General features: G+C 35.4%; 1 long non-coding RNA gene across 2 annotated transcripts; it reads left to right on the top strand.

The window, feature by feature from the left end:
* Nucleotides 1-24,775: 24,775 nt before the first annotated feature.
* Nucleotides 24,776-34,126, top strand: LOC127076549 (uncharacterized). Of its 2 annotated transcripts, XR_007786837.1 has the most exons (5): nucleotides 24,776-25,027; nucleotides 25,310-25,397; nucleotides 31,341-31,401; nucleotides 31,568-31,701; nucleotides 32,225-34,126. It is a non-coding gene; the product is annotated as an uncharacterized LOC127076549 (long non-coding RNA). The 2 variants fall into 2 exon arrangements; XR_007786836.1 differs by lacking the exon at nucleotides 32,225-34,126 and having other exon boundaries at nucleotides 31,568-31,936.
* The last annotated feature ends 30,111 nt before the right edge of the window (nucleotides 34,127-64,237 follow it).

The following is a 64,237-nucleotide window of genomic DNA, read 5'->3' as shown; positions in this document are numbered from 1 at the left end:
GCCAAACGATTAAAGGATAAAAAGGATATAACTTATAAGTTCAGTAAAAAGAAAGTAGCTTATGTTGAAGTCGACAACATAAGGAAATCATCTGACTTAGAATATGAGTATGTAGAGGAGAATAAGGTTAATATGGTTGAACTGAAGCCATGGCCTCCTTATACATGCATGTTGTTAAAACCTTCGAATGGGAAGAATCATGTAGAACCCAAATATGAAAAAATTGTTGCTAGAACATACACTTTTGATGTTACTAAGTGTGATGAAATCTTTGATTTATTGGTTGTTGACAGAAAATTTATTGTTCCTAAAGGGGCTAAAGTCCCACCATTGGAAAAATGAAAGAAAAAGGGTTTTTGTAAATTCCTTAATATTTTGGGTCATACAAATTCTCAATGTCTACTTTTTAGGGACCTGGTGCAAAATTCTCTCGAGGATGGCAAACTCAAGTTTGTTGACAAGAAAAAACCACACCTAAAAGAGGAAGTTGAAACAAAAGTTTAGGCTCTCTTTATCAAGCTAGTGGACACCATTGTTGTCGACATCATCGATGAAGTTGGCGCCGAGGACATCAAGGCAAGCTATGAATATCAAGTAGCAAAGGTCTACACCAAAGATGAGGAAGAGTTGGTCGACTTTTTGAATCATTGTAAGTTGAAAGATTCAGAAGTGATGTTATGTCCCAGGTGCAACTCCGTGTTTGAAAAAAAAGCTGCTAAAGAGCTGGAGAGGATAAACCCTTACCAAGCAAAAACTTTGTCCGACAAGACAAACCCGAAGAAATTTTCTCCAACAAGCGAAAATGCTTAGAAAAGTCCCAAGGTAGAAGTTACGTACCCACTGTAGATGCATCTCACAAAGAATGGTTATGCCCTGCTCATGAATCAAAAACTAATGGGGACAAGTGGAAAGTAGTAAATGTTGGCTCTAGTTCCTCATACAGATATAACTCTCAAGTTTCAAAGAAATAATCTTATGTTTCATAGAACTACATGGGAAAAAAAACCACGACTAGGACTCAATGGAGGACGCACTAAAGAAACAAGAAAGTTGCACGAGAGGCTGGAAGCTCCAGTGGAAGTAATAATATTTAATTTGTCGATAAAGGCCGAACTAGCTGATGGCTAGGGGTGGCAAACGGGAATGCCCGCCCCGTTTAGGCCCGCCCCGCAAAAGCCCGCAAAAAAGCGGGGCGGGGCGGGGCGGTCATAGTTGAGGATGCGGGCCTAAAACTTAGACCCGCCCCGCAAAAAAGTGAGGGCGGGGCGGGGAAAGCCCGCGGGCACTGCACTCTTTAAGCCTAAAAATGCAAAAATTTATGTAAATACACGTGCCCGCAAAAGCCCGCGAAAAAAACGGGGCGGGGCAGGGCGGACACATTTGAGGGTGAGAGCCTAAATCCTTGGCCCGCCCCGCACAAAAGTGCGGGCAAAACGGGCATGCCCCGCGGGCCGAGCCCGTTTTGCCACCCCTACTGATAGCCTGTTAAGAAAATGTTGCTTCCCCCTCAATTACCAATAAAGGAGGAGAAAGCATCGAAGAATAAGACGGGTGAAGATGTAGACATGGAGACAGACAACTTCGATTCAGGGTCGGAATTGAAATTGGATATTATTTGCAATATGATATCTATTTTGCCTGTGGAATATAACACAATCATGAAAATGATTGAGGAAGAAGGTCTCAATGAAGAACTAGCTACCCACAAACCTCTGTGTTACCATGTGGTGAACGAAGGTTCACTGAATAAAGATCACACCATTTTTGAAAGGCCATACATGGCCATGCAGCAACACTTGAACCTTTGTATATAAGGGCCAAGGTAAATTGTGTAGGTATCAAGAAAGTGTTGATTGACTGTGGAGCATGTGTCAATGTTATGCCCGAGTTCCTCTTGGAGAGAATAGGAAAATTTACCACCAATTTTGCCTCTAACAACATGGTATTGTCCAACTATGAGGGGAAAACTAGAAAAGCCTTAGGGGTTATTCAAGTCGACGTAGTGGTGGGAACTACCACAAGGCTAACACTGTTTGTGGTGGTGCCGACAAAAGAAAACTACAATATGCTATTAGGTAGATAATGGTTCCACTTAGTAGGATGTGTACCCTCATATATGTATCAGAGAATTACCATTTGGAAGCCTGATGGAATTGTCGAACACATTGAAGTAGATCAATGTTTTTTCAAAGAAAATGTCAATCACATCGACAAACTTAATTTTCACAAGAAATTGGAGAGCATTTCACCATGTAAACCGAGTGGAGAAGGATATAATTTTGAATGGAGTTAAGTATGCTACACGGTGAACCTACACCCTTAGTACATGTTTACCTGGGAGTATGGAACCGTTGGAGGATACAACTGAGGATTGTAATCTGATGAAGACCATGATTGAGTCAAACGTGTTGGCTCAGATTTCGGCCTATGTGGTTGGAAAGAAGATATTAGCGGCCTTGGAGGTCGAGTCTCAATAAATATTAGTTATCAAACCCATTAAGTCTGAGAACTCTCGGGCGACTGAATCTGACTCTACCAGCCAAACAATAGCTTTAGAAAGACTGACATACATTAGTTCCAGAATCTCCCCACATTTGAAAACATAGATAATCAAAGTGTTGAAGGAGTTTAGAGATTGCTTTGCTTGGGACTATGACGAAATGCCTGGGCTTAGTCGAAATCTAGTTGAATTAAAGTTGCCGATAAGACCTGATAAGAAGCCATTAAATCATACCCCAATATGGTTCACAACAGAAACCATGTCAAAGATCAAAGCTGAAATCGAGAGATTGCTTCAAAACAAGTTCATCAGACCCGCCAGGTATGTCGAATTGCTAGCTAATATTGTTCCAGTTATAAGGAAAAATGGTACCCTTAGGGTCTGCATAGACTTTTGAGATCTTAATGCTTCCACTCCTAAATACAAATATCACAATCCAGTGGCTGAGATGTTGGTCGATTTAACGGCTGGATTTGAATACCTCAGTCTCCTTGATGGATATTATGGTTACAACTAGATTTTCATTCGATGCCCAGGGCCTTAGGCACATACGAATGGGTAATGATGCCTTTTATCCTAAAGAATGTCGGTGTTACTTACCAGAGAGCAATGAACTCGATGTTTCATGACTTCATTGAAACGTTCATGCAAGTGTACATCGATGGAATAAATATTAAATATTCATCAGAGAATGCCCACTTTTGACCATCTTCGACAATCGTTCAAAAGGATGAGGAAGCATAGGCTTAAGATGAACCCGTTAAAATGTGGTTTTTGTGTTCATGCAGAGGATTTTCCTGGCTTTGTCGTCTATAGGAATGGCATAAAGATAAACTCAAACAAGAAAAAAGCCATACAAAACATTGAGTCTCTGACCAATAAAAAATAACTGCAATCCTTGTTGGGAAATGTCAACTTTCTAAGAAGGTTCATTTTGAATTTGAGTGGTAAGATGAAAGTATTCTCACCACTAATGCGGTTAAAAAAAGAAGAAGGTTTCAAGTGGGAGCCAGAACATCAACAAGATTTTGATGAGATTAAGAGGTAGTTGTTGAAGCCTCCGACGTTGTTACCTCCCACGAGGAACAAAGTTATAAAGTTGTACATTGATGCATCTGAGTCGACAATTAGGACTATGTTAGCCCAAGAGGATGATGGCATCTAAAGGGTCATATATTATTTAAGTCGAGTCATGAATGATGTTGAGACTAGATACACTATGGTATAAACATTGTGTTTATCATTATATTTTTGTTGTACCAAACTCAAGCATTATATAAAATCTTCAGATGTGTTTGTTTATTCCCACTTCGATATAATTAAACACATGTTGCCGAAACCAATTTTACATAGTATAGTTGGAAAATGGACATTATCCCCAACTAAATACTCTTTAAAATATGCGCCCTTAAAGGCCATGAATGGCCAAATTATTGCTAATTTCATCGTAGATCATGCAGTAACATAAATAGCACATAACTATGTTGAGTTCTCGGCATGGAAACTATATTTTGATGGTTCTACTCATTCCAATGGAACGGGCGTAGGGATCTTCATCATGTCCCTGAAAGGAGTTCCTACTAAGTATAAGTTCAAGATCAACGACCATTATTCTAATAATAAGGTTGAATACGAAGCCTTAATCACATATCTTACAATCTTATTAGATTTGGGGGCAACCAAAGTCGAGATCAAGGGCGACTATGAAATGGTAATCAAACAAATAACAAGAGAATACAAATGCATTAAAGATAATCTGTTAATATACTTCATCAAGGAAAATTCAATACTTAAACGATTTGACACTGTGGATACTGAACATGTACCATAAATAAAAAATCAAGAGGCCAACAATTTGGCCTAAGTTTCCTCAGGCTACAAAGTAGTAAAGAGAACGTTAAAGGATTTGACTGAAGTAAAAGACAAATTGGTATCAACTAGCGTCATCCAATCAGAGTTGTCAATGCCAAAACTGGTGGGGGAAGTGGAATTAACAGAATTTTTGAAACTTTTGCCATCGGCAACCTAGAAAATGACGATTGGCAAAAGGAAATTATTGAGTTCCTTAAAAACCCAATAGGAATAACGGATTAAAAAAAAAATACAAGTCGCTAAGTTATGTCATTATCGGGAACGAGTTGTTCAAAAAGACTCTACAATAGGTGTTGCTCAAGTGCATTAGTGAGAGCAGAGCTCACTTGGCAATTTCTGACACCTACAATGAATCATGTCGTGCTCACCAAGCAGGCCACAAAATGAAGTGGTTGTTATGGAGACAGGGGGTATATTGGCCTACCATGTTGAAGGACTGCATTGAGTTTGCTTGAGGATGTCAGGAATGTCAGAAACACGGAGGAATACAACATGTGCCCGCTAGTGAATTGCATTCGATCATCAAGCCATAGCCATTCAGGGGATGGGCGTTAGACCTAATAGGTGAGATCAAACACGTGTCTTCTAAAAGCCATAGATATTGTCCTAGTGGGCATTTATTACTTTCTAAAATGGGTCAAGGTAATACCTCTAACTAATGTTGACCAAGACACGATGATTGACTTTATACATAGTTGTATCATGTGTAGATATGGGACACCTGAAACCATAACAACTGACCAAGGTTCAATATTCGTGGGCTTCAGAGTAATGTAATTCTCTACAGAGATAGGAATCAAATTATTGACATTGACCCTCTATCATGCACAAGCTAATGGCCAAGTAGAAGTTACGTACAAAGTTATCATAAGTTTTATAAAAAAAGCACATAGGACAAAAGCCAAGAAGTTGGCATACAACTTTGAATCAAGCGCTTTGGGCTTGCAGAACTTCTCCTAAAAAGGCCACTAAGTCCACTCCTTTTCGATTGACGTTTTGGCTACGACACAATTTTACCTTCAGAGATATGCTTACAGTTTGTAAGGATTCAAAGACAAAGTGAAATCCCATCTAACCATTTTTGGAGTATGATGATGGATGAGTTGGTCGACCTAGAAAAAGAAAGGTTATTTGCCTTGGGTGGCTTGATGAGGCAAAAGAAAAAAATAGTTGAAACCTACAATAAAAAGGTTAAGTCGAAGTTCTTTTCTGTTAGAGATTATATTTGGAAAGTCATACTTCCCGTTGATAAAACGGATAGGTCTTTGGGAAAATGGTTACCCAATTGGGAAGGACCTTTCAAAGTTAGTCAAGTGTTTTCTAATAATGCGTATAAGATTTAGGAATTAGGCACTTGTAATCGAACGCTACGAATAAATGGGAAATATTTAACATAGTATATGCCTATTCTTCAGGAAATCGGTATAGCAAAAGGAAAATAGTACTGAAAATATCACTGATTTGGCCTGAGCGACAATATTACAAAAATGTCGAAAATGACAAATAATACGAGGAAAAAACATGGGAATATTATTACAAAAAAGGATGAAACCTAGAGCCCTAACTCTCTCTTCATGTCATCAAAATGAGTCTGCACTTGGTCGAGCCTTTGATCAATCCGAAGGTCCTGAGCTTTCAGATGCTCTGGCTCCATCCCCAACTTTCGTGTAGTCAAGGCCCGTTCTATGCCCATGGTGATTTCTGCATCCATCGACTGATCAAGAAAATTCAAGTCACAAACATTTATAGTTTCCTTCTTCTTTTCCGCACTCTTAACAAGAGACTGCTGATAGTTAATTCGTTGAGCCCAATCCTGAATATCCTTATCAAGGGTGGAAAAAGTATCTTGGTTATGGATTTTCTCCTCTAAACGAGCCAACCTTTTCTCAAACTAAGACATTATGACTCGTTGTTAGGACAAGGCATCATAATTTTCCTCGACAAGACTGGCATATGACCTTTTAAGTTTAGTGACTGAAAGTGCTTGATCTAGAAGGATCTCCAAGTCTAGATCAAAGGTTGAAACCACAACTGGAATCTCCGTCCAAACAAGTTTAGACACTAATTCTCTGAGTTTGATAGGGATGGAAAGATCACGGTCAACAACTTCAAAGAGGTCTAATCCCACCATTTTTTTTATTTCAACTGCCCAAATAGGTCGTCTGGGTTGGGATTCAAAGAAACATCAGAAGAAGCAAGACAAGCTTTATCAGATGGGTCAACAAGACGTTTAAAAAGCGTTACCGAATCCTACAGTCATTTCCTCTTTATACCAGACGAACCAAGAGATGATTTTGAAACTGGAGAAGTTGTATTGCCAACCTAGTTTTCCAGGGTCCCGGGTTGTGGATTTGGATGAAGCATTGAAATGGAACATTTCGGCTCACCTCTAAGAGTTGGGGACACTAGTGTGTCAGGAGGAATCTATACGACAAAAGAGAGATAGGGATTGAGAGCCATAAAATATAAAGAAAACAAACATAATGTCAAAATACCTCTCTGGCGTTCGGATTTTGACTAGAAGAGGCATGACCAAGGTCAGGAATAGAGTTGTTCCCGCTCATTTTTATCCTTTGCAAGGGAGTACCTTCAGCTTCCACCTTGTTGTCTGCATCAAAGGTAAGGACATGATCTACCCTCATCGTCACTGCACTACTTCCCTTCCAATGCCCATGATTACCAGGCAGCACAGACTCCAGGGCCGTCAAACATTGTCTCACGTCAGATATGGCAGAATGTATTTCCCTTAGAATCATGTACTTAGAAGGAAATGGTCGAGGCGACCAGAAACTTCATCCTCATAAAAAATCTTAGTCTCCCCCTGGTTAAACTACCCTAAAATAAACAATACGGAGGTTAGAAAATTTCCAATGTAAAAGGAGGATGCCGACAAAATATACCTATAATTATATACTTGTCTCTCGTCGAAAAGCAAAAGAATATATTGCGCCATAAGGATGGAATCCACAATCGACTGCTAGTAAGATTGCCACTAGTCTTCAAACTCTTCCGTACAGTAAAAAAAGAGTAAAAACTTAAAAAAAAAAAAGGCAGATGGAATGGTTTATTCATGAAATTCCTAAGGCATTTGGATAAGGTTTATGCAGAAACATCATCTGTAGAAATAAACATATAGTCCTCTGAAGGTATAAGAGATTTAGGAATAAACTAGCTTAGGACAAATTGTCGGGCTACCAAGTTGGACTGATATGCAACCAATCTTAAATCACTTCCACCAGTGGTGAGCTTCGTTGATATAGGAGTGAGCCGAAAGCACTCCACAAGGACACCATGAATGTCATTTTACCCTTCAAAGATAGGACTGAGGAAAGGTTCACGGAACCACGCCAGACCACATTGTCGAGCGACGAACGACGCCATGGTGGAGACAAACATTTTACTCTTGTAAAACATAGAGACATACTTCTCGACAATCTCCTGCAACATAATTTCACCATGATTATGGGTATGACAGGAGAGTCAGACACCTTCAGCACCCATTATCGCACTAGAGAGGGCATCGAAGGGAGATGTAGGAAAGAAAGTGGCATTGAGCCACAACTGCACCAACCAGATTGGACCTCTTATCTTTAAAATATTGAGGTAAGGTTGCTCGAGTATGTTGCAGGACAACATTCCTAGTGACTCATAAAGGCTACACAAGATTAGTTTTCCCAGGAAAACCTTACGATGCTCGTGGAGTTGAGTGGCCAAAGGTGCAAACATCTTCAGAATTTGGTCCCCACAAGGGCCCGAAACATAATGGTTCAACCAGTAAGCCAAGAACTCCATGTTTTTGTAAGCATCAACATCTCCCATCGAGATATAGTGATCCCTGATGAAAGCGTCAAAACTCTTGTCGGATAAATCAAAGCATGGGTTGGTCTGTGTGGGCTGAGATGGTTTATAATCATCCCTAGTTGGTCAAAGACCTACTATGGAAGGAAGGTCGAATAGCGTAGGGGTTAATATCCCGCATAGGAGGTGGAAGGTATTGATGGTCGACTCCTAAAAGAATGCAGCGACAAGAAGCACAACATGGTTATGTTTGAGGGACACCCTTGAAAGCTGAAAGTGGTCAAAAATTCCCAAGTCCCGATATAAAGCCCGTCTCCTCTTCTCCACCATGTTAAACTAGGTTATGTAGGAGGAGTCAGGTACTTCAAGCGTAGGAGGAAAATATACTTGGTTCTCTAGAAAAGAAAAGTCAAAGAGTTGATCACTGAAAACCACAGGTTCCTACCCATGGTAGATGAGGAAGATTTTTTTCTAAGAAGCTAGGTTTTTGACAAGCCTAGGAAGAGGACCCATAAAGGCGAATGTGTTTCCTGAAATTGATCAGGGGACCAAGGCATCAGAATACCATAGTCTTCTGGTAACTTCCAGCAGAGGAGGCTCAGGGACGTAAGTTTGATTACCAACCAAGACTGGTTCGTCAATCTGAACGACAAAAGAGGTGCGGTATGAGCTAGAGCGATTAGGTGTCATTGATCATTTGAAAAAAAATGAAAAAAGTGTGGATGGAAATGGAAGAAAAAAACTGGAGATAATATTCACCATTGGGTTCTTCTTGTATCTCCGTAAGAAAAGAGAAACGAGGAAGAAGAAAGATTTAAATAGAAAGGTGGCGAATAGTTTCTCCCATGAACGTGGACAAATGGAGTGTTTAGGGATAATTAGCAGCCTCAAAGCAAGGAAAATATGATAAATAAAATCAAAAAATGAAATATTAACTCCCATTTTAGTGGCTATTTAAATATGTTAGAATTCAGATTAATGATGTATTGACGTTTGCATGTTTTGAAGACATAACATTTGGTAAGAAAGTTAGTCATAATGACTGATAACAAGTATGAATGAAGTGACGTGGAATAGAATGTGAACAGTAACATAATGGTTACAAACAATGTCACCATTCTCCTCTCAGATATGGGTTGACAGTGACATTTTTTGGGGGGCATCTCTTACACTTGGATTTTTTCAGCTAGTAGAAAATCAATAAATAATGTCAATGAGAAGACATATACTGTGAAAATAATTAATGAAGTGTCTTAAAGAAAATTAATGATAAAGTGTCGATAGACAGATGATAAGGGATCGACCGAGCCATCGACAAGTGTGTTGTATTTTGGGGTGAGATTGAAGCCTTGTTTATACATGAACTGTTGTTCTTGAGTTTTGATAGGCTAAACATGGGATCGATGGCCATTTTGACCTGAAAAATGAAGGAAATAACAGTTTTGAGTGCTACTGGATAGATGAAGATTGTAATTCTTGATGAAGGCCAACTCATTTTGTCCCTATTCCAGAATGACGAGTGTCACCCTCCATGATGGCTTTCTTGTCATTCCCTCTGTCTTGAGTCAATGTGTGAGGGGAAAATGACATAAAATGAGTGTCATAACTCCAATTGAGACGCAGTTCGATGTGTTGGATAACTAATCCAAGAGTTATTCTATAGGGAATAACATTTTACTTTTATGCATGTTTTCTACTTTTGAATTAGCCATGTTTTATCATGATGGTGAGAGATGTTTCGACGTAACGAAATCTTGATAACATATGTTTTACAAACCTGGACGATCAAATCTTGTTTCAGACGCCTTGAGCCGAAAATTTAGTGAAGAAGAACCCTTGCTGCTAGAGATATCTTCACTAATACCATATCTTGTACACCAACTCCAACAATATTACACATTAAGCAAGAATGGAAAAAATCTAGTACACGAGAAAGTGAAAAACAAGGATGAACATAATTAGTATACACTCTCAAAAGGCTTGTCATATCTCAAAGATAAATTATTTGTACCAAATCTTATGAATCTTAGACAAAATATCATTCATGAATACCACATCACCCCAATTTCAGGTCACTATGGGGGTTAAGCTAGTAGAAGCTTCCTTCTTATGGCCAGACCTATAAAAAATGTAAAGGACTTTGTTAAACACTTCTTAATATGCCAACACTGTTGGATTTGAGACTTCACACACAAGGGGGGGGGGGATGAGTTGTGTGGTTAAGAAAAAAAGATTTTGAAAAACTTTGGGAAATAAAATCAGAGTTTAAAAACATTTTAAATAATTAGCAGCGAAAAAGTAATTTCCAATAAAAATTGTAGAAAATTAAAAGTTAAGGGAAAAGAAGAACAACAAAAATTATAGAGGTTCGGTAAAAAAAGGACACACTCCTCTACCCAAGAATTGGTCTTGAGAGTTTCCACTAAACTTGATATGTTTTAATTGGATGTACTCACGAACCCGTTATACGAGGAAATATGGTTAACCTCTAACCAAACATATAAGACTTCAAAATATGGCAATTTGTGTCTTCTGTTCAAAACGGAAGATTGGAGCGGCTAGTCTTCTCTCCACACTATAGATTGAAGCAATTAGTATTCTCTCCCCAAAAAAGAATATTGGATCGGTTAGTCTTCAAGATTCTTAAACCTTGCAGGATTTTATCATGGGATGAGCTTACAAATCTTAAACCTTGGTTTTACACGGGATAACCAATAACCCATGAGATTTTAATTCCAGACTAATCTTGAACCTTATCTAAGATTTTATCACGATCTAAGCTTTAAACTAATCTTAGTTTTACCACGGACTGACCAAGAACCTAAGAGATTTTAATACGAACTAATCTTGAACCTAAACTAGGGTTTGATCATGCAATCCCCAAACCAAAGCTTTTAACATGTTTAGCTTCTAACCCAAATAAAAATTCCTAAATGAATAATATTCGACCAAGGTGTATACAAAAGATTCCCTTGGTGAATTTAAAATTCTACGCTTCCATAATTACACCTTATTCCCATTCACAAAAAGACTTTCTCGCAGAAGCACCTCAGCTATAATTTTAGTGAGAGAAATTTAACAAATTTTTTAGAGAGAGAGAGAGTGAGGGAGCGATATATATATATATATATATATATATATATATATATATATATATATAGAGAGAGAGAGAGAGAGAGAGAGAGAGAGAGAGAGAGAGAGAGAGAGTTGTGTCAAAACACGATTATGGATGAAATGGAATGAGAAAAGAGACCTCTATTTATATGTTAGAGGCTGGCTCAAAAAGGAATTTTCAATAAATACATTTTGTAACAATCTAATCAATTGGCACTTTTTTCTAACCGATTAGAAGTTTGAAATATAGTTGATTGTAAGTATAAAAAAGGAAGGAAAAATATATCTAGCCATTGCACATCATTAAGGCGCTGTCCTAATCGTTTGGGGCTCAATTTTGAACCAAGATAATTGAATAGATGAAAGTGTTAATCGATTAGATAAGTCAAAATTTTGCCTATAGCTATTTTGAAAGTTCCTAATTCATCCGACACACCTTCAAGATGTTTTGTGAGTATTTTTTTTGGAAAAAAGAGTTTGAAAATGTATTTGAATGTGTGTGTGCTTTAGACATGTGCTTTTGCAATAAAGACCTTTTGTATTACAATTGTTTCACTCATTGGTAAATTAGGAGGGTCATAAGTCCTTTAAGACTTTTCTAGATGCTTTCTTTTTTGTAGAGACTTGCTTGGGTAGCTTGAGGTGATACTTTAGTTATATTCCATTTGATTATCATCATCAGATAGTAAAGTCCATCAAATCCTACTGCTTAGGTTTGCATCTTTATCCGCTTAACTTATGCTTGACTTGTCAGAAGACATTAGTTGTCATCATCAAAAGTTGATGTCCTTGTTAAATATCACCTACAAAACAAAGGTTCTACAAAGACAACATATATCAACCACAAAATAAAAGGGGCTATCACAACCACTACAATGCCAAATTAAGTTTGGGAAGACCTCATCATGGATTTCATTACACATCTTCCAAATTTATTCAGCCACACTGTTATTTGGATGATCTGCGATCACATCACAAATATATGCCCATTTGGTTGCTTTATCCACAAAGTTCTCTGCTCCTGACCTTGCCTTACGTTTTTCAGTTGATATTTCACCTCCACGAATTTTCAAAGTGTGGAACCTTGTTTTAGAGGTATTATAATATCTACTTTTGATGATGACAACCACCATGATACCAACTACCATGATGATAACCACCATGACGACAACGTCGATGATAACAACTCCGATAAGTCAAACATGAATAAATAAGCGGTTAAAGATTTAAACCCAAGTATTGTGGTTTGATGGACTTGACTATCTAAAGAAGAAAACATAAATGGAAATAATCTAAAGTGTCATATCAATAGATCTCAAGCAGTGTCAATATAAAGAGAATTATCTAGAAAAAACTTGTAGAAAAGGAGTAATCTCTTAATTTAGTAAGTGAGTGAACATATGTAAAGCAAATGGGTTTTTTCGTAAAAGCACAAGGCTAAAACACACACACACACATTAAAACCTTTTTCAAAATGATTTACTAAAATAAAATATTTTGGAAAACATTTGGAAGTTGTATCAGATGAATGAGGAGTAGTCAAAATAGCCATGGGGGAAACTTTGACTTTTCTAATCGATTAGAACATATGTCTAATCGGTTAAAAATGAAAAAAATTAAGGCCCAATATAGCTTGAACGTGCATTGATTATGTACAATGGCTAGATATCTTAACATCCTATTTTGAGAACTTACAAATGTATATTTGCATCATCTAATTGATTAGTAACTTCCTCTAATCGACTAACTAACGGTAAAATGCCTTAATTGCAAATTTCATTTTGAGCCACTCTCAAATACTGGTTCCATTTCTCATTCCAAATCATCTAGAACCATGTTTTGACACTCTCATCTCTCTCTCACACACACTCTCTCTATCTCTCTAAAAATTTATTTAACTTTCTCTTACTAAATGTTTTAGTCAAATGCCTTTGTGAGAAAAGTTCCTTTGTGAATGAGGATATATCTGTAATTCTAGAAAGATAGAATTGTAAAATTCACTAATGGGTTTTTTCATTTACACCTTGATTGAATACTGTCCATTTAGGGTTTGGGTTATAAGCTCATCCTATGAAAAACTTATATTTGAGGATTGTGTGATCAGTCCTAGGTTTGGTTGAATATTAGCCTTTGTTAAAATTTTCATTGGTTCTTTGTTAGCCTGGTTTAAACCAAGAGAGGTTGAAGCTTAGCTTAATATTAAAAGCTTCATAGGTTTGAGATTAGCCCGATCAAAATCTCAAAGGTTTTTGGTTAGTTCGGTTAAAAGTAATGTATTGAGCTCATATTTTTTGGAACATGAAGACTAGCCGCTCCAAGGTCTGTGTTCACAAAAAGAAGACTAACCACTTCAATTCACCATTGGAAGGAAGATTGGTCACTACACTCTTAAGAAGAAAAGACGTAAGCGACCACATATATCATCTATTATTTGGTTGAAGATTAACCATTATTACCTTGTATAAGGGAATTTGTGAGTATTTCTTACTAAAAGCTCTCAAAGTATTATTGGAAACTCTCAAAATCAATTCTTAGGGACATGACTAAGTCGTTTTTAACTGAACCTGTATAATTTTCGATGTTCTTCTTCTTCCCTTAACTCTTTATTTTCCGCAATTTATTTTCTATTATTTAATATCCGATGTTTAGTATTTAAAAATGATTTAAAGTTTTTGCCAAAAGTTTTCAAAATCAAGTTTTTCCAAACCACACAAATCACCCCCATTTTGAGTGTGAAATCTCAAGTCCAACATAAAGTCCACCATATCACATTGAGATCCACTTTTCCTTAGTAACTTATGGAAATAATTCTGTTTAGTACATGCTACCGCCCTCAAGTACAACATAACATATAACCCAAAAATAAATGGACAAACTGAAATGGTAAATAGATGTTTCTCGCCACTGGTACAATTACTTACACTTAGCTGAATTTTGGCACAATACTTCTCTTCACTCTTTCATGACTCCTTTTTTTTTTTGCATTGTATGGTCCCCCATCTCTAATATTTTTTCTTCTTCCGGATTTTCAACATTAGAATCTCTTTTGAGACCACCCTAAAAAATAAAGATGAAATTTATATTATTAAAGAAAAATCTCGTAAAAAGCAAATATCAAATGGAAGTTCAAACAAATAAAAAAAAATGGATTTTAATTTGGTCCTCCTTCGACTACAATGATACAAAAACAAACAATCACTAAAAGGGTTTCTAAAAAATTGTCCAAACAATTTTTTGGCCCTTTCAAAGTCAAGAAATGAGTAGAATAAAAGACAATTTTTTGGTCCTCCTTTATAAGTTGTAACACAATAATCAAGACTATATTGTGTTAGAATAAAAGAATAATTGAACAAGAATATTGTTTCAATATTTGCAATAGTTCTCTAATTAGAGCACATTCTTTAACTGTCACCTAACTATTGAAAGAGAGAAAATTTTAAGTGCAACTTTACAAGAATAAGATTGTTGTTCAATTATATTTTTATGCAATATAAACGTAAGGTAATATAGTGAGATTTGGTGTGATCAAGTTTTAAATTTTTGATGAGTTATAGAATATTTGAAAATTGTACTTGAGTTATTTAAAAAAATTGAAAGTATGATATAATATATAAAATTGAATGAGGTCCACTTATGATGAATGAGGATGCTCTAAGAGTTTTGAATAAGAGAGATATAATGGATGTGTTTGTTACTTTTCTGTTTTAATTTTGTGATCATAATGTAATTGGTCACCATGTTGTTTGTGATATAGGGTTAAGAAAACAAATCTTCCAAGAGATGTTTTATGATAAGATACATGTCCTTTCAGTGAGAAAAGTTTCGAACAAACTCTAACAGAAAATTTTAAAAATTTGTTACAAATGAAGCTCGATTCTACTTATATACTAATCAAAGCAAATGTAAATTAAACTTAAATGTAAACTGAAATAAATTAATCTAACATAAAATTCATTTTAAGAGAATCAAGTATTTTAGGGATAAATATTTTTTAAAATATTACTTGATGAAAATATTTTTAGAACACTTGAGTTGGTTTAAAATAAATTTTTAAATATTAATGTTATTTTTTAGATATGTATAACATTAATATTTGAAAGAGTTTAAAGGTAGTGTACTGTCAGTGTAAAGAAATATTACACTGACATTCAATCAAAATATTTTATATTGCCAAATCATAACAGTATTTTAAAAATAAAAGTGTAATTTGACAGGATACATGAGTCTCATTGATTGACAGTGTAAAAATATTTTACATTGTTAGTGCATATTTCTTTTTTTCTATTTGAAAAAAAAAAATGAATAACGAAGAAAATATCACACGGTGAGAAAAGATCAACGGAAGTCTTTTCCCTTCTAGTACATTTTTTTTTGGATACAATACGTTTATTATTCTTATTTCCATTTTAGATTTTCACGCATTTGTGAGGCTGACGTGGATCGCAATAAATTTATGGGTCCGTTTGTTTTGACTTTTTAAAAAAATGATTTTTATAGTGTTACATATTTTAGTGTAAAAAAAATTTACAATGTTTTTTTTCATCAAAACTTTAAATGAAATTTTGGTTTGAATAGTTATTCTTAAAATGTTATTTTAGGTATTTCATCATTTTATCGAAAAAAAAATTTGATATCAAAATTTTAAAAAATCACTTAATTTTAAAGCTATTTCAAATAGTTTTTCATAAAAATCATTTTTAAGATACAAACTTTTTTAAAAAATTGTGATTTTGACTATGTTTTGATCTTTAATAATGCATATTTATGTTATAGAATAAACAATTCAATTTTTTAATTTATAAAAAATAAATTTAGAAAAACTTTTAATATTTTGAAAAATATTTTTATAAAATTCATTTTCAAAAATATAAAGAAAAAATCTACTTCTTTTAAATTTAAAACAAACCGGCCCTATATTAGACCTCTAATACTACTAGTGTTTCAAAACTCTCTATCTCCACCACCACAGCTGGTTCAAAACTCATAATCTCCACGGATACAACTCACACAACTGTCGAGAATCCGACGAAATCAAAGGAGATAGTTCATGTATTGAGTCTATCTGATCTCTCTTTAAAACTGTTTAATAGTCTAGTCTCTCATTTATTGCTATATCATTAGGAGTTTAATAGGATAAGCTCAAACTATGTATTATATGTTGCTATTTTAACTATGACATTCTTTGTTCACACATTGTATGTTCTATTTTTCAACAAACTCTGTAGTAAGTTGTCCGCAACAAAAATTTGTTATATTCGATCTTTAATTATGTTTGTGATCAATACATTGATTTCAATAGGAGCCACAATGATCATAGTTAGACACCTTGAATACTATCATTTGATTATTTATTTTTTATTTACTATGTCATTTCGTAACTTATACTAGTTGGTACCTTATTTTAGTGGTAGTCCTTAATTAAAAGCATAACACTGATTACTTTCCCAATCAAACGATAAATTTTTTTATAAGTTCTCTCCATATTTGTTAACTCAAACTTTAATCAACGTACTCTGAACTATTATATACTAATCTCTTTCTTTGTACTCACTTTTTAGATGTACAACATCACAACATTATAGTTCAGTATCAATGTATTATTGAAAATCCACCACAATCTATGGAGAATTTCTATCAATCTTAATGAATAAGATTATTATCACCCACAAACGACAATAAAAAAAAGAAAAATGGAGAAAGAAAAGAAAGAATGATGGAGAAGAAAATATTTTCTGCAGAGTTTTTATCTGCCCACAAGTGGAAAACTTCTTATTCACTTTGAAACTCAAAAATTCTGTGAATACAATGTTATGAATACAACATTACAAGAATAAGGGTTACTTCCTCTATTTATAGATTTAAGTTAACTTACTCCCTAAATAAAAACCCAAAATTATAAAAGCTCAAAATAGTTAACACTACTAAAATAGGCCTAAGTCGAAATCATGTGTGAAACAACATGCTTCGACACTTTGACACACTAATACAACTCAACACACTAAGTGATTCAACACTTCCTTGCTTCTGTCGAGCAACCTGCTTCGACACAAGGAATTACAATTCAACACACCACCTAATTCATTGTGTCTAAGCTATCTACATTCATCATATCTCTTAGTCTTCTGAGCACTTCGACCTACACTCCCTTTGTCATGATGTCTGCAATATGATTCTCAGTTCTACAGTATTCCACATTCATATTCCCATCTGCTACCTGCTCTCGAAGATAATAGAACCACATCTCGATGTGTTTGCTTCGATCATGTGCTATCAGATTCTTCACCAGGTTGATAGCTGACATGCTGTCGATCTTCATGGTAATTGCTCCATGACTCTTCGCTGTTATTTCTTCGACCAGATTCACCATCCATGTTGCTTGACATGCACAAAGGGAAGTAGCTATGTATTCTTCTTTGCACGATGATAATGCCACTATTGGCTCATTTCTCGAACTCCAAGCAACTGGTGCACCACCTAGCATAAACACATAGCCAACTGTGGATTTTCGATCCTCAACATCACTACACCAACTTGAGTCGGTGTATCCCACTAATTTGCATTCTTTTCCTTCATCAGCTGAAGGAAACACAATTCCATAGTCAAAAGTTCCTTTCAGATACCTTAGTATCCTATTTGCCGCTGCTAGATGTGATACCTTTGACTTCTGCATGAATTTACTCACAATACCTGCACTGTATGCTAAGTCAGGCCTTATGTGACAAAGGTATCGAAGTGACCCAATAAGTTTTCTATATTGGGTTGGGTCGACATCATCTTCATCTGAATCTTTCGAAAGTTATAATTTGGACTTAGATGGAGTCAAAGTTAGGTTGCAATCTTACATCTCAATTTTTTTGAGTATTTCGGCTGCATACCTTCTTTGATGCATCATCAAACCTCTACCACTATTGTAAAATTTGATGCCAAGGAAATATGAGTACTTACTTATCGATGGCGGAAACTCGTGTGACATCATGTACTTAGTTGTTTTTTAGAAGATGGGATTAAGGAAATAGAAACTATAACCCTATGAAGGGTCAGGGCTATAGGGCTTCAATGACTGTAACCCGTCCATGGGGGTACATTGATGGTAGCAACTCATGTGACATCATCTACTCAGTTGTCTTTGAGAATATGGGATTGAGGAAATAGAAGCTATGACCCTATGAAGGGTTCGAGCTACAAGATTTCAACGACATTGTAACCCGTTCATGAGGTAGATCGAGTTGATGGTCACATGAGTTATTGATCCCCAATTCCTACTAGTCCCTTTCAGGAGCATCTACAACTACATTCTAGGACGATCTTTCATAGCTACCCTAGATATAGTAGCTTCCCTAATTCACATTAAGTTAAAGTACCAAAACTTCCACAATGATCTGGTGACAATAAGTGTCGACCTTTTAGGGGCAAAGAGGATCTACAAGGTTTTACAACATGACCAAAAAGAAGGCGAAGACAAAGTCATGGAGATCAATATGGCCTATTTGGTCGGATAATTTAGAGATATAAATGACTGATCCAGGTAAGGTCAAAGACAACTACAATCTTTTGTGGCAAACAAGCATGATGCAACCCTATTTTAAAGTTTTCTTTTGTAAAAAGCAATGACACATTACTATATTGTATTATAATTGTTTGATTAAAAAAAGAAGATTTTTTGTACTAAAGTTATCTCTTTTATTTGTGATTATGAAAGGTAATTATGATCTAGGGTACGACCAAAAAGATCAAAGTCTCATCACAAAGATTCATGAGAGTTGTCACAAATGACATAAGCGTATGACTTGAGCAATCAAAACCCCACGACGCAAAAGCACTTAAACAAAGAAAGCAAACCATAAAATGGAAAAAAATGACTCACCCCCTCTTGGTAGCTAGTGTGGGAATTTAGTAGGGATTTTTAAAAGTTTGATTTTCTTAGCAGAACAATACCGATGAACGAATCTTGATTAAATAATGAATCACATATCAAACATCAAGTTAGGATAATAAGAATACCTCTTGAAGTGTGCTTTATCTTTGATCACGAATGTGGAAAATATCATCGTCTATACCAAGTCCACACGAGTACAAAGTGGAACACGATGCCAATAATTTTCTAAAAAAATGACAATTAGGGTTCTTTGATCTCCTATCTCTATATATAGAGAGCTGCTAAAACTCTAATGCTCTTATTTTAAAATTTTCAAAATAAATTAAATATTATTTATATTTAATTAAACTTTTTTAAATCATAGTTAATTTAATTAATTGTTCATTATCAATTATTTAATTAAGTTATATCTAATAAAATAAATAATATTTGTATTAATGTATTAAATAATATAATTAATATCTAATTAAATAAAATATTATTTAATTTAGTCATTCGTTCCATCATGAGGACTTTATGTGTGTAACTTTATAGGTTTTTGTTACATTGACATAATATTAAGTCATTCAATAATATTATAAACAATGAACAGTATCTGACAACACATCAAGAGGAGAAATCGTATGTATGATTATCCTTTTGCTCTTATATCTATATTGAACTTAAAACATAGAATGTGTCATTCTTGTATAATTTAATATTACATACCTTGATCGTTGAGTATACGTGATAAGGATAGATAAACTAAATATCTCATATTGACTTATTTGAGCATCATCATACATTTTACAATCTTACTTAATAAGGGATTCGTAGATATTACTTGTGTATTATATATAAAACCAAAATATATTTTTGGTGTAGCATATTTTCTTTTCTCTTTTGTCCTTTAATACGATCTAGAAGTTTCAGAAATAAAAATGTATTTTTCCTCCTATTTTGTTTTATTTTTTATTATAAAAAGTTTAGGTGAGTTGGACTCCAAGGACTTATCAGGATCAGAGCAAGCCTCAAGACTCTTTGAGTGATTATAGAGGTACTTATAGATCATCCATTAAAGAAATCCTCACATTAATTGTAGGGATTAAATCCATGACCTCTCGGTATCTGAACCAACTCCTTAATAATTGAGTGAATATACCTAACCCATTTTAATATATTTGAATTATTGTACATAATTAATTGTTTGAAAAAAATATTTGGCATTAACTTCCAATTAAAATACACTCTTTAGTCATTATTATAAAAAAAATAATTATTTTTTGGTGCATTTGACCATTAATTTATCTAATTTATATGAACTAGATAAATTAATGATCAAATGTATAAAAAAATCAAATTTGCTTATAATAGTAAACAAAGGATGAATGAAATAAATAAGGATTTAATGAAACAATCATTCATTCTTTTTCAAACCGCTCTCTCAAAATGCTATTTATGCTACCACTTAACACAAAACTTTATCTCAAAGTCATATCTTTTCGCACAAAAAGAAATACAATTCCATTGATTTGGCCACTTTCCGCCCAAATTTACCATTCAATTTACTAAAAATATTCACACATAAAAAAGTAATTAAAAAGGTTGAAGAAGAAGATGATGGAAGAGAAAGAGAGATAAAAACTTTAACTAACTTTTTCAAAGTCGGTTACAATAGAATTCTACTTCTAACTAAATGTAAATTCAGTTTATATACAAATTCCAAATCTAAAATGAAACTCAAAGGCAATCTAAACTCAAATGAAACTTAAATGAAATGCAACTAACTGCTTGCATTTGGATTACTCTTTCACATTTTTCACACATGCACGCACACACACACATACACACAAACATCCTCCCCAACACACACACGCACACACAAATACACACACACACACACGTTCACACACACACGCACGCACTCATGCGTGCGCATAGACACACACAAGAAATATATATCATTGGTTTTGGAATAATATCAATGTATCTTATTTACAATGATTCTTTCAGCACCCTCTCAAGAAATACATGGTCCATCCAGGGCCAAATATATATATATATATATATATATATTATATATATATATATATATATATATATATATATATTATATATATATATATATATATATATATATATATATATATATATATATATATATATATATATATATATATATTGTTCATTCCATGTGATATATTTCTTTCTTTGTGCCAAATATACTATTTCTTTGAGCTTCATCCAGTGCCCATCTCTGAACCAAAGTCGTTTTGTTTGATTTGTTAGTCCTCTCGTTGCTTAGAAAAATATCTCCTTACTTTACAGCCGTATACAAGTAATCCCTTTTTTTTTCTGATCCCACCATGTATTGGTTCATGCCTTGGCCCCACCATGCATTGGTTCATGCCACCTTTACTCTCTGGTTCAGATATACCTATCTTATGGGTTCAAATAACATTATTCTTTGGTTCAAACCATACTTCAATCACTCTTCTTTCATCTCCCACATTTAGTTCCATGAACTACAGAGCTCTGAATTCCTTATTGCACTATAAGGATAAGTAGGCATGAGGGCCCTAATCCTTACCGAGCATTTTATCTATTCCTTTCTTTTTCCCTTTATTCTGTTGCGAGTCATCTTTAGATAGTAACACTCATCATAGCTTAGAACAATCAAAACGGTTCTAGTTGAGTACAACAGATGTGAGAGATGCTAATACCTTCCCTTGCATAACCGACTTCCTTACCTTTTTTTCTCTTCCCTTGGGTTTTATCGATGTTTTCCCTTTCCTTCAGGTATAAATAAAGTTCGATGGTGACTCTGTTGTATCTTCGAGTGTGCGATGCGTTCGGGTATATTCCTGCTAGCTTCAACAAGACTTTGAAATATGGCGATTTGAGTCTTCTATTCCAAACGACAGATTTGAGCGATTAGTCTTCTCCCCATATGGTAGATTGAAGTGGTTAGTCTTATCTCCACAAACAAGAATCTTAGAGTGGTTAGTCTTCAAGTTCCTTAAACCTTGTAAGCTTTTATCACAGGATGGACTTACGAACTTTAAACCTTGGTTTTACACGGGATAACCAATAACCTATGAGATTTTAATACCTAGCTAATCTTGAATTTTATCCAATCTTTTATCACGGGCCAAGCTTTAACCTAATCTTGGTTTTACCACGGACTGACCCAGAACCTATGAGATTTTAATACGGGTTAATCTCAAACCTAAACTAGAGTTTGATCACACAATCCCAAACCAAAACTTTTAGCGGGTTTAGCTTCTAACCCAAATAAAAATTCCTAAATGAATAATACTCAACCAAGGTCTATACAAAATATTTCATTGGTGAATTTATAATTCTACCCTTCCAAAATTATACCTTATTCTCACTCACAAAAAGACTTTCTCGCAAAAGTATCTTAGCTATAATTTTAGTGAGAGAAAGTAAACAAAATGTTTAGAGAGAGAAGGATTGAGAGAGAGAGAAAGAGAGAGAGAGAGAGAGAGAGAGAGAGAGTGAGTTGTGTCAAACTGAAATGAAATGAGAAGAGGGACCTCTATTTATAGGCTAGATATTGACTCAAAAAGGAATTTCTAATAAATGTATTTTATGGAAATCTAATCGATTGCCACATTTTCCAACCGATTAAAAGTTTGAAATATAAGCAATTATAAGTATAAAAAGGAAGGAAAATATATCTATCTGTTACACATCATTAAGGCATTGTCCTAATCGCTTAGGACTCAATTTTGAATTGAGCTAATTGATTAGATAAAAGTGCTAATCGATTAGATAAGTCAAAATTTTGCCTATAGCTATTTTAAAAGTTTCTAATTCATCAGTCACAACTTCAAGATGTTTTGTAATTATTTTTTTTTGGAAAAAACAGTTTGAAAATGTATTTTAATTCGTGTGTGCTTTAGCCATACACTTTTACGATAAAGCCTTTTTGTATTACAATTGTTTCACTTACTGCTAAGTTAGGAGGGTCTTAAGCACTTCAAGACTTTGCCATAGGCTTTCTATTTTATAGACTTTGACACTTACTTGAGTAGTTTGAGATGAGACTTTAGTTATATTCCATTTGATTTCCATTATCAGATAATCAAGTTCATCAAACACTAATGCTTAAGTTTGCATCTTTATCCACTTAACTGTTTATGTTTGACTTGTTAGAAGACATTAGTTGTCATCAAAAGTTGATGTCCTTGATAAAAACATGTCATCTACAAAACAAGGTTCTACAAACACTACAAATATCAACCACAAAATAAAAGGGGCTATTACAACCACTACGAACACCAAATCAAGTTTGGGAAGTATTCATCAATGATTTCATTGCACATCTTCCAAATTTATTCGGCCACACTGTGATTTGGGTGATTTGTGATCACATAACAAAATATGCCCATTTTGTTGCTTTACCCACAAAGTTCTCTACTGCTGACCTTGCCTTATATTTTTTAGTTGAGATATTTTTCCTCCACGAATTTCCAAAGTCCATCATATCATATCGAGATCCATTTATGCTTAGCAACTTCTAAAAAGATTTTTTTTTTTAAATACAAGGTACCACACTAAAGAACAACACAACATATAACCCGAAAATAGATGGACAAACTGAAGTGGTAAACAAATGCTTAAAAACATACATTGGCTGCTTTGCAAGTGATCACCCTCGCAACTGGTACAATTTCTTACACTTGGCTAAATTTTGGCACAATACTACTCTTCACTTTTCCGTCAACATGACTCTTTTTTTTTGTGTGCATTGCATGGTCGCCCCCACCATCTATAAAAGACACTGTTTCGAGATTTGCAACACTATAGTCTCTTTAGACCACCCTAAAAATAGAGATGAAATTTAGATTATGTTAAAGAAAAATCTCGTAAAAAGCAAATAACAAATGAAAGTTTAGGCAAATAAGAAAATACTGGATTTTACCTTTACAGTTAGAGACTTGGTCCTCCTTCGTCTACGATGATACAGACATCAAACAATCACTATAAGAGTTTCTAAAAATCGTCTAAAATACACTGAGTAGTGCATGCTTCATTACCGAGACCAAATTTTACATTTACATATGTTCTTTCATCAGAACACTTTCTTTAAGTGTCAACTGTTAACAATAAAAAGAAAGAGAAAATTTTAAGTGAAACTTGCAAGAATAAGATAGTTGTTCAATTATATTTTTTATATAATATGTCGAGTATATAGTGGAATTTGGTGGACCAAATTTTAAGTTTTTTATGAGTTATATAGATATTTAAAAATTGTATTTGAGTTATTTAAATTTTTGTAAAGTATAATATAATGTAAAAATTTGAGTTGGGTCATTTAAAAAAATTGAATGTAGATCCTCTAAGAGGTCTGCATAAACGAAAATCACAATCAGATTTTTTAAACAAATCACCATGGTTGATCACCCCCCTCCCATCATTACCTAACTCCACAAAAGAAGATCCACCGTATGATCTTCATCAAACGGTCCCTGAACAAGCCACGCAGCTGAACCCCCACGATAACTGCTCCACGCGCTCAATCCACTCACTCCACCCTCCAACGTCTCTTTTTTTTGGTCAAATCCTCCAACGTCTTTTTCAGTACTCCACCCTCCAATGTCTTTTCTTTTTTTTGTCAAATCCTCCAACATCTTTTTCAGTACTGCACCCCCAACGTCTTTTTCACTCCACCCTCCAACCCTTTAAATCTTTCATCAAATCTGCAATAGCCTTTAAACCTTCAATTGCCATAGCTAAGAGAAATCACAATTGTTTGTAATTTATATATGAAGGCAAACTTCCGAACATCTTCCAATATTGTGGATGTTTATGTTTCCGCTGTTATCAGTAGCCATAGTTCTGCACAAACTACAGTAGAGGTAAAAATAGAACCATTTCCTCCTTTTCGTTTGTAATTTTTTCATTCTGTTATAGCTATGGCTGAGATTTATTTGAGGTAGGTGAGTGCAGTTAATCATATGGAAATAGAATACATTAGTAAATAGAGTATGCTTTATTGTTCTCTTTGTAAGTTGTAAGTTTTCACTTTTTTTGTGTGGATATAAATATTTATTCTCTCATTTGGTATTAGATTTATATGGCACCAAAGTACTCGCTTAACTTGAAGCTTCTAATGATTACTTGTTATGTATTCGTTGTAGGTGTCCATGTTGTGTGTCTCCCTTCCAGGATTTATCACGACGGATTGTATCGGTGGAGTTAATGAGTTTTGAAGCAATGATAGTAAAGGTAGTAAAGTTTTAAACTATTTTAATACAAAATGAACCTTCTCATTCATCTCATTAACCTCATGGCCATTCAATAAAAAAAGTCGTGACATACAAACCACATTAATAGTATTTAGAGTGTCACTTATGATTACTGTTCCCTTATTGAAATCAATGCATTAATTACAAAGATTATATATTGGATATAATAAATTTTTCCTCTAGACAACTTACAACATATTCCATTGAAATAGTAGCCTATAATAGACTTTTTTCCCTAACTGCCTCATACCTGAAAATAATATTCCATTTTATCCCACTTTGATTTTTTTTTCAATCTACCCTTTTTTTATTGTGCTCGTCCATTCATTAGGCGAGCGTGTGAAGCCCATTACGCCTTGTCTAGGCTCGGCCATTCATTGGCCGAGCTAGTGAAGGAAGTATTTTTTTTTTATTTTAAAAACTTTATTAAATAATTTTTTAATTATTATTAAATAGTTTTTTAATTAATTCTGTATTTAATTAATATAATTGATTTTTTTTAAAATAATAATAATATTTTTATAAAAATATTTAAAATAAAATGTTAATAATAATAGTTTTTTTATAATAATAATAATTTTCTAATATTGTTTTTTTTTAAATATTAATAATAAAAATGATTATTTTTTAGAATATTAAAAATAGAAATAATTTTTTTTTAAGAATTACAATGGAAGAAATACATTTTATTGATATAATGGAAGGAATACATTTTATTTATAGTGACCGTCTGTTCCACATCTTGTGCCAACTTTTTTGCGTTTTCCCTTGCCCAAATCTTCTTGTCTTTGTCTTGCGAGAGACAGAGATGAGTCAGAAGACAATTCATCATGGGCGTCTTGGTGTTGATGTTGTTGTTGACTTTGATGTTGTTGTGATGTGTTTGGAGGCATATCCATACCGTCGAGTTCTTGAATGCGAAAAGAAAGCATACTCATTAGATGATCATCGGTGAGGTCAAAGTTGGGTAGTGAATGTGTGGCTTGTGTGTAGGTGTCGGGTTGGGTGTGTTGGATAGGAGGATAATAGACATCATCAGGGTTGTATGTGGGAGTGGGATGTGCGAATGTGGTGTTAGAAGGTTAGGGTTGAGAATGAGGGTTTGAGTATTCAAAGTTGGGTTGAGGAATTGGATTGTATTGTATGGGTGGGCGTAAGTTGGTTTGTTGTTGATATTGTTGGCTGTAATAGTAGTTTGTTTGAGGGAATGAAGTGTGGGGATTATGGTGTTGGGTTGAGGTGGAATAAATTGTGTGTTGTGTGGTCTGGGTGTGTTGGTAAGTTTGTTGAGCTGAGGATGATGGTTGGTTATGTTTGTTGGGTTGAAGAAGCTACACATTGACGGGGATCATTCAAAAACTGTGTCGGAGCAACGTGCATAAAGGGAATTGATAAAAACCAATTCATGTATTCTCTACCCGGCTTAGACTCACAAATTACCGAGTTTCCTTGTAACACCAAATGCCTTCTTCTTTTCCATTCTTTCAGCTCTTCTTTATTTAAATCTTGCCAATGCGTGTCCCAAGCTTGGACCATAGTCATGTTATGGTGTTCACTTAGACATAGTCATGTTATGGTGTTCACTTAGACATCTTGGCTGAGACGGTATTTGTTGTTCAAATCCAAATTGGAGTTTGACTCGATCCGTCTGATGCATCTCAACGGTAAAGAAACATACCATATATTTTGTTGCACTCCAAACTCGACTGTCATTATAATCAGGCACTGGATATTGTATGTACGACCTCCAAATAAACTGTTAAAAGAAATATAACTATTAGAATATATAAAATAAATTTAAATAAGTTTAATATTAAAATTAATCATTCTTACATCGTTTTCTTCCATGTGTTCTATTGCAACACGGTACCCTCGTAGATGATGACGAGGATTATTTCCATAATTCATACCACGTTTGCACCACCTTGCATATTAAAAAAAATACGTTAAAGCGACGTATAAATAATTTTGAGAAATATAAATTGCATTTAAATGAAAATCGTTACCTTAATCCATAAGGATGTGATGGAACCTCGTTACTAACCGGGGCTAACAAGGGTATGCGTGTGAATGCCCATACAGTTAGTAATACAACACATCCTCCTATGCTATTGACTCCTTTATGGACCGCCTTGCACATATGTCTATATAGTGTCGCCAGACAAGCAGAACCCCAACTGTATGTATTACATTTTTCAAGGTCTCCTACTAAAGGTAACCAAGAAGAATGCAACAAATTGTAACTCTTATCTGACATTAAAAAAGTAGCAATTAAAAGTAAAATATAAATTTTTGCATGAAGAATATTTTCTGCCTCGGTCGGGTTAGGGTTATTTTTGAGTTGTGTTAATACTGCTTCTAACCAAACTATTTTGACAGAAGCCCCATTTTTATCCCTAGTTGTTGGTTCGATGCCCAAATTTTCCATGTAAACATCATTGGTTACGTTTGTTTGGCCATTAACAGCTTTACCATGGATTCGGAGACCGAGTAACATACTCACATCCTCTAGTGTGATAGTACATTCACCTGTTGGTAAATGAAAGGTATGTGTCTCCGGTCTCCATCTCTCTAACAATGCAACAATTAGTTTAGAGTCTACTTTTAGACTTGCAATCTTGGCCACATTTGCAAAACCGGCTAGTTCCAAGTAGCGGTTATAATACCGGTTATAATACCGTCTTTGGAACTAGTCGGTTTTGCAAATGTGGCCAAGATTGCAAGTCTAAAAGTAGACTCTAAACTAATTATTGCATTGTTAGAGAGATGGAGACCGGAGACACATATCTTTCATTTACCAACAGATGAATGTACTATCACACTAGAGGATGTGAGTGTGTTACTCGGTCTCCGAATCCATGGTAAAGCTGTTAATGGCCCAACAAACGTAACCAATGATGTTTATATGGAAAATTTGGGCATCGAACCAACAACTTCGGATAAAAATGGGACTTCTGTCAAAATAGTTTGGTTAGAAGCAGTATTAACACAACTCAAAAATAACCCTAACCCGACCGAGGCAGAAAATATTCTTCATGCAAAAATTTATATTTTACTTTTAATTGCTACTTTTTTAATGTCAGATAAGAGTCACAATTTGTTGCATTCTTCTTGGTTACCTACAGTTGGGGTTCTGTTTGTCTGGCGACACTATATAGACATATGTGCAAGGCGGTCCATAAAGGAGTCAATAACATAGGAGGATGTGTTGTATTACTAACTGTATGGGCATTCACACGCATACCCTTGTTAGCCCCGGTTAGTAACGAGTTTCCATCACATCCTTATGGATTAAGGTAACGATTTTCATTTAAATGCAATTTATATTTCTCAAAATTATTTATACGTCGCTTTAACATATTTTTTTTAATATGCAAGATGGTGCAAACGAGGTATGAGTTATGGAAATAATCCTCGTCATCATATACGAGGGTACCGTGTTGCAACAGAACACATGGAAGAAAACGATGTAAGAATGATTAATTATAATATTAAACTTATTTAAATTTATTTTATACAGTCTAATATATATATCTTTTAACAGTTTATTTGGAGGCCGTACATACAATATCCAGTGCCTGATTATAATGACAGCCTAGTTTGGAGTGCAACAACATATATGGTATGTTTCTTTACCGTTGAGATGCATCAGACGGATCGAGTCAAACTCCAATTTGGATTTGAACAACAAATACCGTCTCAGCCAAGATGTCTAAGTGAACACCATAACATGACTATGGTCCAAGCTTGGGACACACATTGGCAAGATTTAAATAAAGAAGAGCTGAAAGAATGAAAAAGAAGAAGGCATTTAGTGTTACAAGGAAACTCGGTAATTGGTGAGTCTAAGCCGGGTAGAGACTACATGAATTGGTTTTTATCAATTCCCTTTATGCACGTTGCTCCGACACAGTTTTTGAATGATCCCCGTCAACGTGTAGCTTCTTCAACCCAACAAACAACATCACCTCCACAACAACATAACCAACCATCATCCTCAGCTCAACAAACTTACCAACATACCCAGACCACACACAACACACACAATTTATTCCACCTCAACTCAACACCATAATCCACACACTCCATTCCCTCAAACAAAGTACTATTACAACCAACAATATCAACAACAAACCAACTTACGCCCACCCATACAATACAGTCCAATTCCTCAACCCAACTTTGAATACTCAAACCCTCATTCTCAACCCCAACCTTCTAACACCACATTCGCACATCCCACTCCCACATACAACCCTGATGATGTCTATTATCCTCCTATCCAACACACCCAACCCGACACCTACACACAAGCCACACATTCACTACCCAACTTTGACCTCACCGATGACCATCTAATGAGTATCCCTTCTTTTCGCATTCAAGAACTCGACGGTATGGATATGCCTCCAAACACATCACAACAACATCAAAGTCAACAACAAGACGCCCATGATGAATTGTCTTCCGACTCATCTCCGTCTCGCGCAAGACAAAGACAAGAAGACTTGGCAAGGGAAAACGCAAAAAAGTTGGCACAAGATGTGGAACAGGCGGTCACTATAAATAAAATGTATTTCTTCCATTATATCAATAAAATGTATTTCTTCCATTGTAATTCTTAAAAAAAATAATTATTTCTATTTTTAATATTCTAAAAAATAATTATTTTTATTATTAATATTTTAAAAAAAAAATATTAGAAAATTATTATTATTATAAAAAACTATTATTATTAACATTTTATTTTAAATACTTTTATAAAAATATTATTATTATTTTTAAAAAAATCAATTATATTAATTAAATATAGAATTAATTAAAAAACTATTTAATAATAATTAAAAAACTATTTAATAAAGTTTTTAAAATAATATTCACACCATATGCACCCCTTCTTTCTTAACGAGACTCTGATACCATATCGGTTGGGAGCCTCATATATCAGAAAAAAGAGATAGATTGAGAATTTTTTTTCAAAGTGGGGTAAAATGGGATATTATTTTCAGGTATGGACAGAGGCTGCTATGGAGTTTTCATTCCCTCTTCTTCAAACCCTGGTCATTGAGGAATCAAAAGTTGTCTAAGAACTTCACAATCCTTTTGATGCTTTGACAAAGGTTTGTGTTTATAAATTTGAGTGATTTCGTCTGAAGTTCTTAGATTGTGAAGTTCACACAAGCCACCCAGATTTATAATCACAAACCTTTGTCAAATAAGGTAAAATATTGGGATGATCAAGAATCCACTCTCAGCTTGCTACAGAGCTTGGATACCTCGAATAGTTGCAACAACTCACATTGAGATGATCAAGAATCATGTTGCTCTATCGGCTAGTAATGCTGGAAAGGAGGATAAAGTAGGCAATCAAAGATAATGAGGTTATATTAGATTAACATTTCAACTACACCATTGTTTCTTGCGTTTTTTACTTATATCACATTTCAACTATACTCTTAATCCCAATTTCCCATCTTCCATTCTCGAAAGAGACACCTTCTTTTTCAACTTTTCTATAAGAGGAAACAGGAGAATGAAGAAGATAAGTGAGCTCAATTTGTCTGAATTTCTATTGCATTGAAAATTAATGAAAAGATAAATGAATTTCTGAATTTTTATGAATTTTTGCCTCTGCTAAAAACACTTGAGAGTGAGGGAAAACCTAATATTTATATTGATGCTTCTCATACCGTGTCACCGTCCCGATTGCTAAATTTAAAATGCCTTAATTCTGCTCTTAAAGATTTTCTCTTAAACACAATGGTTTGAACCTACATTTGTATTAAAATATTTGTTAGTTTTCTCTATTTTCCTTCATAAGGATTAGATTTTCCTCCCTCATTTTTTTTACAACTCTATGTAATGCAATGTCAACTTTTTTTATTTATTGCGTGCTATTTTTTTTCTCTGTATATTTGCATAGATACAATCTGGATTATCTTTAAGCGGATCACAAGCTGTAGGAAATAGAGTATGCTTAATCGGTAAGTTGTAAGTTTTCACTACTTTTTTTGGATAGAAATATCATTCCGTTTGGTTCTTAAGTCTTATCCCATCTTATATAATATCTAACGCCAATGATTTATATGGAACCAAAGTACTAGCTTAACTTGAAGCTTTTAATGATTATTTGTTATGTATTCATTGTAGGTGTCGATGTTGTTTGTTGAATGGTATAGGATATGTGATCTTCCTGCTGCTCTACCCACTTCATCGTGTAGTTGCATCAGCGAAGGCTGCTTAATGGGGATTATACGACATATCGCTTTTTCCGTCGGTTGATGGTGACATTTCTTTCTCCATGCAATTTACTTTTCATTTCACTTATACTTTCTCTTTTTATTTGATTTTTTTACTCCCTTATTCTATTTTTGAAAATTTATTCTCAATTTATCCAATTTTAGATTTTTTCCCCCAAAATACCCTATTTTTAGAGTCTACTCGTCCAATGAATGAATGAGTTCATGAAGACCTTTTTTGGAAAGAAGGGACTCAGCCAATGGATGGCCGAGTAGATGAAGGAACGATTTTTTTTTAAAATTTAAATACATTTTATCAATATTAAATACTTTTATAATAATTATATTATTTAAATAATATAAACTATAGTTTTTTTAATAATATTTTTATAAATTAAATTTTATTTTTATAATAAATTTATAGTTATATTAATTAAGCATATAGATAATCGTGTGAAAATAATATACATTTTATTGAACTACATGAAAAAAAATACATTTTATTTGTTATAGTGACTGTCGGTTCCACATCTTATGCCTATCTTTTTGCGCTTTCTCTTGCCCTAAGTCTTCAGCTTTTTGTCTTGGGGGAGATGGAGATGATTCGGAAGACAGACCTTGATGTTCATGTGTTGTACTGGGAGACATATTCATACCGTTGAAATCTTGGGTACCGGGGGACAAAGTCGGGTAGTGAATGTGTTGGTTGTGTGAAGGTGTTGAATTGCGTGTGTTGAATGTAGAAGTGAGTTGAGAGAATGTAATGTTTAAATGTTTGTGGTTAGGATTGAGGATTTCAGTTATCAAAGTTTGGTTGAGGAATTGGAGTGTATTGTATGGATGTGGTTGATATTGTTTGTTGGTTGTAAAAGTAATTTGGTTAAGGGAATAAAGTGTGGAGATTTTGGTGTTGGGATGAGGTGGCATAAAAGGTGTGTTGTTGTGTGGTCTGGGTGTTGTCATAAAAGGTGTGATGGTATGTTTGTTGGACGGATGAAGATGGTTGGACCCCAAATTGGGATGTGTACGTGGGGGGGAATGTCATGATGTATGAGGGAGATAGTTTGTTGGGTTGAAGAAGAGACACGTTGACGGGGATCGTTCAAAAATTGTGTCGGAGCAACATGCATAAAAAGAATTGCCAAAAACCAATTCATATATTCTCTATCCGACTTAGACTCACAAAGTATTGATTTCCCTTGTAATACCAAATGCCTTCTCTTTTTCCATTCTTTGACCTCTTCTTTGTTCAAATGTTGCCCATGTGTATCCCAAGCTTGGACCATAGTCATATCACGGTGTTCCCTTAGACATCATCGCTGAGACGAGAGATGTTGTTCAAATCCAAATTGGAGTTTGACTCTATCTGTCTGATGCATCTCAACGTTAAAGAAACATATTATATATGATGTCGCACTCCAGACTCGACTATCACTATAATCAGGCACCGAGTATTGTACGTATGGCCTCCATATAAACATTCATAAGTAATATAATTGTTATAATATAAATAAGAAGTTTAGATAAGTTAAAAATTGTAATGTACGATACTTACATCATTTTCTTCCATGTGTTCAATTGCAACTCGGTATCCACGTAGATGATGACAAGGGTTATTTCCGTAATGCATACCTCGTTCGCAGCATCTTGCGTTTACAAAAAAATATATTAATGTTGTGTATAATTTATTGTGGGAACAATAAAGCGCATTCAATGAATTAAGTACCTTAATGCATACAGATGTGATAACACCTCAGTACTAATTGCTACACCTCAGTACAACACAATCTCCTATGCTCTTCACTCCTTTCTAGGCTGCCTTGCACATATGTCTATATAATGTTGTCAGACAAGCAAAACCCCAACTGTATGTGTTACATTTTTCCAGGTCTCCTACTAAAGGTAACCAAGATGAATGCAATAAATTGTGACTCTTATATGGCACTAAGAATGTAGCTAAAATATAGACTTTTGCATGAAGAATGTTTTCTGCTCCATTGGGAAAGAATTATTTTTTAACTGTGTTAATAAAGCTTCTAACCAAACAATTTCCACATAAGCCCCATTTTTATATGAAATCTTCGGTTCTACACCTAAATTCTCCATGTAAACATCCTTAGTTACATTAGTTGGACCATTAACATGTTTACCGTTAATTCATAGACCGAGTAACATACTCACATCCTCTAGTGTAGTAGTATATTCACCAGTTAGTAAATGAAAAGTATGTGTCTCAGATCTCCATCTCTTTAACAACGCAACAACTAGTTTGTATTGTAGTCTATTTTTAAACTTGACATTTTTGCTACTTTAGCAAAATCGGCTTGTTCTAAATATTGTAATATAACAACACTTGGTTGAATATGAGTATGTGAATGGACTCGAAACCTAGTCTCTTCCTGAATGAATATCTTGGTGATGAGATGCTGAATTTATAAAAAAACTTAATGAATATGTAGAGTATAAAATACTTACATATTCCGCAATGTTTGTTGCTGTTCCACGGGGTGATTCTCCCATCCACAACAAAGCCATTTTACAGTGTCTGGAAATAATATTTTGGTGTATTTTTAATGTTGATGGAGCATTGCATGCATGCAAACCTACACTCTTCCAAGATTCACTGGTTGAAGAGACAATGCAATGCAAAAGTCTGCATGCGTTTACCCACTTTTGACTCGTCCAACCATTGGGCGAGTTTATCCTAAATGTGTTATGGCCCAATGGTTGGATGAGCCATAACACGTTTAGGATAAACTCGTCCAATGGTTGGACGAAGCAAAAATGGGTAAACACATGCAAGCTTTTGTATTGCATCGTCTCTTCAACCCGTGAATCTTGGAAGAGGTTTGCATGCGTATCAATGTTCCATTAACATTAAAAATACACCAAAATACTATTTTCAAACACTATAAAATGAGCTTCTAATTCCAAAACATTCACTCATCAAATTTTTTCATCACAAAATTCAAATTCTAACCTGTAAAATGGCTTTGTTGTGGATGGGAGAATCACGCAGTGGAAGAGCAGCAAACATTGCGAAATATGTAAGTATTTTATACTCTACGTATTCATTAAGTTTTTTTATAAATTCAACTTCTCATCACCAAAATATTCATTATGTTTTCTATTATATTTCAGGAAGACACTAGGTTTCGAATCCATTCACATACTCATATTCAACCAAATGTTATTATATTACCTTACTTAGAACAAACCGGTTTTGCTTAAGTCGCAAAAATATCAAGTTTAAAAATTGACTCCAAACTAGTTGTTACGCTATCAGAAAGATGGAGACCCGAAACACATACCTTTCATTTATCAACAGGTGAATGTACCATTACTTAGGATGTGAGTATGTTATTCGGTCTCTGAATAAATGGTAAACATATTAATGACCCTATTAACATAACAAATGATGTTTACATGAAGAATTTAGGCGTAGAACCGACGACTTCAGATAAAAATGGATCTTCTATGGATTTTTTTTTGCTAGAAGCTTTGTTAACAGAGTTAAAACATAAGTCTTCACCCACAGAAGCAGAAAATATTCTTCATGCTAAAAGTTTATATTTTACTTCCCACTGCTACATTCTTGATGCTGTCAGATAAGAGTCACAATTTGTTGCATTCATCTTGGTTACCTTTAGTATGAGATATAGATAAATGTAACACATACAGTTGGGGTTCTGCTTGTTTAGCAACATTGTATAGACATATGTGCAAGGAAGCCCAAAAAGGAATGAATAGCACATGAGTCTGTCTTAGGTGCCATCATCAGTATGCATTAAGGTACTTAAAATCATTCAATGCACTTTATTGTCCTCATAGTAAATTATACATAACATTAATACTCTTCTTTTGTAAACACAAGATGGTGCCAACGAGGTATGCATTACGAAAATATTCCTCGTCATCATCTACATGAGTACCGAGTTGCAATTGAACACATGGAAGAAAATGATATAAGTATCGTACATTACAATCTTTAAGTTATCTAAACTTCTTATTTACATTATAACAATTGCAACTCTTATGACAGTTTATATGGAGACCGTAGCATAATACCCAGTGCCTGATTATAGTGATAGTCGAGTCTGAAGTGCGACAAAATATATTATATGTTTCTTTACTATTGAGATGCATCAGACAGATATGGTCAAACTCTAGTTCGGATTCGGACAACACATCCTTTCTCAGCCGAGATGTCTAAGGGAACACCACAACATGAATATGGTCAAAGCATGGGACATATTGGCAAGATTTGAACAAATATGAGGTAAAAAAATAGAAAAAAGAAGACATTTGGTATTCGAGGGGAACACAATACTTGGTGAGTCTAAGCTAAGTATATATGGATTGGTTTTTTTGCAATTCCTTTTAAGCATGTTTCTCCGACACAATATTTGAATGATCCTCGTCAACGCGTCTCTTCTTCAACGCAACAAACTACCACACCCATACATCACGACATTCCCCTCATGTACACATCCCAATTTGGGGCCCAGCCATCTTCATCTGCCCAGCAAACATACCATCACACTCAGACCATACAATAACGCACCTTTATGCCACCTCATCCCAACACCAAAATCCCCATACTCCATTCCCTCAAACAAAACTGCTACTACAACCAACAATATCAACAACAAACCAACTTATGTCCACCCATACGATACACTCTAATTCCTCAACCAAACTTTGATAACTCAAACCCCATATCCCAACACCAAACATTTAATACTATTCTCTCAAGTCACTTCTACCTTCAATTCAACAAACACAACCTAACACCTTCACATAACCAACACATTCACTACTCGACTTTGAACCCACGGATGAACAACTACTGGATATCCCATATTTTTCCATTCAAGATTCAACGGTATAGATGTGGTTCCCAATACAACACATCAAAATCAAGATTTGTCTTTCGACTCATCTCCATCTCCCCCAAGGCAAGGGAAAATGTAAAAAAATAGACACATGATGTGGAACAAACGGTCACTTTAATAAATAAAATGTATATTTTCATGTACGTTCAATAAAATGTATATTACTTAAAATTAATTAAATGCTTAATTAATATAATTATAAATATATTATAAAAATATAATTTAGTTTAGACTTAAATGCATATTTGGTTCCCCTAGTTTGGGCGTTTTAAATAATTTGTCCCCCTATTACAAAACATGCGATTTTGATCCCTGAAATTTGATTGCGTTTGGATTTGCTTGATCCCCCATCGAATTTTGATTATGTGGCAATTCATTAATGACGTGACATGTACTATTTGGATACATGTCATCATTTTTAAATATTTTAATTCCTACTTGGATATTTTAATTTAGAAAATATTAAAAAACATTTTGGATATTGAAAAAACAAATTATAAATTAGTGAAATAGGAATCAAATTCATCCTATTCATCGTGCCCAGTTTTCTGCAACCTTTCCTTCATCGTTTTCAACCTCAGATTTGAACCATATCCTTCATCTTTTGCCTACAAAAAACGATTTCTTTCATCTCCTCAAGCGTTTCTGTTGACGATGTCGCAAGTGTGGTTTGGATGCTCCATTGATTTCAACGTGTACAGATGCTAACCCAAGTCGTCGTTTCTATGGATGTGGGATGTATAAGGTATGTATAAGGATCTCCATTGATGTTTACAGATTCAATGTGAATTGTCTACTATGTTGATGTTTACAACTTCATCTCCAATTTTGCTTACAAGTTTCAAGAAATGCAGTCACTTTGTCTGGTTGGATGAGCAGATGAATCATAGGGCAAAAGAGTTAATATCTGCTCTATTAAAGAACATAAACGAAGAGAAGATGACAATTAAATCTTACAAAGCAAAAGAGGAAGAATTGAATATGAAAGTGAAGATGTTGAAGAAACAGAAGATTAATTGGATGTTATTGTTTGTTATTTTGTTTGCATTTGTTGGGACAACATTGATGAAATAGGTTGTAGGTTATGTTCTGTCATACGGTGAACTGGACTTTTTATGGTTTTAATCGCAATGTCGCGGTTAGCAAGAGTCGCCACCGACTTTTCTTTTATCCAATAAGGAAAGGTGGAAAAGAACAGGAAAGACCTTAATTTAGATTTTGGGTTCGGGAGGTACATTATACAAAGGGAAGGTGTTAGCACCCTTTGTATCCATGGTTATCCATGGGATCTTAATTGCTCGATCACTTATATTATTTTTGTCTAAAAAAAGTGTTTGTGAATTGTTTGGAAAATTGTTTTGAAAAGAGAATTTAACTTTGTAATGATTCTTGTATGAATGTATACAAAGTGGTTATCTCGTTTAGTTTTGAAAATTGTTTAGAAAAATATAACTCGGTAATGATTCTAGTATGAATGTATACCAAGTGGTGATTTTCTAAAGGTATTTTGAAAGGTGTGAGGTGCGAAAAAGTGTTTTAAGTTGTGAGCCAGCAATTAAGAGTTATACCGACCCAAGGTCTTTACGGGCATTTCCTATCCTTATGAGGGTAAAACTGTCCTTATTATTGAGAAATAAGTAGTTTTATCCTTTGGATGTAAAAGGGTCATCGTAGGGTCATCGATTGGTCATTGAAGGCAACAGTTATGAGGATACCTTAGCATTCGAAGGGACTATCATCATTTAATCGTAGGCAACATCGGAGGGTCATCGAGGGACAAAGTTGTATATTCGAAGGCAACATCCGAGGGACTATAATTTATTTTATGATGATTTAACCGAAGGGTCTTTGCTAAGGGTATCCCCACATTCGCGGGACATGATCGTAATATCGTAATCGTAAGGCAACAAAGAGAGGTCCAAGATCACTTATTCAAAGGCAAAGTTTTACAATTAATTAGGTGATTAGGAGGAATTCTCCCACATTAAAATTAATACATTAAAATTAATACATTAAAATTAATACATTAAAATTAATACATTAAAATTAATACATTAAAATTAATACATCAAAATTAATTAGGTAATTTAGGGTGAAAACTCCACAAGGGTATCCCACAAATAAAGTGGAATACCTAGCCAATAACCTTTTCCTGGGATATGTGAACCTTTTCGAAGCTCAAAAAGAAACATGTCAGAATACCAAATCAGGGTGCAATCGAAGATTACACCGGAAAAATATCGCAACAGTAAATAGGATAGGATGAATAATGCATGGCTATGATAAAAACATAAAAAAAAAACAGACTAGAAAAATCAGGTACTGTCTCGTTCGCCTCTGCCTCGCCTAGCGAAGGCCAGGCGAACGGCCACGGATTTTGAATTTTGAGAAAAACAGCCCCATGTTAGGAACCTTGAATTTTATGGCATTTTATCACAGGAACAACATGGTCAAACATTCAGGGTATTCAGGCATATTTAAATTCACATACGAAAGCAAATTATATATCAACATTTAATCATGATGCATTATATGTGTAGATATGGCCAATTGAAAGTATAAACAATAGAGATACGCAAACCTGTTTGCCAATTCAAGGTTGAAGGGATTGACCACTTGTGGTATCGGAATGAGTTAGGCGGCGGGAATTGGGCGGCGATGGCTTCGGGGCGGATGAGCTGCCTTCAGGGTTTCTTTATTCTGAATTCTCCGGGTTGGCAGGGTTCCTATGCCAAAGTTTCTATCCGTCCTTCTCTGTTCTCTCTCTTTCTTTTTCCTCAAGGTTTTGTTCCAAGGAAACCTCAGAGTGTTTTGCTTCTCTTCCTTCTTTCTCCAGTGAATCTCCCAGTGTAAACTCCAAGTCTAACTCCCAGTCCTTTTCCTCTACTGAAACTTCAGTATTTATAGACTAATTTGTGGGTAATGGGCTTGGAATGAGGGAGACCCAAGTCCAAAATAATTTGTTATATTTTATTTATTTATTTATTTTAATTATTTAATTAATTAATTAATTAATTAATTAATTAAATTTTTTTTCTTTTTTTTTTTTTTTTTTTTTTTCGTTTTTTTTTTTTTTCGTTTTTTTTTTTTTTTTCAGGAATAATGATGGGTAAATTTTGGGGTATGACAGCTGCCCCTGTTCAATATTCTTGAACCGAGAGAGTTAGGATGGCGTATATGCCATTCGTGGTCTGGAGGTGGAAGATTATTGAACACTAGAATGCCCCAAAAATTTGCACTTGAGGATCGACAGTTGGTCTTGATGGAGATGGGCTTAAAGATGCCATCCGGGAGGTTTGATGACGAAAGCTTCAGATCGAGCCGTACATTAGGCCAATTTGAAGACATGGGTGCCACACTGGGTCGTACATTAGACCGAATAATGAGTCATCCATTAGGCTGCCGACTTCGCTGGGGAGTCGGAGTGTGTCATATGCTGTTGGGGATAAAGGATCAGAATGGACCATACGCTAGATCGTATCTGAGTTGAAGAGAGAGCCGTCCGTTAGGCTGAATCTGATGATGAAAGGGGTAGTCGTACACTAGACTACACTTCAGAAATGTACCGTACACTAGGTAGCATCTGAGTAGTTGAGGATCTGAATGGGTCGTACGTTAGACCGCATTGGAGTTGCTGGAGCTCAGAATGGATCGTACATTAAATCGAATCTGAGTTGCAGAATGAGCCGTCCAGTAGGCTGAATCTGATGGTAAAAGGGAGTAGTCGTACACTAGACTACACTTCAGAAATGTACCGTACACTAGGTAGCATCTGAGTAAGGGAGTAGCCGTATACTAGACTACCATTCAGAAATGTACCTGTCCGAAGGTAGCATCTGAGAAAGGGAGTAGCCGTATACTGGACTACCATCCAGAAATGTACCTGTCCGAAGGTAGCATCTGGGAAAGGGAGTAGCCGTATACTGGACTACCATCCAGAAATGTACCTGTCCGAAGGTAGCATCTGGGAAAGGGAGTAGCCACATACTAGACTACCATTCAGAAATGTACCTGTCCGAAGGTAGCATCTGAGTAAGGGAGTAGCTGTATACTGGACTACCATCCAGAAATGTACCTGTCCGAAGGTAGCATCTGGGAAAGGGAGTAGCCGTATACTGGACTACCATCCAGAAATGTACCTGTCCGAAGGTAGCATCTGGGAAATGGAGTAGCCGTATACTAGACTACCATCCAGAAATGTACCTGTCCGAAGGTAGCATCTGGGAAAGGGAGTAGCCGCATACTAGACTACCATTCAGAAATGTACCTGTCCGAAGGTAGCATCTGAGTAAGGGAGTAGCTGTATACTGGACTACCATCCAGAAATGTACCTGTCCGAAGGTAGCATCTGGGAAAGGGAGTAGCCGTATACTGGACTACCATCCAGAAATGTACCTGTCCGAAGGTAGCATCTGGGAAAGGGAGTAGCCGTATATTAGACTACCATTCAGAAATGTACCTGTCCGAAGGTAGCATCTGAGAAAGGGAGTAGCCGTATACTGGACTACCATCCAGAAATGTACCTGTCCGAAGGTAGCATCTGGTCAGATGAAGGTCTAACTTGGTCGTGCATTAGACTGTACTTGAGTTGAAGAAGGTCAGAATGGATCGTACGCTAGATCGTATCTGAGTTGTTGAGGGTCAGAATGGATCGTCTGTTAGATCGTATCTGAGTTGAAGAAGGTCAGAATGGATCGTACGCTAGATCGTATCTGAGTTGAAGAAGGTCAGAATGGATCGTACGCTAGATCGTATCTGAGTTGTCGAAGGTCAGAATGGATCGTATGCTAGATCGTATCTGAGTTGAAGGAGTCATATGTTGAGCTGAATCAGAATGAACCGTATGTTAGGCTGTATCTGTATACGTTGTACTTGCAATAAATGTCTGGGATGGGCTTAAAGATGCCATCGCTAGGAGGATATCGAAGTGTTGTCAGAATGAATGTTCCCATGAATTGCATCTGGAATATGTATCTGAATCTTGTCTGTGATTGATAAAGGCGTCTGCCTGAATGAGCCTTTTACTTTGACTATATCAGGAGGATAATTAACCTGCAAAGAAAAGTTAGCTTTATGCCATGTCATGATGCATGAGATGTTTTATGCTTGCGAAAATAAATGCGAATGTTGTATGCATGCGTATGCTGTGAAATGATGCAATGAATGAGTTATGCGTATGAGAAGTTCTGCTTGGGGACTCTACTGGGGAAAATAAATCCCCATCTACTGATTGGAGATATTCGTGTTGAGGACCCTCTCTCGGCTGGGGGTTCTGATTTCTGTCTGATGGTAGAGATATTCAACAGAGTCTGGCTGGGGATGGATGAGATGATCAATCTGTCTGATGATGCCGACCTCTGTTGGGGAATAGCTGGATGTGCCGGGGAATACTGCCAACTTCTTCTGGGGAAAAAAACAGGCTTGCTGGGGGGAAGAGAATTGGTAGTGGATTCATTGGAAGCATGATTAGACCTTTTCCTTGATCCTGAAGTAGGGTAGTAATTGCTATTGCTATTCTATGCATGTATTTTGGTAAACATTGGTCATATTCAAATGCACATATTAATTCAAATTAAATCAATGGACATTTACGCAACCAAAACAGAAAAGTAAAAAACAAAAGCATCTTTTTTGAAAGAGGGTTGTATTGATTTTTGAAAGAAGGCCTATAAACAGGCAAATTGTGTACAAGGAGACAGAAATCCTAGTAAGAGGAAATTGTCAAAAACAAAGAGAAAGCTATGCAGAAAAAGTCCTATTGATTTTAAGTCTACTACTGCCATTATGTCTTCAAGCATCTCATCCCCTGCTGTCGGATAGAAGTGATTGGCTTGGTTAGTCCCTTGAACTTGGATGAAAGTTGACTGAGAACGGGACATAGTCATACGCTTTAATCCCTAATTTTTGCCTGGACCGCCTTTTCAGGTTTTCAGTCCACCAGGATACCCTTTTTTGCCCAAGCCACCTTTTCAGGTTTTCGACTTGCCGGGTGTACATTTTTTTATATATATCCCTAATTTTTGCCCGAACCCTTTTGGTTCGCCGGGATGCCCTTACTTTTGCCTAGATACGTCGATCTAGCGGGTCTTTTTCATGCGTAGTATTTTTTAACTATGTTCGCGTTCACGGGATGCGGGAAATCTTCGCCATCCACTGTAGCAAGTATCATGGCTCCACCAGAGAATACCTTCCTAACTACAAATGGCCCTTTGTACGTGGGAGTCCATTTGCCTCTGGGATCAGTTTGCGGTAGCACGATACGCTTGATTACCAAGTCGCCAATTTGATACACTTGTCGCTTGACCCTTTCGTTGAATGCCTGGGTCATGCGTTTCTGATATATCTGCCTATGACAAACAGCCGCGAGTCTCTTCAATCAAATTTATCTGATCGAGTCGAGTCTGAATCCGTTCCTCTTCATCTAAGCCCGCCTCTTTCATGATTCTTAGCGAGGGAATCTGAACTTCCACTGGTAAGATGGCTTCCATTCCATAGACTAAAGAGAACGGAGCTGCCCCTGTCGAAGTGCGTACTGAAGTGCGATAGTCATGAAAAGCAAATGGTAACATCTCATGCCAGTCTTTGTACATTACTGTCATCTTTTGTATAAGCTTCTGGACATTGTTAGCAGCCTCCACGGCGCCGTTCATCCTTGGCCGGTACGGAGAAGAATTAGAGTGTTTTATTTTGAACCGCGTGCAGAGTGCAGTAACCATCTTGTTGTTCAAATTAGCACTATTATCAGTGATAACTCTTTCAGGAGACAACAAGTTTCTCGAATAGATATTTGATAGAACCCATCTTAGAAATCAATAAAGTGGTATGATTCAACATGTACTGTCTTAGTCGGCGAGCAGCCCAAGCCAAAGCGCAGCAAGCTTTCTCGAGCTATGAGTATCTTGTTTCACAGTCGGTACCTTTTGCTAAGGCGGTATATGGCATGCTCTTTTCGACCAGACTCGTCATGTTGCCCCAACACACCTCATTGGATTTTCTAACACGGTCAAATACATGATTAGAGGTCTTCCTTCAACTGGTGGTGTCAGAATTGGAGGTTCTTGGAGACACTTCTTGATTTTATCAAAAGTTTCCTGACATTCATCATCTCTTGACTGTCCTCAGTAATTTGAAGATAGGTTTGCAAGTAGCAGTCAAGTAGGATATAAACCGGGCAATGTAATTCAAGTGCCCCAAGAGGCTTCTGACTTCTTTCTTGTCTACTTTTAGTACTCAGATCGACAGTTTCAATTGACTCCTCATGCGGCTGTATAGTCCTTTCTTCTTTCAGTAACAGTCTGGCAAGTTCTTCAGGTACTTCACAATCTTCCTCACTTCCATCTTCGGATTTTCGAAGTCATAATGAACAGTAGCAGAACTATTATCAACAGGATCCAGAGTGGATGTGGATACGCAATTTGTTACGTGAGTGTGTGCAAGAAAGCATAGCTTATTTGAAAAATGACAGGAAAGATAAAGAGCGCAATATTTGAATGCAAAAAGTCCATTGATTTATTGAATATGAATATGCTTATGAGAATGACAAAACATTTAACCAAATTTGATACATTGAATAAACAACAAACAATTACTCCTGACTAAAGGAAGTTGGAATAGTGTCTTCAGTCTTCCAATTATCCAAGTTGCAATCGCTATTCACATCTTCTACAGCATTAACAGTCTTGTCATGATCGGGCATAGGAGCAGTGATGACATTAGGAATATCCAGAGGATCAAATTCAAATTCCCCAGCGTCGATCATATCCTGAATCTTGTTCTTCAGCGACCAGCAATCATTCGTATCATGCCCGGGGCTATCGGAGTGATAGGCACACCTGGCGTTGGGATTATAACGAGGAGAAGTAGTGTTGGGTTTTGCAGGAGGATCTCTGAGGGTAATTAAATTTACTTTTAGCATACCCTGCAGTGCTTGTGCTAAAGTCATATTGATCTTCGTAAACTGCCTTCTTCCGGGTTAATGTGCCTCACAGATTTCTTGTCCTTTTTCTTCTTGAGCAAGAGAGTCTTTAGTTCCTCCTGCCCCTTGGATAAGTTCAAGATCATCTCCTGGAGTTGAGCATTCTGAGCCTGGAGATCTTTGACAGTTTGTTCGAGGTCCATTTTTCTGTTTGAAGGAAAACCGTGAGAATACTGATCCTTTTAGAGTACCTGTTATGCAATGTCATGTTATGCTATGCAATGTATGAAATGTTTTCAAGGACTTTTGGAATTTAATTTTGCATAAACTACCAAAAAAGAAAGCCACTTTTATTAATAATATTTGATTAATATTCATTATAATAAGAAGTAAAATACAATAAAAGCTCAGGTCTCCCAGGGACGGCTTCTTTTTGGGCGAAGATATGTATTGAGTCTTCGTTCCTCATTAAGCTGGCCGGTGAGCTCTAACACCTTCTTCCTTGTAGCACAGAACTGGGCTTCAAAAGTATCCCTTTCCTCTCTCAACTGGATCCAGGACTCCTTTAACTCTTCAACATCGGTAGGCATATCTGGATAAGGAACGATCTGAGGAGTACCTCCTTCAGCTTCTGGTTCAACAATCAGTGGTCCGACTGCCAGATATGGCATGACAAGTTCACGAGCTCTTGTGCGGACCCATCTGAGATAAGGTTCCATAGGAATAGAGTTTTTCTGTCCTAAAGTACTTCTTTTCACCATGCCCCAAGCTCGCACAAATCTTTGACGGATACCTTGGGAATCGTTATCATAGTCAAACACCGTGCCTTGTATAATTATTTCATGTGGACCATCTCTTCGAGCACAACCAAACTGACGTAGGGCTAAAGCAGGATTATAAGTAATACCTCCTATTATCCCCATGAGTGGTACATTAGGGAATTCTCCACAACGGTCAATGATGATATTGTTTTCTTTGAAATGAGGACACCAACGGATGTCTGAGTGGGAGAGCGACATTATCCTTTGAGACCATCTCAAACTTTGCTCATTCTTCAAGACTGACTGAGGAAGGTGCGAAATAAACCACCTGGATAATAAAGGTATGCAGCACATGAGAGTCCCTTGCCTCTTCATAGTACGAGTGTGAAGGGAATGCAGAATGTCGCCGAGCAAGGTAGGCACAGGGTTACGAGCGAGAAATATCTGAATAGCATTCATATCTATGAATTGATCTGGATTAGGGAATAACACCAAACCATAGATTAGTAATGCTAGAATCTCCTCGAAAGCATGGACATTCATGACTTTTAAGAATTCTCGGGCCTTATTCATCAGAAATTTGGCAAGTAAACCCTTAACTCCACTTCTTGTTACCCAATTAGCTTCAATATCTGACTTTGTCATGTGTAAAGCTGCGGCAACTTTTTCGGACCTCGGAATCTTTTCTAAACCACTGAAAGGTATTTGATCAAGAATAGGTATCCCAAGTGTAACACCCTTCTAAATACCCCAAAATATTTAATTTAAAATAATAACCTATCAATCAGAGTAATTATGCCCCGAAGGGTGTCACACAATCATTTCACAACATTTATCAAAACATCCTGTCATGCTCATTTATTTATCAAATAAAACAGTTGCATAATACGCAGCGGAATAGAATTCAACATCAGCATGAGACATGTAACACCATACATGTAAACTAATTCAACAATTTCCAACAATACAATGAAAAGGTTCCCTCCCGATGTTACATCTACCAGAGCATGACCCATAGGACACTACTATAGACTCCAAGCGTTAGCTTCTATTCAACTCATTTCTCGTTACCTGAAAAATGGGTTGTAAGGGTGAGTTCCTCAATCAATATAATAAGCATTATAGAACAACATGTAATGCTAAGTAAATAACACATCAATTCACCCTAACCAGACTACGCATTCAGCAACGGCAATATCCGTCCAAACATCATATTCAACAATAATATATATCATATGTATAATCCTCAAACCATATTCAACACCACAACACAACACAACGATTTACTCACTAATTCCTCACAATGGGAATTAGCTACAACCCCACAGGCTATGCCATGCATTCATTATGCAATGAGACTCCATGAAATGCGGTACCGACTCTTCTCGAACATATAGTTCAAGCTCACCGATCCCTCCAGATACGGCTACTGAGCTCACTCGTCCCACTCATTGAGATCTAATGCCTCACTCACTAATTCCTCACCATGGGAATTAGCTACAGCCCCAAAGGCTAGACTATGCACACTAATCATCTAGTATGCAAACATCAACAACAATTCACAACTCACTAATTCCTCACCATGGGAATCAGCTACAGCCCCAAAGGCTAAACTACGCATGCTAATCACCTAGCAATACAACATCAACAACAACTCAAGAACAGACACATGCTCGCACTCTACGCCATCGAATAGTCTATTCACAACTGCATACATTCACAACATCATGCATAATATATACATTCACCGCATCATATACATCATTATACATCAGCAATATTTCATCACATAAGCATGTCAGATTATGCCAAACAACCACTACAATATTAGTACATTCTAATATTACATCTCCTGCTCAAAACAGCGGGAATTAATCCCTATTACACCATAGGCAACATAGGCCAACCCTCCCATAGGTACACAACAATTACAACAACAATTTTTCACTTCTGCAACAGTGTTAACCGGTTAACACCCTGGGTTAACCGGTTAACGCAGGACAAAACAACATTTTCAGGCAAAACGCAACAGCGTTAACCGGTTAACGCCCTGGGTTAACCGGTTAACGCAGGCAAAATAGCAATATTTTCACATTTCAGTACAGTGTTAACCGGTTAACACTCTGGGTTAACCGGTTAACGCAGACCAAACAACAAATCCTGCGCTAACACAAGGCAGAATGCAGAATTCTCCGCATTTTCCGCCGTTGGAGGACTTCCGGACCTCCGAATCCGATTCCGTAAAAACCTATACGATCGGGAAATTACCACAGACTCAATTACCGGTTTAATTTCAACTTTCAGCACAGTTCATCCAACAACATTTCACATTTACAAATCCCAATTAGGGTCAAATTAACAGCTTATCACTACCCATGACATATTATCCCAAAATACCCATTAATCGACGATAAACCCCCCTTACCTTAACAATCCGGCAGAATCTTTGAGCTTCAAGCTTTCGTTCTCCAACCTTTGCTCTTCAGCTCCTCTTCTCTGCCCTTTTTCCCTTTTCTCTCACGATGCTTCTCTGTTCTGTTTTCACGTGAAATGCTTTTCCAAATGAGAACTTTTCCTTATTCCAACATATATATACTCTCCAATAATAATAATCCAAAAATAATAATAATAAAATTTCCAATTATTTAATTAAATTAATAATTAAATTATTAACTCAATTCAAATAATTATTTTATTATTATCGGGGTGTTACAACTCTCCCCCACTAAAAGAGTTTTCGTCCTCGAAAACATACCTCAAGCGAACAACTCTGGATAAGACTCCTTCATCTTACTCTCCAGTTCCCAAGTCACGTTGCCACCTGCTGGTCCTCCCCAAGCTACCTTCACCAAGGCAATCTCTTTACCCCGCAACTGCTTCAACTCTCGATCCTCTATCCTCATAGGTGATGTTTCAACAGTCAGGTTATCTCTCACCTGTACATCATCTACTTGGACTATATGCGACGGATCATGAATGTATCTCCTCAACTGAGACACATGAAAAACCTCATTCAAATTCGCAAGCGACGGCGGTAAAGCGATACGATAGGCTACCTCTCCTATCCTTTCCAAAATCTGATAAGGACCAATGAATCGAGGTGTCAACTTCTTCGACTTCAAGGCTCGACCAACACCAGTTATCGGAGTAACACGAAGAAACACATGATCTCCCTCTTGGAACTCAAGTGATTTCCTCCTCTTGTCATGATAACTCTTCTGACGACTCTGAGCAATTCTCATCTTATCCTGAATCATCTTAATCTTTTCCGTAGTTTGTTGAACAATCTCTGGTCCAACCACAGCACTCTCACCGGACTCATACCAACATAAAGGTGTCCGACATCTCCTACCATACAAAGCTTCAAACGGTGCCATACCAATGCTCGAATGAAAACTATTGTTGTAGGTAAACTCAATCAAAGGCAAATAACAATCCCAAGCACCTCCTTTTTCCAAAACACAAGCTCTCAAAAGATCCTCTAGTGACTGAATAGTCCTCTCAGTCTGACCATCAGTCTGCGGATGATATGCAGAACTCAATCTCAACTTAGTTCCTAAAGCCCTCTGCAAACCTTCCCAAAACTTTGATGTAAATCTAGGATCTTTGTCCGAAACAATACTCGACGGAATACCATGCAAACTTACAATCTTCTCAATATACAACTCGGCTAATCTCTCTAACGGATAATCCATTCTGATCGGAATGAAATGAGCCGACTTCGTCAATCTATCAACAATCACCCAAATAGCCTCAAGATTCTTACTTGTCCTCGGCAAACCAGAAACAAAATCCATACTAATACTGTCCCACTTCCACTCTGGAATAGACAACGGTTGCATTAGCCCAGACGGCTTCTGATGCTCAATCTTCGACTTCTGACAAGTCAAACAGGAATACACAAAACTAGCAATTTCTCTTTTCATTCCCGGCCACCAAAATAATCTTTTCAAATCATGATACATCTTCGTAGCTCCAGGATGAATACTCAAACCACTACGATGTCCTTCTTCCAGAATACTCTTCTTAAGTTCTATAACATCCGGAATACACACTCGATTACCAAATCTCAAAACACCATTCTCGTCAACTCTGAATTCACCACCTTGACCTTGATTTACTAAAGTCAACTTATCAACCAAAAGCACATCGGATTTCTGACCTTCTCTAATCTCCTCCAGAATACCACTCGTTAGCTTCAACATTCCCAATTTAACACTATTGTGAGTACTCTCACACACCAAACTCAAGTCTCTAAACTGCTCAATCAAATCAAATTCCTTAACCATTAACATAGACATATGTAATGATTTCCGACTCAGCGCATCAGCCACTACATTTGCTTTACCCGGATGGTAATTCAAACCAAAATCATAATCCTTCAGAAATTCTAACCATCTCCTCTGTCTCATATTCAGCTCTTTCTGATCAAACAGATACTTTAAACTCTTATGGTCACTGAAAACTTCAAATCTTGACCCATACAAGTAATGCCTCCATAACTTCAGAACAAATACCACAGCTGCCAACTCTAAATCATGCGTCGGATAGTTCCTCTCATGAACCCTCAGCTGTCTCGAAGCATAAGCTATAACCTGCTTATTCTGCATCAACACACCACCTAAACCCAACAATGAAGCATCACAATAAACCTCAAATAATTCCGACGAACTCGGTAATATCAAAATAGGAGCAGTAGTCAACCTTCTCTTTAACTCTTGGAAACCTTCTTCACATTTTGAGTCCCAAACAAATGCTTGTCCCTTTCTAGTCAACATCGTCAACGGTAACGCCAACTTAGAAAATCCCTCAATAAACTTCCTATAGTAACCAGCCAAACCAAGGAAACTTCGAATCTCAGCGACAGACTTAGGAGCTTCCCACTTAGATACCGCTTCTATCTTAGAAGGATCAACAGCAACACCACCTCTGGAAATCACATGACCAAGAAAACTCACTTCTTCTAACCAAAATTCACACTTAGAGAGTTTAGCAAATAGCTTCTTTTCCCGCAGAACTCCTAAAACCACTCTCAAATGCTCAGCATGCTCTTCTTCAGATTTCAAATACACCAAAATGTCATCAATAAATACCACAACGAACTGATCTAGATACGGATGGAAAATTCTATTCATGTACTCCATGAATACTCCAGGCGCATTAGTCACACCAAAAGGCATCACAGAATACTCATAATGTCCATACCTCGTCCTGAAAGCAGTCTTCTGAATATCTTCAGTTTTTACTCGTATCTGATGATACCCAGATCTCAAATCTATCTTGCTGAATACACTTGCACCAACCAACTGGTCCATCAAATCATCAATCCTCGGCAAGGGATACCGATTCTTGATCGTCACTTTATTCAGTTGCCTGTAGTCCACACACAACCTCATAGTACCTTCTTTCTTCTTAACCAACAACACTGGTGCACCCCACGGTGACACACTCGGACGAATAAATTTCTTATCCAACAGATCTTCCAACTGACTCTTCAATTCAGCTAGCTCAACAGCAGACATACGATAAGGAGCCATCGATATCGGTCTAGTACCAGGTACCAAATCAATCGAAAACTCAACTTCACGCTCTGGCGGTAATTCATTCACTTCTTCCGGAAACACATCAGGAAAATCACACACCACCGCTAGATCACCAATCACCAGTTTATCTTTAGCCTCCAAAGTCGCTAACAGCATAAACAACTCTGCCCCATCTGCTACTTCCTCATTCACTTGCCTTGCTGATAGAAACAAACTCTTTCCTTCCTCAACCTCAGGAAATATCACAGTCTTATCAAAACAATTGATAGAAACTCGGTTAAACACCAACCAGTTCATGCCCAGAATAACATCGATCTGCACTAGTGGAAGACACACAAGGTCTATCCCAAAGTCTCTACCAAAAATACTCAAAGGACAACTCAAACAAACCGAAGTAGTAGTCACTGAACCCTTCGCAGGAGTATCAATCACCATACTTCCACGCATCTCAGATATTTTCAACTTGAGTTTCACAGCACAATCCAAAGATATAAAAGAATGAGTAGCACCGGTGTCAATAATAGCTACAAGAGGAAAGCCATTAATATAACACGTACCTCGAATCAAACGATCATCTGCAGAAGTCTCAGAACCTGATAGAGCAAAAACCTTGCCTCCTGACTGATTCTCCTTCTTCGGCTTAGGACACTGCGGACTGATATGACCCAACTCTCCACAGTTGAAACAAGTTACAGTCTTCAGCCGGCACTCTGCAGCCAAATGACCACCTTTGCCACACTTGAAACACTTCATCTCAGCACTGGTACACTCATGAACGCGATGTCCAGCCCGACCACATCTGTAACACTTAGCAGGAGCACTAGAATCTCCCCCACTAGGCCTCTTCATCCCACTCTGCCTCTGGAAACCTTTGCCAGCTGCATACGGTTTCCCACGATCCATCTGATTCTTACCCTTCCTATCAACCCTCTGCTGATAGCTCTCTGCTCTAGCCTTGGAATCCTGTTCAAAAATCCTGCAACAGTCAACCAAATCAGAAAACACTCTAATCCTCTGATATCCAATCGCCTGCTTGATCTCGGGACGCAACCCGTTCTCAAACTTCACACACTTCGAAAATTCTCCAGCAGCCTCATTATAGGGAGTATAGTACTTTGACAGCTCTGTGAACTTCGCAGCATACTCAGTAACAGTCCTGTTACCCTGTTTCAATTCCAAGAATTCTATTTCTTTCTTCCCTCTGACATCCTCTGGAAAATACTTCCTCAGAAATCTCTCCCTGAACACAGCCCAAGTAATCTCAGCATTCCCAGCAGATTCCAACTCAGTGCGGGTAGCAACCCACCAATCATCAGCTTCTTCTGACAGCATATGTGTACCGAACCTGACCTTCTGGTTATCAGCACACTCAGTTACTCTGAAGATTCTCTCAATCTCCTTCAACCACTTCTGAGCACCATCTGGATCGTATGCTCCTTTGAACATTGGAGGATTGTTCTTCTGGAACTCACTCAGTTGACGAGCAGCTCCCGCTCCCACAACATTCGGATTCCCTCCAAGTACTCCCGCTAGCATACCCAGAGCCTCGGCAATCGCAGCATCATCTCTACCTCTTCCAGCCATCTCTATTCTGAAAACCCAAACAAACCAAAACAATAAGTACTGATAGGGTTAAACAACACCTATCCCGTACAGGGGAAACAGAATAACTACGACTCGACACGACCGACTATGCTCTGATACCACTAATGTAACACCCTTCTAAATACCCCAAAATATTTAATTTAAAATAATAACCTATCAATCAGAGTAATTATGCCCCGAAGGGTGTCACACAATCATTTCACAACATTTATCAAAACATCCTGTCATGCTCATTTATTTATCAAATAAAACAGTTGCATAATACGCAGCGGAATAGAATTCAACATCAGCATGAGACATGTAACACCATACATGTAAACTAATTCAACAATTTCCAACAATACAATGAAAAGGTTCCCTCCCGATGTTACATCTACCAGAGCATGACCCATAGGACACTACTATAGACTCCAAGCGTTAGCTTCTATTCAACTCATTTCTCGTTACCTGAAAAATGGTTGTAAGGGTGAGTTCCTCAATCAATATAATAAGCATTATAGAACAACATGTAATGCTAAGTAAATAACACATCAATTCACCCTAACCAGACTACGCATTCAGCAACGGCAATATCCGTCCAAACATCATATTCAACAATAATATATATCATATGTATAATCCTCAAACCATATTCAACACCAACAACACAACACAACGATTTACTCACTAATTCCTCACAATGGGAATTAGCTACAGCCCCACAGGCTATGCCATGCATTCATTATGCAATGAGACTCCATGAAATGCGGTACCGACTCTTCTCGAACATATAGTTCAAGCTCACCGATCCCTCCAGATACGGCTACTGAGCTCACTAGTCCCACTCATTGAGATCTAATGCCTCACTCACTAATTACTCACCATGGGAATTAGCTACAGCCCCAAAGGCTAGACTATGCACACTAATCATCTAGTATGCAAACATCAACAACAATTCACAACTCACTAATTCCTCACCATGGGAATCAGCTACAGCCCCAAAGGCTAAACTACGCATGCTAATCACCTAGCAATACAACATCAACAACAACTCAAGAACAGACACATGCTCGCACTCTACGCCATCGAATAGTCTATTCACAACTGCATACATTCACAACATCATGCATAATATATACATTCACCGCATCATATACATCATTATACATCAGCAATATTTCATCACATAAGCATGTCAGATTATGCCAAACAACCACTACAATATTAGTACATTCTAATATTACATCTCCTGCTCAAAACAGCGGGAATTAATCCCTATTACACCATAGGCAACATAGGCCAACCCTCCCATAGGTACACAACAATTACAACAACAATTTTTCACTTCTGCAACAGTGTTAACCGGTTAACACCCTGGGTTAACCGGTTAACGCAGGACAAAACAGCATTTTCAGGCAAAACGCAACAGCGTTAACCGTTAACGCCCTGGGTTAACCGGTTAACGCAGGCAAAATAGCAATATTTTCACATTTCAGTACAGTGTTAACCGGTTAACACTCTGGGTTAACCGGTTAACGCAGACCAAACAACAAATCCTGCGCTAACACAAGGCAGAATGCAGAATTCTCCGCATTTTCCGCCGTTGGAGGACTTCCGGACCTCCGAATCCGATTCCGTAAAAACCTATACGATCGGGAAATTACCACAGACTCAATTACCGGTTTAATTTCAACTTTCAGCACAGTTCATCCAACAACATTTCACATTTACAAATCCCAATTAGGGTCAAATTAACAGCTTATCACTACCCATGACATATTATCCCAAAATACCCATTAATCGACGATAAACCCCCCTTACCTTAACAATCCGGCAGAATCTTTGAGCTTCAAGCTTTCGTTCTCCAACCTTTGCTCTTCAGCTCCTCTTCTCTGCCCTTTTTCCCTTTTCTCTCACGATGCTTCTCTGTTCTGTTTTCACGTGAAATGCTTTTCCAAATGAGAACTTTTCCTTATTCCAACATATATATATACTCTCCAATAATAATAATCCAAAAATAATAATAATAAAATTTCCAATTATTTAATTAAATTAATAATTAAATTATTAACTCAATTCAAATAATTATTTTATTATTATCGGGGTGTTACACCAAGCAGCTGGGAAAATTCTTCTAATGTGGGCACCAACTGATAGTCTGGGAATGTGAAGCAATGATGTTTAGGATCGAAGAACTGGAATAGGACTCTCATCATATCTTCTTTGAAACCAGTGGTAACCAAATCGAGGAGAGAACCATGCTTTTTGACGAACTGAGCCTGATCAGGAAGTTCTGACACTAAATCCTTGAGTTGAGGAGAGATGACTACAAAATTTATCCGGATAGTCTTCCTGGGAGCCATAGCCTTACAAAATAGAGCCAAGTTAAATCCCTAAGTCCTCGAAGTGATTAGTGCAATGTCATAATGTTATGATGTTATGATGTTATGATGTTATGATATTATGATATTAAACAAATAACAAGCATAAGCAAGTCATACAACAATCATTCCTAGGTTTTAAGGCTTGCATGAGTTCCATAGGTAAGTACCCTCCCCACTGAAGTTTGGTGGGTTCAACCTGTCTTAGAATAGTAACCGGGTTCTAGAAGGATCTCAAATCATTGACCTTTCCTTAAGTCCACTTCAGTGCAACACCAAGTGGTTGACCGAAGCTTCCCTAAAGTCCAATCTCAAAGAGTGTAGTATCGAGTCTCAACCAACTCCAGTCGGAACCGAAGCCAGTTATCTCACTACTTTCTAATGGCCAGGATGAGTCAATTAGGGTTCTAAAGGTCTGGTTAATGCTTTTATGACACCACGCGAATGCCAAATATTTCCTCAACTAACATGAGGAACATCAGGACATCCAAAGTGCCACATTAACCGTAGCCATCATTTTGACCATTCCAGTATACGCCGAACAGTCGCAATGATCTCTTGCTACTTACCTAAGGTACACTAGATCCGGGTGTAGGATCTTTCACTCAAGCATAACATACCCAAGCAATCCCTTAAAAATAAATCAGACAAATTGAATAAGTGATCTTGTTTTTAAGGTAACCTCTCTTTTTAAATATTCCCCAGCAGAGTCGCCAGTTCTGTCATACGGTGAACTGGACTTTTTGTGGTTTTAATCGCAATGTCGCGGTTAGCAAGAGTCGCCACCGACTTTTCTTTTATCCAATAAGGAAAGGTGGAAAAGAACAGGAAAGACCTTAATTTAGATTTTGGGTTCGGGAGGTACATTATACAAAGGGAAGGTGTTAGCACCCTTTGTATCCATGGTTATCCATGGGCTCTTAATTGCTCGATCACTTATATTATTTTTGTCTAAAAAAAGTGTTTGTGAATTGTTTGGAAAATTGTTTTGAAAAGAGAATTTAACTTTGTAATGATTCTTGTATGAATGTATACAAAGTGGTTATCTCGTTTAGTTTTGAAAATTGTTTAGAAAAATATAACTCGGTAATGATTCTAGTATGAATGTATACCAAGTGGTGATTTTCTAAAGGTATTTTGAAAGGTGTGAGGTGCGAAAAAGTGTTTTAAGTTGTGAGCCAGCAATTAAGAGTTATACCGACCCAAGGTCTTTACGGGCATTTCCTATCCTTATGAGGGTAAAACTGTCCTTATTATTGAGAAATAAGTAGTTTTATCCTTTGGATGTAAAAGGGTCATCGTAGGGTCATCGATTGGTCATTGAAGGCAACAGTTATGAGGATACCTTAGCATTCGAAGGGACTATCATCATTTAATCGTAGGCAACATCGGAGGGTCATCGAGGGACAAAGTTGTATATTCGAAGGCAACATCCGAGGGACTATAATTTATTTTATGATGATTTAACCGAAGGGTCTTTGCTAAGGGTATCCCCACATTCGCGGGACATGACCGTAATATCGTAATCGTAAGGCAACAAAGAGAGGTCCAAGATCACTTATTCAAAGGCAAAGTTTTACAATTAATTAGGTGATTAGGAGGAATTCTCCCACATTAAAATTAATACATTAAAATTAATACATTAAAATTAATACATTAAAATTAATACATTAAAATTAATACATTAAAATTAATACATTAAAATTAATACATCAAAATTAATTAGGTAATTTAGGGTGAAAACTCCACAAGGGTATCCCACAAATAAAGTGGAATACCTAGCCAATAACCTTTTCCTGGGATATGTGAACCTTTTCGAAGCTCAAAAAGAAACATGTCAGAATACCAAATCAGGGTGCAATCGAAGATTACACCGGAAAAATATCGCAACAGTAAATAGGATAGGATGAATAATGCATGGCTATGATAAAAACATAAAAAAAAAACAGACTAGAAAAATCAGGTACTGTCTCGTTCGCCTCTGCCTCGCCTAGCGAAGGCCAGGCGAACGGCCACGGATTTTGAATTTTGAGAAAAACAGCCCCATGTTAGGAACCTTGAATTTTATGGCATTTTATCACAGGAACAGCATGATCAAACATTCAGGGTATTCAGGCATATTTAAATTCACATACGAAAGCAAATTATATATCAACATTTAATCATGATGCATTATATGTGTAGATATGGCCAATTGAAAGTATAAACAATAGAGATACGCAAACCTGTTTGCCAATTCAAGGTTGAAGGGATTGACCACTTGTGGTATCGGAATGAGTTAGGCGGCGGGAATTGGGCGGCGATGGCTTCGGGGCGGATGAGCTGCCTTCAGGGTTTCTTTATTCTGAATTCTCCGGGTTGGCAGGGTTCCTATGCCAAAGTTTCTATCCGTCCTTCTCTGTTCTCTCTCTTTCTTTTTCCTCAAGGTTTTGTTCCAAGGAAACCTCAGAGTGTTTTGCTTCTCTTCCTTTTTTCTCCAGTGAATCTCCCAGTGTAAACTCCAAGTCTAACTCCCAGTCCTTTTCCTCTACTGAAACTTCAGTATTTATAGACTAATTTTGTGGGTAATGGGCTTGGAATGAGGGAGACCCAAGTCCAAAATAATTTGTTATATTTTATTTATTTATTTATTTTAATTATTTAATTAATTAATTAATTAATTAAATTTTTTTTCTCTTTTTTTTTTTTTTTTTTTTTTTTTTTTTTTTTTTTTTTTCAGGAATAATGATGGGTAAATTTTGGGGTATGACATGTTCTTATGTTTTCTGATATAATATTGTAATAGAATTTAAATGAAAGCATTTTGACAGTTGAAAATGCTAATGTTGTCTGATATATTGAAAATACTGTCAAAATGAACATTATACAGTCTAACTGTCCAAATGTCTGTCAATACTGTTAAAATGAACATTAATACTGTCAATACTATCAAAATAAAAATTAACATAACCAAAATGAACATTAGTATAACATTGTCAAAATAAAAATGAACATTAATATAACATTGTCATATACTCAAAATGAAAATGAACATTAACATTAACCATAACTGATATACTTAACATTGTCATAACTCAAAATAAAAATGAACATTAGCATTAACCGTAACTAATATACTTAACATTGTCATAAACTACTTAAGTCATAAACTAGTTAAGTCATACAATGCAACCAAAATAAGTCATAAACTACTTAAGCCTTAATGAAACTTTTCTTGAGTAGGTTGGGGAACTTGTGAACTTTGTGCAACTTCTGTTTGCTTTTCTTTGGACTTTTTTGTTTCCTTTCCACCTTTCACTTTTTTAGTCTTCTTTGACTTATTACCATCCTTTGGAATTGCTCTGTCAGTTGCCCTTTGACCTTTACAGCTCTCCTCTTGTTATGTCCCATGGCATCACATTTTGCACATGTGACAGTTGAAAATGCTGACATGTATACAAATAGTACATGCCACGTCATTAATAAATTGTCATATAATCAAAATTGGATGGGTGATCAAGCGAATCCAAACGCAATCAAATTTCAGGGACCAAAACCACAGGTTTTGTAATAGGGGGACAAATTATTTAAAACGCCCAAATTAGGGGGATCAAAAGTGTATATAAGCCTTTAATTTATAAAAAAAAAATATAATTTATATTATTAAAATAATATAATTATTATTAAATTAATTAATATTAATAACAAAAGTTCATTTAAAATAGCAACAAAAAAACAAATATTAGACCACTCAGCGATCTCTCTTCAAGGACCCGTCCATTGATTAGACGAGAGTGTTTTGGAAGTGGAGCATCCTGAACTTTTTTTTTTAAATTGGGGCAATTTGAGAATAAAATTTCAAAAATGGGGCAGAGCAGTAAAAATTCCACTTTCTAGATGTACAACATCACAACATCTATAGTTTAATATCAATCAATCAATATAAAAAAAAGCATATACGAAACATATGTTGATTAGAATATGTTCTCTGTTCTCTATATATACTATTCACATTCTCATTTTTTTAGAAACTTAATGTTAAAATGGAGTTTTTGACTAAAATGCCAGAGTGCTGAAATAGATATCTCAAAATGCCATCTCCTGAAATTTTTTTCTCAAATTTCTCAAAATGTCACTTTGTTTTTGTCATTTAATGGATTTTTTTAATATTATTTTTGCACCATCCAACTGAGCCTCTGACGCGTGCACCATACAAATGGAGGGTGCAAAAATAATATTTAAAAAGTCCACTAAAGGCCAAACAAAAGTGGCATTTTGAGGGGGGAAAATCAAGATGTTGCATTTTGGTCAAAAAAAAGTCGTTAACATGTGCTTTTATGTGCTTTTATGAGATGCTTGAAAGGAGAAGCAAGAGCTCCAATGATATAAGCTTCAATGAATGATTGAGAAATAAAATCGTTGCAAAGCTCAAATGAGTTTTTTTATAATTTTTTAGAAAATGAAGAAGGAGGAAGAGTGAAGGGTCTAACGCAGGATATGAAAGAAAAGCATCAGGAGATACATCTCCAGACCACCCACAATTGTTTGAATAAATGTTGTTTACATATATGCATCTTCGGACACACATTTTACGTATACAGAGATGCATCTCCAAATTAAATTTTGACATAATATGGGCATCTCTTCAATTTAGAATAAGAAATGACTAAAATAGATGCGCCCGGAGATGCATCTCCAAACGCTAGAGGTATTATAGACTTTTTTTATAGTAGTATAGAATAACACTTAAGAATGGAAAGAACAATGCTCTTTTAGAAAATACGAAATAAAATATGACCCAAATGATTATCTTGAAACTTTTTAAACGAGAACTACAAAGTCTCCGACACATTCATATCAAATAAGTGAGATTCAACCTACCTCCCTTCAATTAAACCTCACATTCTCGCGTGTTTTTATAATTTCTAAATTGTTCATGGACAAATTTGAATCAAAAGTGCGAACAAACTGTCTGGTAGTTCATTCCAAATTTTCGATAACAAACTAAATTTTTGGTAATTTATTTTTACATTGTCGGTATGAATTTTTATCGTCTTTCTTTTGAATAATTAACCTACTAGATTTTTGATAAATCCGATATCCACCTTACTTTTTTGGATTTTTTAAAATTCTGGTAGTTCATAACTACTAGAAATTTTGAAAAGTGTGTAATTTATCGATTTTTTTTTAAAAGTGTAATAATTTAACGAAAATTTTGAAAAGCATAATAATTTATCGAAAATTTTGAAAAGTGTAATAATTTATCGAAAATTTTGAAATTTTTCGTAATATAAAATTTATTTTTTTTCAAAATTTTCAGAAATTCCGGTATTTCTTCAAAATTGTTTTTGAAAATCATTGATTATTTACAAGAAATTTTGTTATTTTTTCACAAAATTTAGTAAACGCAATAGAAAATCAATAATGAGTAAGTAGGGCTGCCAAGTTTAAATTAGGGATTACTCACACACCCCGAATATTTCTCAAAAATTATATTAAAATCTATAAAAGTTTCTTGCCCACAATATTTGTATTCCACGGATATTATTAATATTTAACATTTTTGCAAACATGTAGTGATAAGAAGTTCAAATCAGTATAATCTATACATGCGTCAATTAATTTTTGAACATCATAATTTTATGCAAAATATACATGGCAATAAACTTCATATCCCATTCAATTTTGTTTTTTCACGTCATTTATCTCTGTTTAAAATTAATGTTTTTAATAATTTATTATAATATAATTCATCAATAATTAATATTTTAAATAATTTATTACTAATTAATTATATCAATCTATACTTGATAAATTAAATAATTAATCCAACACTTTTCTATTTTATTTTTAAGTTTGTTACTACTTACTAGACACATGACTTTGAGGGTATCCGATTTCATATTTAATTTTTAGTTTTTAGTTTAAATTTATAAAAGGTAAATTCATTTTATTAATTGTAATTCATATTAGTAATAGGGTAGTTACAAAGTTAATTAAAATTAGGGTGTTATGGTCTTTACAATGGTTATTTGTTCTCTCAAATTATGGTAGACACTTTTCATTTCCACAATTGAGCAATAAATTGGTAGATTTTTCGTAATCCATATTAATAACTTGCATTTTCAATTAGACTTTTTATTTCAGGATGTATAAGGTGGTTATAACATATAGTCTCACTTTTTTATGATTGAATATAACATTTTAAAAAAATTCAAGATTTAATGAAGTTAATATCAACTTTTTCACATAACTCTTAAAATTTTGAAATGACTATGATTTTCAAAATATTTTCCTTTTAAATAGTGATATTAACTGAATAACTGATTTAATTATTTTTGTCAATTAATTTTATTGGACTTAAGGTAGTTAGAGTTGATTTGGGCTTTTGTCTTTAAGCCGGTTGTTTATATAAAGCAATTGATCTATTTTCTTGTAAGACATGATATATATTTAATATTTTTTTTTTAATCTTTGTTCGACGTAATCAATCTTTGTGTTAAGTCGATCCATATATAAATATATTTAACTTTAAATAAATTAATTAGTGAATGATGAAATTGATCTCTTAAATTAGTCGGATCTAATTATCAAATACCAAATTTAAAAACAAATAAAATAAAAATGAGTCTACAATAATGTATAAAATGGCGTATTTATTTATTTATAAAAAAATAAGAGTTCTAATAAACAATGTGTATTTCACTAAATTATATTAAGAGTTAAAAACAATTTCGATGAATTTGTAAATTAATAATTTCTTATTGGATGGGGTTCTGCGTTCCATTAAACTCTATTTAAATGAAACTCATTAACTAATCAATTAATCCAAAAGCAAAAACAAAGTCATCATTGATAAGTAACACTACTAAAACAGTGTTTTTTGGCTTGTCTTAAAATAATGGGGACATATTATACCACCGACGGGATTAGGAAACTTTAATTAGTACAAGTCACATGCACTCAAATAGTCAAAACATTAACAATGTTTAAGAGTTTATCATTGTCTATAAATGTTTAAAAACATTATCATAAATAAAATGTTAAAAAACGTATCAACAGCTTTAGTATATTAATTAATTTCAGTATTAAAACTATAAGCTATACGATGATGACATATTGTGTCGAATATGTGTGTACTTGCTTTCTGTTTAAGAGCTGGAATTAGTTTGGAGTCACAATATAATTGAAAAATGGTACTATATTTTATGAATAAATGTTTAATTAAATTAAAAGCTTTGACAAAGAAAGAAAATGAAGAATCTTTAAGTCTATTTGAGTTGTATTTTCAATTAAGGAGACATAATCAACTTTTTTTCGTCAGCTACTTAATTTATACGTACGATTGAAAAGAAAAATATGTGACTTTTTTTGTTTGTGTGGAAAAGTAAAAGTTTTGCTTTCATCACCATAATATATAGCGAAGATACTCAAGTTACTTACAATAATTAGCATTAAAAAATTGGATTATTTTATGGAATATGACAACGATACCATAGGGTTTGGTGAGCCAAGCACTAATTTCAGGACTTCATAGATTTAATAATTTTTTTTACTAAAACTAGTAATTTCAAAGACCACTCTATTAAAATTTATTGACTAAATTTATAAGCTTATGAGATATTAAAGGATCTGTGTTTTTTATTTTTTAAAAGTCAAATACAATATAAAATAGTTTAATAAATTGAAAGATAACTTTATACAGACAATGTGATTGTTTATTCTCTAATTCAAACTTTATATAATGCGCTAGATAACAGTTATTTTAAATAACCGTTGTGATATCTTTTAATGCATAATATTTAATAACAGTTGCTCTAAACAACCGTTGTGATATATATCCTCAATTTATAATTGAATTTATTATAAATTATGTAGAATATTTTAATTTGATCTAAAGCATTATAATATGATTAATTCTAAGTTATATTAGAAGAACAAGTTACACGTTCAACGTTAAAGAACAATTCTTTAACTCCTTATCTGCATTTTACTATTTAGCAATTAGAATTTGGTTTAAGAGCGAAATGCAGATAACGAGTTGCAGAATTCTTATCTAGAATTGAACGTGTAACTTATTTTCTAATATAATTTTATCTATCATATTATAATTTTCTAATTCAATCTAAAAATTATATATCCAGTAAGGGGTTGGAAAACGCTCAAACCACATAAGATGTAATAAACTCATCTTTTAAACAAACATTAACAACAATATTCATCAACAACATTCATCAATAACAAAGCTTAAACAACATACAAGATACAACAAACAACTCTTATTAAATACAACAAAATCATCAACACATAGCATAAACCACATATAATATACAACTTTTATTAATAACAACAACATATCAACTCATAGAATATTTCATAAACGTATTTGTCCCATAATGAAATCCACAATGAAAGGAGAATGAAACTGAAGTGAGGGCTGTAAACTTGTGTTAATTTTGAATGGGTGTCATTATGGATCTTTCTGACAAGTTTGTAGTGCTCACTTTAGCTTCATCATCGTTAATATTTTTCATTCACCATCTCTACCTACAAGTCAAAACAAGCAGAAAGTTCAAACATTATGAAACAAGTTATTGTAATCTAAACAATAATACATAAACAAATTTTGAAACATAAACTACTGTGAAGACGGACATGTAAGGTAGCCATTTGCTAAAATTTGATGCAACAAAGGTAACTCTTAGAAGAAGATGAGTTCTGGTTTCCATATGAGAGAGACGAGTGACAGAGATGTTAGTCTTTTGTTTTGAGAAAGACAGGTGAAAGAGATGTTAGGGATTTATTTTGAGAGAGATGATTGTTATATATTAAAGCGCACTACAACAAATAATATTTTTCATGACAAAGTTTTCACATCGAACAATAGAAAATCGAGGTATAAAGTCAAGCCTCGCTATTTTTTACTATTTTAAAAAATAAAAAACATACATTCTCTTGGTTTTTCATAACACTGATGTGAAAAAACAACTCAGTACAAGCTTCGATTCTCAGCTAATGCAGTTTATAATTTTATTTGTTTATAAGTGTAAACAAAATGTTCTAACCCTTCAATTTTCTATTTAACCGAAGAGTTAGAACATAAGAGCAAAGATATCAGCAAAGATATTCAGGAATAAGAGCAAAGATTTGTTGTAAATAATTTATTTTAATATTCTATTTAAACATTATAATTTTAAAAAAAGAATTATTCATCTCGGTTTTCGTCATCACCGAGGTGATAGTTAAAAGGAAAAGATAAAAAAAAAATTGGTTTTATAATAAAATTGATGTGTTTAATCATCATATTTTACTATAAAAATACTCATTAAACAGATTTTACCCTAAGATTTTTATTTCCTTACAATTTATCTCACATAATGATGTTAATGTTGATGTTGAATTTTTGTAATAAACTTCATATATTGTCAATCAAAGAAAACATTGAGAAATTTATTGTTTTCCTCGGTTGACAACATTAAGAAAATTATTTCTAAAAATAATTATCCATTTCTCTTTCACGTTC

The sequence above is a fragment of the Lathyrus oleraceus genome, chromosome 4 (genome assembly GCF_024323335.1).
Source record: "Lathyrus oleraceus cultivar Zhongwan6 chromosome 4, CAAS_Psat_ZW6_1.0, whole genome shotgun sequence".
Taxonomy (NCBI): domain Eukaryota; kingdom Viridiplantae; phylum Streptophyta; class Magnoliopsida; order Fabales; family Fabaceae; genus Lathyrus; species Lathyrus oleraceus.
Note: the sequence above shows the minus strand (reverse complement) of the source record. Positions and strands in the feature narration are given on the sequence as shown.